The 60,948-nt window shown below is 40.9% G+C and overlaps 2 protein-coding genes across 6 annotated transcripts; both read left to right on the top strand.

Annotated features, from left to right (window-relative positions):
• Nucleotides 1-969: 969 nt before the first annotated feature.
• FAM221A (family with sequence similarity 221 member A) lies at nt 970-11,118 on the top strand. 2 transcript variants are annotated; one of them, XM_048511839.1, is made up of 7 exons: nt 970-1,226; nt 2,835-3,008; nt 4,081-4,271; nt 4,955-5,161; nt 7,725-7,838; nt 9,065-9,153; nt 10,927-11,118. In XM_048511839.1, the coding sequence occupies exons 1-7, from the start codon at nt 1,162-1,164 to the stop codon at nt 10,990-10,992; spliced, it is 906 nt and encodes a 301-aa protein (XP_048367796.1). In that variant the 5' UTR covers nt 970-1,161; the 3' UTR covers nt 10,993-11,118. The 2 variants fall into 2 exon arrangements, with proteins under 2 accessions (XP_048367796.1, XP_048367795.1); XM_048511838.1 differs by lacking the exon at nt 970-1,226 and adding an exon at nt 1,513-1,604.
• Nucleotides 11,119-14,404: 3,286 nt separating this feature from the next.
• Nucleotides 14,405-53,027, top strand: STK31 (serine/threonine kinase 31). Of its 4 annotated transcripts, none has more exons than XM_048511446.1 (24): nt 14,405-14,466; nt 19,821-19,859; nt 19,935-19,987; nt 20,229-20,327; nt 21,085-21,159; nt 21,930-22,088; nt 23,062-23,387; nt 24,544-24,697; nt 26,420-26,514; nt 27,987-28,146; nt 29,444-29,566; nt 33,030-33,209; nt 36,192-36,308; nt 38,640-38,759; nt 40,198-40,329; nt 41,042-41,143; nt 41,712-41,792; nt 44,340-44,465; nt 45,344-45,469; nt 45,811-45,897; nt 46,640-46,789; nt 48,526-48,651; nt 50,438-50,506; nt 51,711-53,027. In XM_048511446.1, exons 2-24 carry the CDS (start codon nt 19,832-19,834, stop codon nt 51,957-51,959), a joined length of 2,937 nt encoding a protein of 978 aa, XP_048367403.1. In that variant the 5' UTR covers nt 14,405-14,466; nt 19,821-19,831; the 3' UTR covers nt 51,960-53,027. The 4 variants fall into 4 exon arrangements, with proteins under 4 accessions (XP_048367403.1, XP_048367401.1, XP_048367404.1 ...); XM_048511444.1 differs by lacking the exon at nt 14,405-14,466 and adding an exon at nt 14,962-15,153; XM_048511445.1 differs by lacking the exon at nt 14,405-14,466 and adding an exon at nt 15,184-15,447.
• Nucleotides 53,028-60,948: the final 7,921 nt, after the last annotated feature.

Here is a 60,948-nt window from a genome sequence, read left to right as displayed (position 1 = left end):
ACACAAACAGCCATTTAAAATAATTACAGCTGCCTAGGGAGGTGGTGAGCTCCCCTTTCTGGCAGTCTTCAAACTACTGCTGGACAAACACTTGTCAGAGATACTGTAGGCTGATCATGCTTTGAGCATGTGGTTGGACTAGATGGCCTGTATGGCCCCTTCCACCCATATGATGTCTGCTGCATAGTTAGAACAGCACTGTGGCCTCTCCGCACATGCAGAATAATGAACTTTCAATCTACTTTCACAACTGTTTGCAAGTGGATTTTGCTATTCCGCACAGCTGCAAAGTGCATTGAAGGTGGATTGAAAGTATATTATTCTGCATGTGCAGAAGGGGCCATAGTACTGTTCTAACATCCCCCAACATCCATATTTCCCATTAATTTGTACGATAAGCGGCACGCAGACCAGACCATGCAACTGGCGGTGGCGACAATCCTAACAATCCACTTTCACAATTGTTTGCAAGTGGATTTTGCTATTCCGCACAGCTGCAAAATGTTTTGAAAGTATATTGTTCTGCATGTGTGAAAGGGGCCTTAGTCCTGCTTACGCTCTTATTTTCAAGTTAAAATAGCATCCCCAGGATTGTTTTAAGGGCAAGGGACTGTGATTTGCAGAAAAATTAATACCATGCATATGACCAACTTTGACCAAACTTGCTTCTGTTAGCGAAAGCAGGTTTTGTTGGATCCCTATAAACTCAGGACACTTTTAACAGTCCAGGACTTGGGGGGGGAGGAGGGGCTTCAGGGCTCTGAAGGAGGGCAAACTGTTTGATTTCCCCAGGTAAAGCCCTTTGAAATTTAAAAAGCATGGCGGGAAAAAATGCTATCTGGAGCTTTGAGCTCATCTTCCACCTTCAGGGAATGCTTAATGTTAGGCACGTTTGAAAATAGTCACATGTGGTTGTGCCCGAGACCTTGGGCACCTCCTTACTAACGCTAGCATTGAAAGGCGCGTTATAACCGCCTCCTCCTTCTCCCAGCAACGGCTGAGCCCCAACAGGCGGCCTCGCAACCTCCGTGCTCCTCCAGGCCGGGAAGGCGCGCGGTGGACGCCCGGCCTGCCCCTATCTCAGCTCGCTGAGACCCTGCTGGTTGTGATTCCCGCTTTTGCGAAAAGGCCATCGCTTTGCCAGGCTGGGAGCAGCCTATCATGGAGCGGCTGACATTACAGCCGGGAGCCGCCGCGGCCATAGACGAGTACTTAGAATACAGAAGGTGAGGCGAAAAAAACTCGCAGAGTTACGGGGCATGTAAATAGCCGGTTGTGGGAGGGAAATGGACGTGGAGGCTTGTCTGCGACTTCCTCATCAGGTGGAATCGCTCAGCTTTTTTCGATTCTAAAATCAGAACCCAGTCCTACATGCCTGAGACAATAATGGTACAAAACTGTTCCCCTCTCTTCTGTAGCTTGCCCCTAAACACTTTGGGATTGGAAAGAGGGCCTGAGAGTTAGGGCGCAGGAGGATTGCCCCCACCGCCAGTTGCGGTGTCTCCGTGCCATTTAACGTATACATTAATGGGAAATGTGGATGTTGGGGGTGGAGATACAGAGATACGGAAGGCTGAGTCTGTTTCTGTTCTCCAGGCGGACATGTGAGTTCTCTCCCTTTAGAACAACGGGACAAGAAAAAGTGAAAATCTCAGGGCGAGATACATCGGGGATGGTTGCCTTCCTGCAGGAAAGGCAAAGATCGTGTGGAAAGCTGCTATTGCACATACGGGAGCCCTGCTGGATCGGCCCTGTTCCCCAAAGCAGTCAGACAGATTGTCTGAAAGGCCACAAAGAGCAGCAAGGCCTAAATTTCCCTTTTTTGCTGCTACCCCCTCAACTTGAATTCAGAGATACACTACTTCTGAGAATGGAAATTCCATTTACTCACAGTGGATGACAGCTATTGATGGATTTGTCCAAACTCCTCTTAAAGTCAGGCACCTAGACATCTTTACAAATTGTGACCGGCCAAACAGGCAAAATGATGTCTTTTTTTTCTAGGACTAACTTCTGTTGGTGTGAACTAAACAGTATCTTCATGGACCAGAACAGAGATTAAGTCATAACTTTTGTGCAGAATTAAGTGGTTTACATATTTTAGTTATTGATTATAAAATATGCGATTATCAGTTCACTTTTAAACAGACTTAAATCCTTCTAAGTGTATTGAAATCAATTTAGAATGGCATAGCTTTATTTAGGATTGCGTTGTCAGTTTCATAATGAAAACCTGTGAGTCTTGAATGTATATATTTTTACAATGTAGATTTTAGAGTGGAGTTCTCAGGTACACCCTCAGAGTAAACTATTTTGGGAATATTGCATACAATTTATATTAATAATAATAATAATTACATTTATATGCTGTCCTTCCCATTACAGGCTTATAACTTCCCCTTATAACTTGAGATCATAGACCTACTACTCTGTTTCCCCGAATATAAGACATCCCCGGAAAATAAGACATAGTAGAGGTTTTGCTGAAGTGCGAAATATAAGGCATCCCCCAAAAGTAAGACGTAGCAAAGTTTTTGTTTGGAAGCATGCCTGACGAACAGAATACAGAAATATAAGACATCCCCTGAAAATAAGACATAGCGCATCTTTGGGAGCAAAAATTAATATAAGACACTGTCTTATATTCGGGGAAACACGGTATGACCAGTCTAAGAAGAATAAGAAGTCTCTATATTTTTCTGATTTTAAACATTGCTCATTTTTTTTCACTTTCTCAGCGAATTACAGCCTTATGTGTGTTTTATTCTGCATTATTAAAATGTCTTTGAGTTTATTAAAAACAAAGTATTGCTGGAATGAATGTTTGTTTACAGAATCGTAGGTGAAGATGATGGAGGGAAACTCTTCACCCCTGAAGAATATGAAGAATATAAGAATAAGGTGTTACCAATACGTTTGCAAAACAGATTATATGTGAGCTGGAGATCACCGACTGGGATGGACTGTAAACTTGTGGGCCCAGAAACTCCATGTTTTTGTACTCATAGGTGAGAATCTGAGTGTGTCTATTCTGTACACATGTCCCTTTTAAAAAAAAATGCTGAATGTCCATTCAAATCCTCTTTTCTGGAATAGTGCAGTGTTATATGTTTGAGTCTGAATGGAGAGTTGAGAGTACATAAAATGAAAGTTTTCAGTATGCTGAAGGTATCAGGCTAACATGCAGTTCTTATTAAATTTCTCAAGTAGACCCTTGCCATTATAATGGAGGCTTTAGGTTTGTGACTCTTTTTGTATTTTATATATTTGTTTATTGCAGGAATATAATATTGGAAACTATCTTAATAGGGCTCTGCTTTTGGATCAAGAGTGATCGGAGCTGACATTAAAATGTGCACTGCCGATTAATCTGCATGATAAAAAACCACTCCTCTCCCCCCAACTTCTCATATGTTGCATGGAAGAGGGAGGAGGAAGGAGTTGTGCTTCATGCTGAGCGCAGGAGACAAAATTAATATGTCTCTGAATTTTTAAAATATTATTTATTATAAACAAACTTAGTTCTGTGACAGTGCAATCGCAGGGTGGAGGTGCGAAAGGGCTGTGGAGGTGGCATGCCCCTGTGTCGGCTTAGATGCCACCTCATGCCGGTGTAAATTACATTTACACCAGTGCAGGGGCCTTTAGGCTAGCATTGGGGAGCTGTGTGGCCATGTGGTATTGCATTATTGCATCGCCACAAACCTCTTTGGAGGTGGCGTGGCTGTGCCAAGCCCGCCCATCACTCATCTATCTCCCCCGCTTGCTCATATGGATTGGGCTGTCAATTCTTGTGGGACTTGTAAGAACTTGTGTGAGGAACTGCACTGGGTTTTGGAGATATTTAGAAGCAGCAGGAACTCCTAGTATTATTGGAGCTCAATACTGAAGATCATTCCTTTCTCTACAATCCTCATGTATACAAGAAGGTTTCTGGGAGGAACAATCCCAAATAATAGCTGGATAATAAGGCTTCTTAGTAAAATATTGAACACCATTTCTTTGATTACATTATTTTCCAAAGGTGATAACTGAGTCATATATGTGTACTTTCCCCCCCTTTTTACAAACTTTCTCCAGGTATAAACAACATAAGACAGACTTTGAAGTGATTCCAAAAGAACGTCCTATTTATGTACCTTGTAGGGTGAGCCGATGCCCATGCAGATCTTATCACTTTGTGCCTCTTAATGGTACTCAACCCATTCGTTGTAGATGTAAACATTTTGCTGAACAACATAGTGCAGCCCCTGATTTTTCATGCAACTCATGTAAGTGAGATTGGATACATAAGCATGCATTGTATTAAGAATGTAGCAACCTTTTTTTTCAAAATTGTAATTTTTCATAATTGTAATTGTGTGAACTTATGTGGGTTTTATGATTTCTGATTAAAATATTTTGCAACTAGAAAACTCATGTTCAATTTTCAGCATATATTTTTAAAATGCAGTCTATTTGCAGAATTCTATATGTTCTGCACCCAAAAATTTGTTCTACACCCAAAAATTTGTTCTGCACCCAAAACTGAGAGTTTGAGTACTGGCTTTATGAAGTATGTCCAAAAGAGATAGTGACTGTTCTGGTTTCATGTCTGAACTGGAGTGGTCTTTTTGAAAGCATTCACACAGTGTCACTCCCTGATTGCCTGCTTTCTGTTTTCCCCCCTACTTTGCAATCTTTTTGGAAGGATTGCTGTCAGAGTATCTTTTATCACTATATGAGCAAGGTTGTGCACATTTTTGCAAATCCCATCCACATTGGTGCTATTTTCTTTGGCTCAGTTCTGCAGTTACCCCATTCCCCAAACTCCAATACTTTTGTTGCTGCAAATGCCTCTGCATTCACAGCAGTCATAGGAGGATTGCCACATCATGGAAGTGTTTCTCAGAAGGAAGGTAGTTGAAGATGTCAGTCCACTCGACTCCGTTAAATTTTTTTTTTCCCCAACTAGGTTCCAAATGTTCAGGTTTTCACAGTGGCTTTACTTGTGGATGTGGGCAGCCAGCATATACTCACGAAACAGTGGTGGAAACTAAAGAGGAGCGGTTAGCCCAAGGAAAACCTGTGGGGAAAGATGTCCCTTTTGCTGCAATGGGAGGACTAACTGGCTTTAGTTCGTTAGCAGAAGGCTACATGAGACTTGATGACAGTGGGATAGGTAAGAACAGAGGACCTGAGCTTTTTGTACTGCTGATGCATCCAAAGCATTTTGGAGAAATCTATCAGATTACTTCCACGTGATTTCAAAATATTAATATACTTTCAGAAATGTCACAGGGATAACCCAAAATGATTTTTGCATAATACAGAATTGTGGCATGTATTATCTATTTTTGTATGTATCATACTGCTGTAACTAATTTTCTACTTTTGTAATTCAATTTTATTTATTTATAAATATTTTTATCCATCTTCTACAGAGGTCTCTAGGTGGCTCATATCATGCCTAATACTTTTTTTGCATTGATTCAAAACTTTAGGCCTAGTCTTATTGCATTACTTATCAGATGTTTCATGCTGTTAGATTGGACTGATTTACACCATGTAATCCACCTTGAGTCTCAGTGAGAGAGAGGGGTGTAATTATTTTAATGTGTGTGTGTGACTTTAAACTGAGAGCTGAGTTGGAGAGAAAGGGGGTGAGAGGAGGATGAAAGAGTGATATGATTGATTGATTCTAGAGTGTGCATGTGGGATATTTTTAATCCATCTTCTACAGAGGTCTCTAGGTGGCTCATATCATGCCTAATACTTTTTTTGCATTGATTCAAAACTTTAGGCCTAGTCTTATTGCATTACTTATCAGATGTTTCATGCTGTTTCATGCAGGAGGATGAAAGAGTGATATGATTGATTGATTCTAGAGTGTGCATGTGGGAGGGCTGGGTTGGACTGGCAGAAGGTGTCAGAGAGAGAGCAGAAGGTGACAGGGTTTCAGAGTGAAAAGACTCAGGCCCCTTCCACACATGCAGAATAATGCACTTTCAATTCACTTTGCAGCTGGGTTGTACTGTGCGGAATAGCAAAATCCACTTGCAAACAATTGTGAAAGTGGAGTGAAAGTGCATTATTCTGCATATGCGGAAGGGGCCTTAGAGTGTCAAAGCTCTAGTCAGAGGGTCAAAGCTCTGTGAGAGAATTAGTTAGTGTGTCAGAGTGTATACAGAGAAAGTCAGAACCTCAACAAACTGTTAGATAAAATAAAGACAGAATGTCTGAGAGAACTATGGCCCCTTCTGCACATGCAGAATAATACACATTCAGTCCACTTTCACAACTGTTTGAAAGTGGATTTTGCTATTCCACACAGTAAAATCCAGCTTCAAAGTGCGTTGAAAGTGCATTATTCTGCATGTGCGGAAGGGGCCTATAAGAGAAAGCTGTCAGAAAGTGTCAGAGTGAAGTTATGTTGAGTGAAGTCCTCAAGGTATTTGTTGTCTCAGTTTGATTTTGTTTTATTTTATAAACATTTTTCTTGAAACCATGAAGATACCTATCAGTTACAAATCATAATGTTACTTTGAAGAAAAATTAGAATCCAGCCTGTTTTCCTTAGGGCCATGTAGGTCATCCAGTTTGCTTTATAAGCTCATACATACTACCAAGAGGAAATAAAGGTTGGGGTTTTTTTGAATTTATATTCCTGTTGGCATCTCCCATATGGGGAAAAATTAAGGGAATAAATACTAGATGGCACCTATTATATATTTATTTATAAAGGAAAAAAGTGGATATTGCATTTGGTGGCTGTGGGTGGGATGGTTATTGCAGTGAGTCATAAATGAACTAAATAAATGTTTCTGCTGATAGCACCAGATTGGGATTCTTCTTCAGCCCTAATGCCTCATTCTCAGTGTGATTTTTAAACATTGCATGAAGCTACGTAGGTGATATCATCCAAAGATTTGGAGTTGAATGTTGTTATATTAAAATTACATCTGTGGGGAAATCATCTTGCAAGCCCCATTTCTGCTCACATAGGCGCTAGGATGTTCTGTGGGCTTCATGATTCATTGCCTCGCTAGATTCCTCTTGTTCCAGTGTAATCACTTCTCTCTGGATAAACCTCTGTTGCCATCACCTAACCTTAAAGAGTAAGGTCCTGCTCAAGAGTTAGCACCCTTAGTTGTGTTGCCATTTAACAGCTCAGCCTTGGTTTTGAATCTCCTGCTTCACTTGTTGCCTTGTTCTGTTCTATATAAGAGTGCAATAAAATATAAAACTTAGAATAAATCTCCTTCAGCTTTCCTATATACAATTATATATATAAATCTAGTGTATAAACATATTTCAGTTAAATCACAAGGTTTTCTCATCTTGAGCTATTTCTTTGCTAACTTCACTTTAAAATAGAAAGACATATCTATCTGCTTATATTTTTGGCTATTTTTATTCTTCATCGGTATCCTTTATTTAAATTATTTATTTATTTATTAAATTTATTATACCGCCCACCCCCTAAGGGCTCTTTAATAGACCTATTTGTTTTTAATATAGGTGTAAACATTAGCAGTATCTGAAATCCCCATTTTGTAACTGATGTTCAAATCAGGCCATTAAGACTGTATAAAACTATTATATTTCTTCAGATTTCACTCTTGCTTAATAACCTTATTCAACAGCCAGTATTTAAATTTTTAGCCTTGCCTTTCTCCATTAACTATAACTTTTTTACAGTTGTGGTGACCTGCTTGTGCTTTTTTCTTATTTTTTCCTTTAAGGGTCACCTTCAGCTCAGTTGTTAGAATCTCCCGTTACCAACACAGACCACCCTTTTTTAAGAGCACTTCAAGGACCTTCTAGTTCCATGCAAACAAACTTCCAAATAACAGATGGTAATGAGATTACTGTGTTTATGTGTTTTAAGTAGTCATTGTATGACCTGACTGAATATACTATACTGCATTTCTAGGCTTTTTAAAAAGTTTGTTTTAGAAGAAATGGTGCCTTTCTGCTGAAGACAGATATGTGGCCAGATTTTAGCTCAACACATGTTTGAAGTGTGTTTATCTGTGAATCAATCTATGAAATGGCGGGGTGTGTGTGCAATCTTAAACAGAACTAATAAAAATACTACTCAGGTATATACTGTGGGCACTATAGGAGACTAGAATGCTCAGCTAAAGTGCCGTACTGAGCAGTAGCGTTTACATACACATTAAAAACGTAAAGTATTCAGGAATTAATGTGTAACAAATACAGGAATGTTTTGTCCACCTCACAGGGGAAGTGAGGCACATTTGCATGTGTCTTGGTAGAGTTCATAGCCCAGAAACCCCCAAACAGCCAGTTGATTCCAGCCATTGACAGCCTTCAACAATACATATCATGTAGTCCTTGATATTTTGAGATCTTTTGGAACTGATGAATCTCTTGCTGGGTTTACTACATAGCTGGCTCCTAATACATTAGTTGAGAAGGGGAGGATGTTTTGTGAGAAAATCTACTGTACTCCGTAGGGAACAAGGGGTGTATTTTTTTTCACTTGCAGTTTGTCTAGGTCTAGGACATGGCTTGTGAGTTGTGAGTTGAAAATTTGCTTGTAAGGTTTTTGGCCTGAAGGTTTTTTGCTTTGCTGTTAAATCACAACTGACACCACAAGGTTTTCAAGGAAAGAAACAGAGGTAGTTTGCCTGCCTCCGTATCATGACCCTGGTATCCCTTGAAGTTCTCCTATCCAAAAACTAGAGCGGAACAACCCTGCTTAGCTTCTCAGATCTGACGAGATCAGGCTAGTCTGGGGCTATTCAGGTCAGGGCTGAAATATTAGGAATGAACAATAATGGCAAATCAAGAGCTTTATTTAGAAGCATTCCCATTGGTGTCAAGCATCCAGTTTTAAGATTGCAACAATATTTTAATCTTACCCTACAAACATGCTGGCTATAGATACTATTGGAAGACTAGCTATCCTCACACTATTTATTTGCAAATTAGTCCCTTTGCTTTCAATCATATATTCTTCCAAAAAATTTGCTTAGTATTTAATTAAAATGAACCCCCCCACCTAATAAAATTAAAAATACCTTTAACAGCAACAGATTTTTTTTAAATTATTAAGGAGGTGCTAGTTCAGCAATGCAAGCTTCCAGTTTAAAGAGACCCGAAGAAGATGACATGGCTTATTTTGAAAGGCAATATCAGGAACGGGTATGTGATTTCATACATTATTTAAAACATAAGCAGTTGTTTACTATCTTCAGACATTTTTCTCCTCTTGATCACTTTGTCAAATGTACCCAGAAAAACTATGCTATACTCTTTCTCATGGAAAGGTGACAAGATTTGTGAATTAATCCACCATTTCCTGGACCTTCTTTGTTCTAGAATGCCCTGCTTGGGTGCTAGTGCCTTGAGGACCGAACTAGGTAAGCACTGAGACCCAAGCAGAGCATTCTAGAACAAAGAAGACCCAGGAAATGGTGGATTAATTCACAAATCTTCTGTCATCTTTTGGTGAGAAAGAATATAGCATATCAGAATGAAATATAGCAGTGGAAAGGAAGGGGTTGCAAGTTTGTCATGGTTTATCATAAAAGAAGTGGCTTTTGAATTCCAATTTAGATTGAAAAATCATGTCTTCTTATTGTTATTTTTTTCTTGAACATATTTGAAATGATTTGCTCCTTTAGATTATTTAATTCTGTGTTATGATACAGAAAGCAAAAACAATACAGTAAAAAGAAAACCAAAAAAAACCTTATACTGATAGGCTAGAATAAATAATTTGTTACCAGACAGAACAGTGAATGATGATAAAGAAAACGTGTTAGGAACCTTTCTTTAGAACTGCCTACCAACTAAATTTTACTTAATCAGTTGGACATTAATAAAACTGAAAAGCAAATGCTGCTGGCGGCTTTTGAAAGGTGGGTCTGTTGTTAATATTTTCATTCCTTGATATGAATACATGATAGGACAAAGGACTTCAGAATTAACCAGCACTGCCCTCAGTCTCAGCCCTACCTATCAAAATTTGCCTGGCTTTTTAATCAACAAATGTTTTAGTTGATTAAACTGTTCAGTGACTGAAAGGAGTAGAATCATGAATCCACTCATGTATTTGACAAGAAGACATAAAACGTTTAGAGCCATCTCATTTTTTCCTCTTGCTTGGAGAGTGGCTTGCAGAAAAAAAATTCTCTTGCCCCTACTGTCTCATTTGCACATCAGCCTCCTGATAACTTGTCGAAGTCCTTTTCCATGCTCTGTTCTTGTAGAACTTCCAGGAGGCATTGCACCCAGAAGCCTCATAGAAGCATTCTGTGCAATTCATTGCAGTGTTTGTGTAAGGCTGTAGCCCAGTCAGGCAAAGGAACAAAACTAGTGCCAGTGCCTCTGAATCATTTCTGCTCACTGCTATATATACAAATTGTTCTTTGCAAGGTTGCAATCCTGTATTCATTTTAAAGTGACCTTATTGATTGCCTAAATAAGTTCAAATAATGAGAAACACTGGAAAGGGTCTAATCACTATGTAGAGCTTTCCATTACGGAGTAGTGATCTCTGTTGCTGGTGGGGAGGTGTTTCCTCATATTACACTTTATACCTCTTCAGAATAGTGTTGATATTCGCTCATGCTTCGACTGCCAAATGGTCAATAGCAAGTAAGGAGGCAAGATGCTCAGAGTGGACCTCCAGTGGAGATTGACACTTGATTGAATGTTGAGAAAGAAGAAAACTGGCTTGAGTGCTGTGTCTGCTGCAGCGAGGGCCAAATAGAGTGAGATTTGGCAACAAAAAAGGTTTTATTAGGCCTTCTCTAGGACATTTTCATTTCAACTTCTGTCCAGGACAGCTTACATGGTTTCCCTTCCCCGTCTTCTTATCACAATCACTGTGTGAGGTAGACTAGGTGGAGTGCCCATTGTTGAAATGACATTTGATGTTGTAGTTCCTAAATTTTCCTCTTATTCTTACAGCTGAAAAAAGAGAAGGCTGCAAAGAGGGGGAAAAATGCAGTGCAATCAAAGAACCCATGGCAATAAGTACAACAAGGAATTCATCATGTTGTTTAATCAACATTTCATATGTTTGTCTTAATGGTTACAGTATGTTTGTATTTCTGTAATGATTCTGCTGAATTGAATGCAAATAAAATGAAATGCGTAGTATATGGAACTGTCTGTTCTCAGGAACGAATGTGAAATGTTAGTGAATTAATTTGGTATATTCTTTTAAGATTATCCTTTATGCATACAACTTTGTTCACACTCAGCCAAATACATCCAAAAACCAACTGCTAATTTCAATTACATTCATTTAACTAAAGTCATATTAGAAGTAGCAGTATAGGCCGTTTCTTACTGACCGGGAAGTATGCGCTGGCGGGAGTTCTGCTGGCGTGCTTGAGCGAACCTGCTCGCACGCAAAGCGTGCAAGCGAAGCGAAGGGGAGGCCGGCAGACGGCAGGCGGCTCCGCACGGAGCCGCCTCTGCGCCCTCCCCCGCCCCACTCACGGTGTCCTCCTCGTCGCCTGCGGGGCGTCGCAGCCCTGCCCACGCTGCCCTCCGACCCCTGGAGGTGGGAGGACGGTGAATGTGGAGTGGGGAGCTTCTGACGCCCGCAGCACGGCAACAATGAAGGCGGAGACGGGAACCAGCGTCTTCCAGCGGTTACGCGCACCCAGCGCCCGCAGGGAAGACACTCCCTCCCCAACAACAACCCTTTAAAGGGTTGTTGTTTAGGGCGGCTTGACGCCGCCCTGGGGGGAGGGAAGAAGAGTCAGGTCGCCGCGCCTGTGCGAACGGCGGCCTGGGGGCGCCTTTTTTGGCGCCCCCAGGCCGTCATAAATGGGCCGTGCAGAAACGGCCATAGTAACAATGTATTTTGTCATATTCAGCCAAACCAGAAGTTGAAGTGATAGATAGGAAGCTGGTTTCTGTGATCACTCTGTGTTTATTAAATACAGCAGGAGTCCTCAATCTTGTTAAGCGTATGGCATTTCTGGAACTTTGAGAACAAGAAGAGAGTGCAGTCACAAAATGGCTGACAAAAAGTACAGTGAGATTTACTTGGGAGTAGTTTTTTCAGTCACAAAAACATTTATGTGCACACAACGCCCATCTATCAATGCACTGTCTGGAGCATGGGTCTGCAACCTGCGGCTCTCCAGATGTTCATGGACTACAAATCCCATCATCCCCTCCCAGCATGGCCAATTAGCCATGCTGGCAGGGGCTGATGGGATTTGTAGTCTATGAACATCTGGAGAGCCGCAGGTTGCAGACCCCTGGTGGAGGAAGAAAGCAGCTGATGTGCATGCATATAGAGCTGCCAACAAGCCTGGAGAAAAATGTTCTGCCTCTTTAATAGCGGCTTAATGTGTGTAAATGGGCAGCTGAAATTTTTTTTGCCTTGGAAATCAATATCACCTGAGATATAAACTTGTATTAGAAAGACAGGATATTTCCCCCCAGGAAGTTGGCATCCCTAGGCCACAAACATGCTGTGTTGCTGAAAAAGTCCACAGAAACTACTCAGTCTTTATGTAAGTAAAACAATTAAAATTTTACAGTCTCACAAAAATATAATATTCTCATAACGCAAGTGCTCTTGGGGAAAATTGGCATCCCTAGGAATAATTGATTTATACCACAATAAAACATGTGACTGAAAGGAACCTAACTCTACAGTCTATATGCTAACAATATGCTGCCAACAGCTTTGTAAACACAGCTTTAAATCATCTGCTGTGGACACAGACATTTCAATAAATATTTGAACAATGTCAGCAATCTATAGTTCTGCAGAAAAGCACAACTTTGTAAGGCTGAAACCCTGTGAAAATTCATGCCATGGAAAACAAAATACATATGCATAATGTGTGGAAATGGGCAGCCAAAGCTTTTAATGACATAATTCAGCAAATCACATCTCATTAAACTATTAATGGGACAGATCTGTTTCTTCTGGTAATTAGTAACCTTAAGTGCACATAAATCTCACCTTGTAGAGCATTACTAGAATCTGTTTATTAACAAGTTGCTAAGAGAGAAGAAGGCAGCTTAAAAGCTTTTTAAAAGAAACTTCATGAAGCAATACTTGAGCAGTAGTTAGCGTTTTGCTTTGTGGAGGTATAAAAGGCTCAGTGAATTCATATAATCTGAGGCTCATTCCTCACATGCAGAATAATGTACTTTCAAACTGCTTTCAGTGCTCTTTGAAGCTGTGCGGAATGGCAAAATCCACTTGCAAACAGTTGTGAAAGTGGTTTGAAAACACATTATTTTGCGTGTGCGGAAGGGGCCATAGAGTTAAAAGAGATTGCAAGGGCCATCAAGTCCAATCCCCTGCCATGCAGGAAGATACAATCAAAGCACCCCTGACAAATCAAAGCACTCTGTTTAAAAATCTCAAAAGAAGGAGAGTATTCCACCCTCCAAGGCATTGTTTTTCACAGTTGAACAGCCCTTACTGTCAGGAAGTTCTTTGTAATGTTTAGGTGGAATCTTTTTTCCTGTACCTTAAATCCATTACTCCTTGTCCTAGTCCTTACATCCTTGTCCTAGTCTCTGGAGCAGCAAAAAACAACCTTGCTCACTCTTCAACATGACATCCCTTAAAATATTTAAACATACCTAGCTCCCTAAGCTGCTCCTCATAGGGTATGGAATCCAGACCTTTCAATTCAATGCAAGTGTATGCTTGACACACATTTGCTTGTGGATAAATCCCATTTAATCAAGTTAAAGTTCTGAGGAAACATAAATGGCAGCAGCAAAGGCACTTGCGGGGTAAAGATAAGAACCTGAAGGCCTATCTCCTCCCATATGAACCTACCCATCCACACTTGTCATCCCTGCAAGCTCAACTTTTAAGTTCTCCCACCATCAGACAGATTTACAACTTGAGGAAGGGCCTTCTTGGTTGCTGCACCAAAACGCTACAACTGCCCGGAAATTTATCATTTCCCTATACTTGTCATCCACCAGCAGGCAAAGACTTTTAAATCTTGTTTGGCATACCTTCATTAATTTTTATTAGTCCACCTCCCTGTTTGTGTGTTTCTTATGTTCACAAGTGTTATTGAATTGTTTTAAATATTGCACATATTTGTATTTTAAATGCTTTTTAGCGTTTGAAACGTTTGCTGCTTTGAGGACCTGGATCCTGAGATGGGTAGAAAAGTGCCACGGAAATAAAATAAAACAAACCTGTATTTATAGGAGTCCCTTCAGAATTCAGTGGAAAGTCCTCATAAATACACGCTCACAAAATGGGAGCTACAAATCTTAACAAACTCAGCAGGTGTCGAAAACCTTTGGGCAGCCTGCCTAAGTGTAGGCAACAAACTCTTTCCATTCCCCCTCTAGTCGGAGGAACATGCCGCGCGTCTTTCAGTCCTGTCTTCAGTCCCTCAACACCCATGCAGGACTTTGTTCCAGTCGGTCACTTCTGCTTTTGGCCCTCCTTCTTTCTTCGGTTTGTGATGCTCAGTTGGTGACAGAGAAAAAAGTTAGGTAAGGTAACCGTTTCAGTTGTCTCCTAATATGGTTTCAGTGGAGCTAGTTCTGTACTCATCCGGGTGTCTGGATTTAAAACAACAACGCGAGGGTTAAATAATAGATACCTAAAACGCCGACGGCCCGAGTGTCAAGGAACTATTAACTTAGACAGCCGCCCGATCTATTTAGCAGTTGAAAGATGCTGCACTTAATAGGGCCTGTTCCAGTACCCGGTATTGCAACCCCTTGAGCTCTTAAGTGGATTCCGCACAGCTGCAGTCGTTATAAATGAACTCGTTTTTCCCCAAAAGGGAACTATCCCCCTTACATAAACAACCACCACGGGTAGCAGTGAAGGGACTTCACGGGTGAAAGGGGGGACACGAACATTAGCACCCAAAGGTTTGCGAAAGGAGGCGGCAGAGAGTCTGCGCAAGAGGCGCCCGGCTCCTCCTTTCTCGTTCAGCCGCGCCAGGTCACGCGCGCTTTAAATAGAGGCGGAGTGGCACATGTTGGGTTTTCAGGAGGCCGCCTGTGGGGATTGGGGTGTTTAGCCAGTGGGGTGTGTGGCCATCTTCCCGATATTTGTGGGGAAAACCCCTGTTTTTCTTCGTTTAGGACAGGGGGGAGTTGGGAGTTCTTTTGTTGCTTCAGAGCATCCCGGTTATCAAAACTGGGGAGTAAAAGAAGAACGTGGGGAAGGTAAAGAAATACGCTCCCCCGTCCCCAGCCACTTTTTGCAGGGTGTGTGGCTTGAAACTGTTCAAACGGCTTTTGTCAGTTTGAATTTCGCGGACGAGTCCCATCCGCCTCCCCTTTTGTGTTTATTTCAATTTTCAGAGGTTGGAGGCGGCCGGGACTTTGCTAGCTTGTGGGCGAGGCAGTTGAGTCGCGTCGTTGTTCTGAGTGTTTCGCGTCTCAGCGAGTTTATATTTTAGGGAGAAGTGTTCAGGCCTAAGAGTGACTTCTATAAGGCTATCTAATATTTTAGTTGAGGTAAGCTTTGGATCAGGCGGCTAACCCTTTTGGCTACTGTGAAAACTGGGTTTGTTTTAACGTACTTTTTCTTACAGCAGTTCATCAGCACTTTTATTGCAAAGTGTTTTTACTAATTTAATAGCAGAAACAGCATTGTCTTCTGGGACATTTCGCCCCTCTCTAGATATAATGATTATCCAGTCATTTAATAAAATAAGCAGGGTAGGGGAACCTGCAAGGACTAGGGTGGGTTACCTCATTTTCCCCCTCAGCTGGAGAGGTGTAGTGGTTAAGAGCAGCGGACTCTAGTTTGGAAAACTGGCTTTGTTCCCCAATTCTCCCTTCTGTGTGACCTTGGGCTAGTCACAGTTCTCTTAGAACTTTATCAGCCTAACCTATCTCACGAGGGTCCCTTCCACACCTGCAGAATAATGTACATTCAACCCACTTCCACTATTGTTTGAAAGTGGGTTTTGCTAGTCTCCCTACTTTTGCTGACAAATAAAGACTGAAAGGCCAGCCAGATTGTTGTGAGGACGGCTGAGAGCATTTGTTTCTTAAAGATTCTGCTTCGGTTGATTTGGGTGTTTTATCTGCCTGCCTGCCTACCTACCTACCTTCTACCTTCCATCTATCTACCATCTTCTATCTATCATCTAATTTTAGATTTTTTTTGCAAACCTTGGTCTTTTTTAGGTTTGTAGAAAAATCCGTTTTTTCTCTCTACAGCCCCAGTCTCCAGATAAAGTATTCACACATTTGGCCCTGGTGGGAATTAAATATATTGATTGACAATAACTCTTTTAAAACTAAATGTACTGTGCGTGGTTTTAGGCACTTTTTCCCCTCACTGATATATAGATAGATCCTTGGGACTAAAAAATCCCAGCACTTCAGTTGCTGTGACTTTTAGGTGCTTGCCATTCTCAGTCATGAAACTATTAATACTGATATTCAAAAAGTTGTAAAACCTGTTTTATGCTGAGGGCACAGGATTAGTCTGTGTAACCCGGAACTGTCTGTTATGATGGGCATTCCCTCTCCAGGGCATTCCCAAGTCAGCCATGATAAACTTAAAAAAAATTTTTTTATTAAGTTTTCCAATCAGTCTACAGTCATCACAAACAAATGAAAACCAAACCTGAGAAAAAAAGAAATAAGAATAAAGAACCACCAATAAGAAAAAGAAACAAAGAAAACATTTCCTGCATACATTTCTTAAAATGAGATTGACTTCCTACTAGAGTTCTAATTTACTTAAATAATTATTATAGTTTGGTTACGTTTCATTACAGATCTTTTTAAAATTATTAATATTCAATAAGTTAATTAACTTGCTTGAGTATTAATATGCTTGTATCTTGCGACCATTTGATCATATTTTACTTAATTTGTTCTGTTTCTTTTTCTACTTGTAATAGCAACTTATTTTTAATTGAGAAGTTTTCCTCTTTACATAATACCTTTTATAATTCCATAAAGCAGCTTTGAACACTGTTTCCTCTTTTCTGTTCTCTCACAACCTTGCAAGTGAAGCTGGACTGAGAGTTTGTGGGTTATTCACTCTCAGCCTAACTTACTTTGCCAGAATTTCCTAGAGGATAAAACAGATGAAAGAAGGGTGAGGTTGTATATCTTTATGGGTCCCCATTTTGAAGAGCAGTGGAAAACATTTATTTTATTTCTTAAGTTTCTATACCGCCCCATCCCTGAAGGGCTCTGGTGTTTATTTGTGTGGTGTTTATTTGAAGTGGTGTTTATTTGTAGTGGTGTTTATTTAGTTAGATATTTAGTGTGGTGTTTATTTAGTTAGATACTTATATTCTGCCTTTTCACACTGTAGGGACCCAAAGTGGCTTGCAAATCTTCCTTTCTCTGGTTTAACCTCACAGCAACTTTCTGAGGTACATTTGAGAGAAAGAGTAGGAATTCTGAGAGAAAGCTCTTGGTTAAGGTTAAGGTTCCAAGACAAAGTAGGGATTAAAATTTGAGTCTGCAGTTTGTATCTGGTATTTGCTGATATAAGATGTGGTGGCAGCAGCTACTTGTTTAGATCATTTTAAAAGGGGATTACATTACTTTGTGGAGGGAAGGTCTATCAGTGGCCATGATGGTTAAATGAATCCATCTGATTAGCATACATTGAATACTAGATTTAGGACAATTGGGGAGTGCAGTTGCCTTGGTTCCAGCCTGGTAGGCTTCTTGGAAGCATTTGGCTGTTCTCTGTAGGCAAATAGGGTAATGGGATAGACTGTCTGATCCATCACAGCTGTTGTGCTAATTCTAATATAGTAGTTTTCTTTTGTGAAACAAACACCTTATGGAGGGAAAGTGCAAAATACAGGTGTATTTTTTCAGGAAGTGCATGTAAAGAATCATTGTGCAGTAACCTTGTCTCTTGCACAGAGATTTTTCTTGTATATTCCTATATAAATTTCACATTCTGATGTAATATGACTTTTTACTAATATAAAAAAATTGTGCTGATGTTGGCCCAAGTTATGTAATAAGTTTTACTAGGACCAGCCAAATGTCACAAAATAGATTGCAAGCTTCAAGTTTTGTAGAACACTTCCGCAGTCTATATATTTAGTACCCCCTGGAAAAGAGGATAAAGGGAGAGAAAAAAACAATTTGGGACAGGATGCGATAACTTCTACGTCCAAAGCCTAGACTCCAGAATGTGTTACAGTCTTGATTGGATTGCTTGGTTTTATATGTAAACAGATCTTGGTCACTATCAAGATTGCTGAGACAAAGAAGAGGAAAGAAAATGTTCTCATACCTTTTGGTTGAGCAATGAATCATACAATAAATGTAATTTCTTATTAGAAACTAGCGGGGCCCGGCCACACGTTGCTGTGACTTATTGTGGTGAAATGGGAAAGGAACAGTAGCAACAAATCAATTGCAGAGGCCAGCGGTATGTGCTCATGCAAACACGCAGCCTGATACTGTGCAATGTCATTGATGTGTGTGCCTGCATTCCTTGGGGGGGGGGAATGGAAAGGCACACCTCCCACACATCTAGGCTTGCTGGTCATGATCCTTTACCTGGGAGTAAGTTTGGTTGGTGGCAATGGGTGTCGCTTCTGAGGAAACCCTCTGAGGGGCGCAATGCAGCCATTCAAAGTATGTCACAGTTGCTGTACCGAGCTTACTCCTGAGTAATGTGTGCCTGGTTTTCTTAACTGTAACCACAATATTCTAGGGTGCCTGACCCCTCCCTCCCGTCCCTTGCATGTTGCCCCTCACTCTCTTCCCTCCCTCACTTCTCTTCCCTTGCATGCCACCCCTCCCCCTCCTTCCCTTCCCTTTTCCTCCGCTAGGGTGGGTGGGTTATATCAAGATGCTGGGGCCCCTGCCTCCCCTCCCTTGCATGCCACCCCTCACTGTCTCTCCTCTCTCACTTCTCTTCCCTTGCATTCCTCCACCTCCATCCCTTTCCTCTCCCTCCCTCTCTTCCCTTGCATGCCACCCCTCCCTCCCTCTCCCTCCCTTCCCTCTCCCTTGTGTGTATGTGTTTCACTTCCACTCAAGTTACTGCCTATGTACTGTTTTCACTGCTCATCTCTGGCCATCTGAGTGAACATTTTAAGCAGCATGAACATTCTAAGGGTGACAGTTACACACAGGCAGCTGCATGTCCTTCACCATAGAGCGCCCGGAAAAAGGCATTTTACCTGGGCCAGGTGTGAAATTTCAGGTATGTGAACATCTAAAAACACTCTCACCTGGCTGACTATAGTGGCTGGGAATTTTCAGAGGAATTGGCCCAGCAGTTACTGAGTTATACTATCATCAACAAAAACACTGTTAGCTTTTTATATATATAGATAGGGTAAAAGCTGTTGCTGTTTACAAGAAAATTGAAAATTAGTACCAGATGCCAGTATTTTTAGCAAACTTGTGAAAAAACTTTATACAGTTCTGATTTTGCTGCTAAATGCATCTTTTTCACCTAGATATACATGTTGCTAGCATCTATAGAAACCAGTCTGTCTCTGTTAACCATATGTAGCTTGACATTTGTTCACAAGCATATACCTTAACATCTTGTAATTTCTTTTCTGGATTGTGGAAGCTGATGTTACTGATTCCTTATTCATTGTCAGAGTTGGCAAATTTGCAAATAGGTCCTGGAGGTTGTTGGAGAATTAAAACTGATGTTTTTTTTAATCTCATCAGTATTCTATATGCAGACACTCAATTTTAAGAAGGTTAAATCATGCTGAAGTTTTATTATTGACAACAAAAGGTTATTGTTCTAACAGGTAATTATAATGCTTCTTTTCCCTTGGTCTACTCCAAAGAGAGTAGAAGAATATTACATCTTTTGTGTTTAGTCTGAGTGACTCATCTAACTGTGAATGGTTTCCATATTTCAGACTCTGTCAACATGGAGGAGGATTCACTATGTGATAAAGGTATACATATGATGATTACACCTGTTTTTCTCATTCCTGAAAGCTCAATTTGACGTGAATTCCTTTCCTCCACAGTTGAAAATGTAATTGGCTGCTTTGTGGAAGATGCAGTAACATTTTGGGCCCAGGTAAATTCAGGCTTGTGGGATGCAGGAGAGATATTTGATTGGGGGAGGATTCAAGGTCATTCTTGCCAAACAGATTGACTGTACTATCTCTAACAGGATTCTTAATTATTAGATGTGAGTTCAATGCTATATATAAATTAAATTTACAGAGCTTGATTTTTGGCAGTATTCTTTTTAAAGTAATAAATGTAGCTGCTTTTCATGTGAAAGATATGCCTTCATTTCAATTTATGCTATTCAGAACATGAATAGACATCGCGACATGTTGGACATCACCTGTGCTCTAACTGAAATTTGTCCTCAAGCCAACTCAGTTTTTGGTAATCCTGATCTTTCCAAGGTAGGTTCTTATGATTTCTTCATCTAACTAAATATAAAAAGGTCTGTAGACACTGTTTGAAACTCCACCCCTAAGCAGATGGGCAGCCCAATCCAGTTCTGTGTCCGAGTGTCTTAGAGGGCTGTGGCAACCACTTGTTGGCATATTTGCCCCTCTGCCAGGGTAAATGCCCCGGGAAGGACAAATCTGCTGGCACGGACTCAGGAGTCACTTCAGCCTCCCCCCCCCCCCCCACCAATCTGAATTGGGCTGTAAGGCTTTTTTAGTGTGCTTGAGTTACTCCTGATTTTCTGGAGAGTTAATCCACGTGCATTGGAATCAGTTTGGGCAGGGTTCTTCTACACTTCTACCCCCCTGTACATTTTTAGTGTTGTGGAGTCAGTTTATTTTCTTCTGTATGTGGGTTAAATAATGAGGATTTTCAAGGAAAGGTGGTGTCACAGTACCCCATTATTTTTTTTTTAAAGGTCCAATAACAGCAATATAACACTGATGTCACAGTGATAGTTTAAGCATATACTCTGAATTCCCAGCTTTTATTTTAAAAGTATGTCTGGAGCCATTTTCCTTTCAGGGATACAAGGAAAAAAGAAATAACTCTGAGAGGAAGGGGGATAGAGACTGTGACGGAGTGCAGTTACGTTAATTATGTGCAGTTATGCTGCACATAAGTGCAGTTACGCTAATGCCTGATTTTGGTTTGAACTGCAGGTTTATGTGCAGTTACGCTAATGCCTGATTTTGGTTTGAACTGCAGGTTTATGGTGGGTGCTTTTCTGAAGATAAATGCTGGTACAGATGTAAAGTGCTACAGGTTATCAATCATGAAAAGGTAAGGAAGAATTTCTGACTCGCCATTTTTTATGATGTTGATATGATACTACTTCATAAGTAGATTAAAGTACTGCTGAAAAGTTGTGGAGGTCTTGTATTCAAGCCCTAAATGATGTAATTCACACTAATGATCTTTGATTATGTCTTGCATTGGTTCTCCACTGATTAAAATGAACGTTGATTTCAAGTGATAGTTTTCAGACTGCTAAAATGAAAGGTTTTTTTCCTTTTATTTTTAATGGACTAATTTGAGCAGAGTTGCTTCCTCTTTAATGTGCAGTTTACTTAGAAATACATAACATCTTTGGTGGTGTTGGCCTCAGAATCAGATTCAGTTATCCATTTAGATCAGGGATCCACAGCCTTTCTGAGTCTATGGGCACCCTTGGAATTCTGACATAGCATGGTGGGCACAGCCAGAAAGGGCTGCCAGAAAATGGCTGCTGCAGTTACCTTTAGTTGCTCAGTGAAGATCATTGTATTGTGGTGGGAGCTGCTGCCAAAGCAAGGTTTAAAAGAAATCTCAGGCAATCAAATTGCCAGTGACAAATCAGAACCCTTGTTGAGCAAAATCCCCCCCAAAAGCCCACTTTCTAAAACCACTTGGCAAACACTAGGAAAGATTTCGGCAAATTCCATAGTTCCTAAGGCACCACACTGAGGGTCTCTGAATTGGATTATACCTGTGTGCAATTAATATTATACCTGTGTGCAATTAATAATATGTATCTTCCACAAGTAATAAACTTTTCTTTTTAATTGCTATAGTGTCAGGTATTATATATCGATTATGGGAACTACGAGACTCTTAACCGGTCACAAATAGTAGAAATACCTGCGAACTTGCAGTTTCCTAGTGTGGCCAAAAAATACAGATTGTGGGGATTACAGATTTCAGTTAATCAAGATTTGAATCAGTTTGACCAGGTGAGCTTGTCGTTTGTTTTCTATGTGCCTATAAACTATTTAGTGGTCAAGCCACTTTAAAAGCAGGGAGCAAAATAACTTAATTTCTTATGCTTTATAGTAGCGAAATATAGTGTGGAATTTTGGTGTCCTTTTAGAAATGTTATAACGCTGATATTTATTTTCACCCTACATTTTAGAAGTTATGTGTAAATCGTTCCTGTATCATTTTGATATGTCATTCAGCGGAGTGTTTGTATTGCCAACAAGGATGATGAATCAATACAAATGAAATGCCCAGAACCTGAACAGAGAGATCCAAGATGTGCTCTTTATCAGAATTCCATTAAATGACTTATTTTGCTTTTCATATAACTGGTTGTTGCTTCTGTTAACTACATATTAGGAACAAACAACCAAACTGGATGTGATGGTGTCCCTGGGGAAGCAACACCATTATGTAGCTGTGAGTTCCCATTAGGAAACTTTTTTTCAGCAATGCTGCACAGACCCAATTCTGGTGGGGATCAGCAAAACCACACAGGAGGAAGAGTGGAACTTCTCTGCAGAGGTCCTTCTCAAAATCAGGGGCATATGGTGCTGTGGAGAGGATTTCAGTGGGAATTCACTACTTTGAAATGACAGCAGAAACGACGGCATTCTTGGAGACACTGTCACATCTAATTTGGCCAAAAGTCATACAAATTGATGGAAGCCTCAATCTTGACCATTGTAAGCCTCTCTCAGCCTCAGCTCCGGGTTTGGAGACTTCATTGGGCATTACCTCAAACACTTGAAGCTTCTCAGAAGTGTTAAGATCTAAAGTTTGATTAAAAACAAACAAACCCTAAAATCAGGAGATCATCTGTTTGGCCTGATAGATGCACAGAAATGTTTGTCTTTATATACCATGATTGCAAACATGTTGTGTGTGAGAACCTGTGGCAGAGATCTACCGTGTAAGCTATGATGCTTTAAAAAACTTGTTTTTCAGGGGAAGAAGTTCCTGAATAGCTTGATTTTTGAAAAAGAAGTGAAAATAAGGTGGAAAGACGTATGTGATGATGGTACCGTTCTTGCCCTGGCAGAATATGGTGTACTAAATATTGGGGAAGAAATGGTTAAGAAAGGATTTGCTGAAAGATCCAGGTGTCCTATAAGCAGCAATACATCTCAGTTGAGGAATGCAAAAACAACACCTTCACTGAGGTCAAACAGAGCTACCCCTCCAGCAAGCAGTAGAGTTAAAGGGGGAACTGGTGATATGCCTCTGAACAGTTGCAATGAGAATAATACTGCAAATCATGTACCGTTTATCAAGTAAGCCATTCTGAGAAACTGAAAACATTTCCAGGCCATTTTATGTAATATATGCTTATGAAGGCATTTGGGGCTCAAGCCCTTTTTGATCACTAATGTCTGGGGACTGGTTGTAGCTGGCAAAGAAGAATGCCTTTTGTATATCCAGTGGGGCTTGATTAATGTTTTCATGGACACCCCTTAAACTGATTTAAAAGCAAAGCTTTTGGTGTTCCCAGGGTCAGAGAAAGTAATGTTGTTTAGTCCCTTCTAACAATAACTACTTCCTCCTTTTAAGGCTTAATCTACCTCATGTTGATGGCTTATCTCATCAAGTGTAGAGATAATGAATAGTGTATGTAGTTCCCCACAGATTTATGCTTTGTGCTTTACCTGTTTATGCCACAAAGGACAGTTGGAACTCAGTTTCAAAACCCACTCCCACCCCACCCCCCCGGTCCAGGCCATAGACTGAAGTGAAGGAAGTGGTAATACACTTATTCTCTATAGCCTTAGTCCAGTCAACTGCATGAATGCTTATACCTCTTGTATCTTAAAGGTTAGTGAAGTTGGTCTAGAGATGTCAGGCCGCTGCTTGACACCCTAGTGTTGATGCGGCAACCAGTGTTCTACAAACAAAATAGTATTGCAGTAGAGTTTCCAGCACGTTGGCTGATATTTCGTATGGATTTTTCGTATGGATATTTCGTATGGATTTCCACATCAGTGCATTGCATGGCACCATTTCACCCTGCCCCCCCCCCCCCATTTCTCCTACTGGCCTAATGCATGGGGAGGTGTGAGGGTTTGACTGCTGAGTGATCAGCAGGGCTTTTAAAAGTTTTAATGGCAAAGATCTATCACTGGAGCAAAGGACTACAATATATAAATCCAATTAAATATTGCTAGATGAACAAGGCACCAAAAAGGGGTTATGAGGAAACAAGGAAGTGGTAAGAGGGCAGAATGGTGGATCAGCTCAACTTGGCTTGGGACACTTTGCAGCAGGGTAATCTGGTGAGGACAGAAAATCATGGAGAAACCCCACTGTGTAGAAGAGAGCCAAGGGATAAGCATTGCATGCATAATAAGGCCATGGTTTGTTAGAGACCTTGGACAGGCAATTATAAAGCAGGCTTCTGAAATCCAATGATGACATTTGTCTGTTATTCAACAGGGAAAAAATGATGGCTTGTGATCTGAACAAAACATCGAACATTAGCCTGGCAAAAATCAAACAAGAGCAAAAGATTATAGAGGAGAATCTAAGGCTGAAAGAAGAGAATCAGAATCTTAAATCAACGGTTGATAAGCTGAACTGTGAACTGGAGGTATGGTGGAAAGGAGGATTTTGTATCTTATTGCTCCTTTTAAGCAAGAATGAGTGGGCTGGTTTCACTTGTTGCTGGTGTAATGATTAGTCTTTTGTTGAAGGCCTTTCCTGTGCTTAGTTAAAGGCATGTTACTTTGATAAATAGTCTAAATGATATCTCTGCTAGGATTATCATTATTGCTTACAAACGTTTAACAAGAGAATGCAGAGTTGGTCCAACCCAGTAGGCAGCATTGCTTCCATGTGGCAAAAGTGCAGGGGCTCCAGGCTATTTGGAAACCTCCTTAGGCAAGCTGAATCTCTATTCTAGACCTTTGGAAACAGAGTTACAGGAGGAATTGAGTTCTTTTTTCCTCTACCATTTTCCAGATTTCAAGCTATCTCCCATATGTGTGTGGTGTACCAGAGCACACCACAACTAAAACAAACATTTTTGCGTTGCAAAAAAATAGTACAATTAGTTTGACTTTTTGAAGGGGAAAATAGCCTTACAGCCATACCTCTCGATAGCTCTTCAGTGAGAAGTTGTTGTGCAACAGTCCTATATATATAATTTTAAGCCACTATGGTGAGTGATTAGACTGGCATGTGGGAAACCTAACCTGAAATCTCTGGATTTTGAAGATTGCTGAATAACTTTAGGCTCTCCTACACTCTATCTCACCAAATGAGAAAACCAAAATTGTATTGTCGAAGGCTTTCACGGCCGGAATCACTGGGGTGCTGTGTGGTTTCCGGGCTGTTTGGCCGTGTTCTAGCAGCATTCTCTCCTGACGTTTCACCTGCATCTGTGGCTGGCATCTTCAGAAGATGCCAGCCACAGATGCAGGTGAAACGTCAGGAGAGAATGTTTGAACACTGCCATACAGCCCGGAAACCACACAGCACCCCAAAACCAAAATCGTAACTTAATTTGCCACATGCTTCCTGTCTTTGTTTTAGAATACTCTGTTTAGATCCTAGTGCCTTCCTAACAGAACTAGGTAGGCACTATAACCCTAACGGAGCATTCTAAAACAAAGACAGTTACAATTTGGTTTTTTCTTTTGATGAGACAGTGATATACTTTGTAAGGTTGTTGACTTTCTGTTCCCCGTTTCTCTTTGAGAGCAGAGGAGGTTTTTGAGGTCATTGCACATTTCAGATTTGTGCTCAAGTCTGAAAGGAAAAGCAGTGTGTAAATACGTCAATAACTAAATAAGCTACCTTGAACTCCCTAGGTCAGGATACAACTTATACTAAGCAAATTCTGCTCATTGTGTATGAAGACAAGGTTGTGGGGGGCACTTACTGTAAAGATAGACAATTGGGGAATTCCTCCTGCATGTGTGACTGAATCTGTGGTTGAGGCTTTTTTGGGAATGGCCTGGGTATAAATGAAAGGACTGAGGAGAAGAACCACTAACTCAGTGTTACTGAAAGACAGGAGAAGCCTGTGTAGATCATACTGTGTTGAATCACCTCTTATGGATTCATCGAGGTCTGTCAGTAGGTGGTCTAATTTTGCTGTTTTTATGATTGGTATAAATTGCTCACTTAGCTATTAGATTTAGCATAGAGGCATCACACAGTTCTGTTTATAATAGCCTGAGTGTTGTTGTCTTCCTTTCTTGGTTTTATGCTAGTATGTGATTATTTGGACTTGATTTTTAGTTTTGCCTTTTCATACCTTAGAAATCTTATAGTGTTGGCTATAATTCTTTCATTTTTATCATTGCAGGCAAAGGAGAAAACTCATAAGGAAACATTGTCTACATATGTTGGAGCTATTATGAGAAATTTGGCTGTGAAGTTTGAGAAGCTCAAAGACATTAGGTACAGTCTACATTGGGGTCCCTAATCCTTTTAAGCCTGAGGACATGTTTTGAATTTGGAGGCAGTATGGCAAGTACCACTACAAAATGAGAGGAAGAGGAATATAAGCATTCACACACACAAGAAGTCCAATGGGTAATAACACATTCACAGAAGATTATGTTGAGTGTGGGAAGGGTGGATAAAATGCACACAGAGAAGACAACTAAGGGAGGGAAAGGGGTGCTGCATTGCTGAAATGTCACCTAAGTGTTCTCCCTGAAGGACATCTTTTCCCCCCATTTAATTCTAATTACTAAGGCTCATTCCGCACATGCAGAATAATGCACTTTCAAACTGCTTTCAGTGCTCTTTGAAGCTGTGCGGAATGGCAAAATCCACTTGCAAACAGTAGTGAAAGTGGTTTGAAAATGCATTATTTTGTGTGTGCGGAAGGGGCCTTAGATTCTCATCTTTTCTACTCATACTATATTATGTGACCTCACTCTCTCCTTTCCGATCCTTCTCCTTTGCTCCTTGTCTGCTGAGTCTGAAGAGGAGGAGATATCTCCAGCTCAAAGTGACTCTGCCCCCTTCGTATCTTGCAAGACGTTCCAAGTGGGCATCCAAGCTAATGTGCATGACCCAGAGCAAGATAGATCCTTCTTGGGGAAACCCCAGAGAGTCTGTTTACCGCAGAGTAGGCAATCAACCCAACGGGCATGTCCTCTCAGGTTGCCTCGGTTAAGGTCGAAAGAGCACTGCTGTAAAATCAACAGGAGAGAAAAAGCTCACCAAAAGTTCGTGCACTGGGAAAGTGACCGTTACCGATTGTTCCTGCCCTCTGAAGACCAGTGTGGGCTCCGGCAGTCTTCCAGGGGCAAAAGCTCTTCAGGGAGCTTCATAAGCTTCCTTGGATGCAAATACAAACATGGATCAGCAAGGGGGTAACATTACTGTGCCTGGGTTTTTCTCTCTCCCTCCTGAATTTTACACACTTGTAAGGGAGACCATGAGAAATGCGATGGTGAACCTTTTTCACCAGGAGGCCCCTGGAAAGGATTTGAGAGCTTTTAGCTGTCCCTCATCACCTTCATTTAATTTGCAGAAAAACTATGCATGTCTTCTGCCATATGGTAGATTTTTTCAAAAACAAAAAAACCCTGGTGATAGTATTCTGTGATGGGCAGCAGTGTATATAATATGGAAACCGCATGTTTCTTCTAGAGCTGGATACACAAGTGTATGTTTAGATTGTCAAGGATGATAACAGAATAGCCCAAGGATTACCATTTTTATTTGATAGTTTACCATGCTTATTACGAACATTTTTTCTTTGTGTTGTCTCATTCTGTGCTGATTCTATAAAATATAATGTATTGCATCATATGAAATGTAGAGCTATTGATATGGCAGTTTTAAGCCTTGGACAATCTTCTTACATGTGAAACATAGATTTTCCTTTAATTCGTTTAGTTCTCTTTTTCACCCAGGCATGCTGCTATGAGTGATTGCCTTGAAGAAGACCTTTCAGAAGCTGTAAAAGCAGTAACAGAAGAATGTCTCGCTGTTCCTCCCTCTTTGGAAAACTTGGAGAAGATTTGGGCAGAATATAACACTGCTCAGGAGGAAATACGCTCATGCAAATATAAGGTGTGTGATAGTTTGCCATTTTTTTCCAGCTAGTTGTAGCTTAGGATGGTCTGCTTTTTGCTTAGAGTTGGAAAAATCAATCTTGAATTTTTATTTTAAAAGTAATGTGTTATTGAATTATGCTGGATCTGTAACAATGAAAGGTACTATATTTGCTAAGTAGCAAAGAATCCATTATTGTGAGAAATTATTCTACCTTCTCAGCCTAGCTGAAGCGCCCAGAGAGGGTCCTGATTGTGGAACTGGGGAGAGATCTGCTTCTTGAAGCCAAGTAGAGGCTAAGGCTGTGGATTGTTCCCTTTCTTCCTTGGAGTGCCTGCCCTCTCTTTTTCTATGAGATCCCAAATTGAGGATCTGGATGAGCAAGTTGCAGAGATTTCTGTTTGTAAAAGAAGTTTGGAAAACAAGGGAGATGAGACTAAATGTAAAAAGTGTTTGAAATAAACTACACTTTAAAAAGAAGAAGTTAAATGTTACAAAGCTGGAGAAATGAATTCAACTTACTTTTGCAGCCTTTAAGAACTTGAAATAATGCAGTAAGATTCAAAAAGGATGCCTGAGCTTAGGGAGGGGTCCACATCCTTTTGAAGCTTGTGGGCACCTTAGGAATTATGCCATAGGAGACCACCAAGCCACAGAATGTCTCTTTTCAAAAAGTGCACCCCTTGGGGCACAAAGATGATGCATTCGGATGAACGTTTCAAAATTTGCCAGAAATTTGTGGCAAAAGCAAAGGCAGACAGGGCCTTTTGTTTGAAGATGGCCCTTTGGGAGAGGACCCTGGTGTCCACATCCCTCCATCCAGCCTCCCAAACTCCTTGTGTCACCTCTACAATGTCATCTCCAGCCGTAACAGCCACTGCGACATCTATATCTTGCTCAGTGCTGTGCTCGCCATGATTGGAAACTTTACCTATTCCAGCAAAGACAAACTCTTCCATTCTGCAGTCCTCCCATACTTCAAGGTTAGCTCTGGATCTGAGGTCAGCCCTGATCCAAGGGAGGTTTCCCTTCCAACGATGGCCCCCATCCCAACAATGGCCCCTGTTCCAGCAGTAGCTCCCTTTCCAAAGGATGGTTCCGAGCATCTCTTCTATTCCGAAAGCACCTAAAAGGAAAGGAGACAGCATAGAAGAGCCTCAGACCAAGAGACATCCCTCTAAAGGCAAACACAAGGAAGATAACCAATGGATCTATACATAAAGATTTTGGAGAGTTAGAAGTGTCATTGGATTCTTCTGTGTAGGCGTGAAAATTTTGATGGAACCTTCTCAAACTTGCTTTTCTTTTTGCACAGGATGAAGTACAAAACTTGATTCTTCAAAGAAATGAAATGCAGCAGAAGTTATACTGTGCAGTAAAAGAATTCATTGTGGAAGTAGACAAGTTGCCCATTTCTGAACGTCTAGAAACTTTACAGGTGAGGAATAGAAGCACACTCACCCGTTACTAAGTATATAATTTTGGTTGTATAAATTGTTCATATGTTAAAATACATAATCACAAAGGACATGCTTGTCATGTGTTGATCTGTCACTTCCTGCAGGCAGTACTGATGTCTCATTCTACCATATTGGGTGGGTGCATCTGGTGGTTCCCTGGAAATTGATAGGAGAATGTTGTACATTCTGGTACCCCTCCTTTTCCAATCAAGAAGATTACATAAATACATAGGATAACATCTCATGTATGTTAAAATGCTGTACTGCAGTGGTTCTCAACCTTCCTAATGCCGCAACCCTTTAGTACAGTTCCTCATGTTGTGGTGACCCCCCAACCCTAACATTTATCCAGTTTACAGATGGAGAACACTGATGCAGAGAGTCTTAGGCGACCCCCGTGAAAGGGTCGTTCGACCCCCAAAGGGGTCACGACCCACAGGTTGAGAACCGCTGCTGTACTGTGTTATAAGCCTCATAATCATTGTGAGCCCTCAGCATGGCAGGACATTTAAATAAATACTTATAATGTATGTAGACATTTCCACAGTGTGAGTCTATAGCAGGGGTAGGGAACCTGCGGCTCTCCAGATGTTCAGGAACTACAATTCCCATCAGCCACTGTCAGCATGGCCAATTGGTCATGCTGGTAGGGGCTGATGGGAATTGTAGTTCCTGAACATCTGGAGAGCCGCAGGTTCCCTACCCCTGGTCTATAGTATAAGAAAAATATTATATTTTTTACTGCAAAAACCGCCCTGCCTTAAACAAAAATTGCAGCAATCTGGCATAGGTATATAATTTTCATTATGGCTAGATCTGAGGATATTTAAATTCAGAAACTGGAGCTATGAACAGACAAGATGGCTCTTTCTACAAACCTGAAAAGGCTCTAGGTTTGTAGATACTGAAATCTAAATATTTGTTTTTTTGGGATTACCCCCTCTCCCAAATAATAGAGGCAGCATCTGAATCATTAGGATATAAATACCCACAGTGGCTGTTGTTGACAAACATACCAGTGTTGCCAGTCTTCAAGCCTTACTGATAGAAAGGATAGGGGATAGCCAGGAGAGGAGAAACAGGAAATAGTGTAAGAAATTGTATACAGGGAAAAAAGAAGTGCTCTCTGCACATTTTTGGGGAGTTCTTTAATATGCAACTGTGCCCAGTTTGCTAGCTGACACTGTATGATTGGGCCATAGTTTTCCTGGGTGCCGGGGGAAGGAAAGATGACGATGAGAAGGCACATAAAGGTAGGTTGGCTGGTGAGTGGGAAGGAGAAAAGGAAGCAGGAAAAGAGGAGAGGCTCTGGGGGACTTCCAAGGAAAGGGAAGGACAAAATAATGTGTGTGGGAGGGGGGGGGAAGGCCCCCTGCAGTTCCCCCACAGTTTTCCTAATCGCATATTATTCAAGTAGGATAGTTGCATTTGTCTATAGTGGCAAAAAAACAGAAGTCAAGTGGGGCCTTAAAGACTATTGTATCTGGAAAAGTGCATTTTGTCTCAAGAAATCTCATAATGCCATACTGATGGTGTTGTGTTGATTGGTGCCCACAAGATGGCAGCCTTGAAGCAGTTTGACTTACATTTTCTGTATCTTTCATGCAGTATGAGAAGGTCACTTTCTCCATGTGTAACGGAGCACTTCTTATCTGCAGTTCCTCATGCTGTTCGGTTGCCTGTGAGCTTCCTACATTTTTAGCAAAATCAAGCTGATGCTCATCATTAACTTTTGTCTGAATGTTTTTAACGCAGCAACTGCTGCTTTGAGGTACCTTTGTGTATTTTGTCTTCTATCGGTATAAGCTTGATTCCCCTCTGCCTTCACATGCTACATCCACATGTACCAGAAGGCATTGGCTCCTCACGTACTGGAACTGTGTATAGATCCTCCTGATAAGCATGGTCACCATACTTATGGAATCAAAACAACACATGTATTTCAAATGGATTTGGTACATGTTAACTGATGATTGGAATTTGAGGGGTTCTGTTTTGTGCACACTGAAGTTAAATGTGCATGCAAAATATGCATGTTGCTCCTGTTCGCATGATATGATGATCATGTGTTTTGGCAGCATTGTGGTTAGCATGTGCCCCCGTACTTCTATCTGATGAACTCCTGGCACAAGCAATCAATTTGGAAAAGGCTTTTATACAAGACTGGCAACACAGTTGCAGTTGTTAGTAGTAGCTGCCCAGTTGGCTGTTAGTTTTTAAACATACATTTAAAGTGTTAATTTTCCATGTTATTTTTCTTTAGCATAACCAATTTTAAAAAGGTTGTAAACAGTCATGGGAATAGGGATGAGTGGCTGGGTTTATTCTCCTGCCAGTCAATACTGCAGACATCCAGTGTTATTTGCAAATCAACAAAAGTGGTGGTTTTTTTCTCTTTCCCATCCGTGTTAACTGAGATCTGGCCAAAGGTATGGACCTGTGACAGGAAGCCCTTGAGTGGTGTCATTATCCTTAATCTGTAGGTCATGCAGCTAGGGGGATGGGAAGTGGCACACCTCCCTCAACTATTGCAAAAGTTTAGCAAAGAGGAGCCTGAGCCCTACATGTGTAATAAGGCTCAGAGCTGTGCGATTAAGAGGAGGCCCTGACTCTTCTGCATCCCATCAATCGCCCATACCCAAATGGAATGCAGGCATCACAGATCCCCTTTGATCAATGTAAATAAATAACTGAATAATTGGCTCATTTTATTTATCATGAGGTGTCTGCTCTCCTTACTATTCGTCTGTAAGCTACTATGACTTGACGGCCTTTCCCCTCCCGCCCAATCTTGCAGCTGTCTCTTCATAGAACTTCTTAGTAGATTTTTTATTTTTTTGCAAACTTGTGTTTTGACTTTGAGGGGAAGAAAAACTGCAGCTTTGACTCAAGTACCATTGGCCACTTGAGTTGGGGAAGTGAATGTTTTTATCCTCTTCTTCCAAAGAACTCATGGTGGCAACCATGGTTTTCCCTTTCCCCGTTTGATCCTGTCAGCAGCCCTGTGGGGTAGGTTGAGCGGAGATGACGTGATTGATGGAAGTTCACTCAGTATTGTAATTGGATTGGAATTGGCTCTTCAGTTCTCTCACCTAACATGTAACTTTTATGCTACACTGGCTCAATATGAATTGGTATCAGATGGAAGCAAGCATCAGTCTCAAGAGGAAGAAAACAGTGTTTATTTGTACCAAGAGTTTGCCTTAATGCATTCAGAACTTGTTTTTCACTCAGACTATAGACAGGTTTGAGGAGCTCCTGGATGTAATTGAAACCACTGTGTGATTTGCTCCTTGATCCTCAAGAAGAATTGGGGGTTCAGCTAAGAAAGTATTCACATTAAAGGGCTTCTATGAGCAGAAGTCTTTTGGTTCATTTAGTCGTGCCCTTCCTTGGTTCCATCACATTTTCCTCTTCTGGTGATACGTACTTTTTCTGCAGAGATCGCAAGAGTATTTGGAGGCTGTGTATGGAGAAGCTCATGAAGGAGAGAGTTCTGAGAGAGTGTTTGAGGAGTTCTTTGAATGGAAATGCATTAAGATGGAGGAATTAAACCGTGTCAGAAGTGCTTCAGATGCCTCTCTGCAAGATTTTGTAACTTGCTTCAACAGGATAATTACGGTAAGGGAAGTTTGATGTTGTCTAAATGAAAACAAAGTCACCATGTTGATTGGGAATAGGTTTTCTGGCTTGAATTAAGAATTGTTAGGCAACGATTATATTTTTCAGTCGTGATATATGTGGAAGTGTTCATCTTGGTGAATCAAAACACTGTTCTGTCGGATAAGTGGCTTATCAGCTTTTCTTGGTTTTGAGTAATTGCTAACAGAATTTTGTTTTAAATATATAAACCAAACCATCCTCATCCTTCAGCTAAACTCCACTTAACAATATGTGTGCAATATTATCTATATCTCTGAAAACCTGAGCATAATTCACTTCTGTCCTATTAGTTTGCAGGGCAAGATGCTTAGATGCAATATGTCCTCCTCCCCCCCACCCCCCCCCCCCCCAAAAAAAAACCCACCATCCAATTTCCAGAGCAATGACTGTGCAGAACACTTGGCTACTCCTGTTCCTTCCCTGGTCCAGTTGCACTGCAAGCAAAATACACTTCCTGGGCATCTTAGGTTCTTGTAACTATTGTGATTAGATCATGGCTGAACACAGTTGCAGCTTGGCAGTTCTGATTATTGTTTTGTGGTCCACTTTGGAAGACCTTGCTGATTAGTGACGAAAAGCAGTGTATAAGGTCTTAAAACATTTACTGGAAGCCTTGGGATGATGGTAAGAGGTGGACGGTGACATTGCGTAGGGGTAACTATGGGCAAACCTGCTTTCCATTGCTGGTGCTTCACAAGTGCTGGTAATTCTGACATCTCTTGGCCTTGATTGGCTATGAAAGCTGCTTTGTAATCTGTGTTCAGGCATGCCTGTTGATTCTGTGCATGCACATAGTATCATTGAAAACCATTTAAAGCTTTAAAAAGCGAACCTTCTTAGCACTGCCCCTGCCCACCTTGAGGCAAGAAGTGCCCCAGTGCATGCCTAGTTGGGCAGTTTGACTTATTTCCACTTGGTTCTTTTTCAACTGCTATGGCAGCATATTTATGAATGACTGTACACATGCTCTGGGTTTTGCCTGCAAAATACAGATGGTACTTGTGTCAAAAGATTTGTCTCAAGCAGCTTGGATTGGGCTTTTCAGGCTGCCTTCCAGCCCTTCTAAATGTGGATCATATTTGAGAAGCTTTCTAGGAACTGACAAGATGTGAGAACATACTATTCTTGTAATATAGCTAATGCATGGAGACAGCTGATCAGAACACTCTTTCATCACCCTGAACTTGATGATGATTGGGGAAGTTCACATTACAGTATTTGCTCTGTAGTTATAACTGGCAGAGCATCTCAGTTGTCCATGTGCTTTCTCTTGTACTTGAGAAGCAAATCATCATCAAGTATGTATTCCTGTGCAGTTGGAAGATGCATTATGTTTGAAGTAAGAGGCAAATAAAAGTGTCATCCTTTAGGGTCTTAAATAACTATTGTTTTTGAAGGAGTTTTCATAGAATAACTTGGGCCAATGAGTACTATGGCTGGTTTGTATGTACACAATCAAAATAGTAACATCTTCAACATACGTTTGCAACTAGGCATGTTTGCACTTAGGGTTGCCAGAACTCTGACTAGCGCAGTATCACCCAGAATGTAGGAGCAAGGAAATAAATCCAGTTCACCAGATAATAGTCCACTTCTTATGTGGAGGAGTGGAGATTCACATCCAGTTCTCCAGATCCACTACACTACCCTGGGCAGGCGGAAGGGCTGTGGAACGAAGTTACAGCATTGTAGAAGAAATTTTTGTGCTAGAGCTTTTTTCAGTGACAAAGGGTAGCTCTAGGAATTGCTGGAAACTGTATGATAAACCATAATTTTGCATACCCCTCTGGCATGTACCTCTGGGGATACGCATTCCCCAGGCTGAGAATTACTGCTCTAGATTGATTGTACGTTGAGTATGAGATTGGACTAGATGACCTGTGTGGCCTCCTTCCAACTCTTATTCTTTGATTCTGTGGTCTCTAGAACCCTGTAATTTTAAAAATATTTTTCATGTTGTTAATCCTGATGGACATTCATATGATGGGAAACAGGGATTCTGTGGGATGGTTAAAACAGAGAAACTTAAGCTCATCATTACTTTGTGCATGCTTCTTCCAGTCCAGCTCACTTCTGGTGTTGGACCTGGGCTGGGAGGAAGATACTTGAAATGATGGATGCTATGTGAGGCTAAAGTGGGTGGGTAAAGGGCAGGGTTTATTAGACTTACCGGGCATATCCTCTGTTTTTACTTTAATACATAATGATCATTCTACCTCCCTCCATTTTAAATGTGAGAGGCTGGACACATGTATAACATAAGCTGCTTTTGCTAACGGAGTTGAGGAGAAGCTATTTCAGATTTCAGGAAACTGAGCTCACCTGGTTCTCCAGTTTTTAAGAAGAAAGATGAAAACTAGAATTCAGTTTTAGTTCATTCTCATGGGTAAGAGTGCAATGAACAGTGGGCTAGCATTGCTGGTTGGGCATTTAGCAGGCCCATATTCTTACACCACACAGCTTTAGAGATGATTCCCATGTTATGGAGCATACACATTGGGGTTTGGGGTTCCTGTTTCGTGTACTAATAGTTAGATGTGAGTGGTGGGTTCTCTTCAGTTGCCATGAGTGTTGTTTTTAGTTCAGATCAGGACTGTCAAAGTCGCTTTCTGCTGGGCTGTTTTCCCTGACCTGAAAACAGCTTAATAAGGAAACTTTTGCGGGTGAAATAGCACCTCTGGACTGTTTCAGTAAAGGAAAACACGACAATCCCAAACTGAATTGGGCACCACACAAATTAGAACTGAAGAAAACCCACAACTTGTGCTTGACAGTCACACACTCTGGGGACCCTGACCCAACTTGTGTATTCTGTAATGTGTGAATTGACTGGGGTTGTTTTGATGCTCAGTATTAAGAGTCTTAAGCAGCCCTCTCAGTAGAAATCTTCTAGTTTGCTAATTGGTGTATATAATTGTTCTTTTCTCTTTGCCTTTAAAGTTCTTTGACATAACATCAGAAACACTTTTGAAATCTGAAGATTCCATTTTCAACATGGATGATGTTCTCAAGAGGGTTGACTTGGGTATTTCTCAAGAACTGGATGCTTCCTTGGTAGTAAGTGTTTCTTGTTTTTTAGGTGTGGGAAGTGGTGGTAGTATCTTCAGTATCTGTTTCCAGAAGTTTCACTTTCTTTCACAGTAGAAAAAGAAGAGTAGGTTTTTATACCCCATTTTTCTCCCCTGTAAGGAGTTTAGAGCGACTTACAGTTGTCTTCCCTTCCTGTCTCCCCCAGTAGGCAGGCACCTTGTGAGATAGGTGGGGCTGAAATAGTTCAAACAACTGTGACTAGCCCAAGGTCACTGAATGTGCTTCTTGTGAAAGAGCAAGAACAACAAACCCAGTTTGCCAGATAAGAATCTGCTGTTCCTGTGGAGGAGTGGGGAATGAATCCCAGATTGGAATTTCCAGCTCTTAACCTCTACATGCTGGCTTATGCTTGCTGAAAGTTTCATCGGAGTACAAGGAGACTTAGAGTCCATGGTTTACTGCAACTGCCAGTCTTGCCATTCATGATCAAGGCTGTGGTTTACACTGGTCTTAAAAACCTGGATTCGGTCCATCAGTGGCTAATCTCTACAAGTGGGCTGAATCCAGGTTCTGAAAAAGGCCTCAAACTTAAATAGAAAGTCCTGCTGCTTTATTGTGGCCCAGAGAACTCACGCTGATATGATGCACACTCTCCCTATATAGTTTGATTTCATCTTTGGGATTTTATTCCACAATGGTTATTGTCCTATATTTCTTTGATATTGCTTTGAGTTGCCTGATGTTGTTAAGAATTGGTTACTGTTGTTGGGTTTTTTAAAGTGATGTTATTCCTGTGTATATGTATCTTTTCTCTTTTGCAGTATTTGTATTAGTAAACATGGTATGTTATGGATGTGCAAAATTCCAGAGTGGGTGCAGGGAAAGGTTTGGATCGCCTTCCTTGCACTCTAATCTGGAGAACCGGGTTTGATTCCCTGCTCTGCCACTTGTGCTGTGAAGGCTTTTCTGGGAAATTAGCTTAGCCTGTGCACTGCAGCACATGCCAGCTGGGTGACCTTGGGCTGGTCACAGCTCTATGGAGCTTTCTTAGCCCCACCCACCTCACAGGGTGTTTTGGGGGAGGGGGAAGGAAAGGAGATTGTAAACCCCTTTGAGTCTCCTACAGGAGAGAAAGGCGGGTATAAATCCAAACTCTTCTTCTTCTTCCTGCATAAGGTGGAGCGGCGGTGGGGGAGATTCCTATGCTGGAAAGCCTTAAAATTGTTAAACACTTCTATACTCTTTCTCACCAAAAGATAGGAGATTTCCACTTGCATCCTAGTGCCCATCAACCCTCTCAAGCCCCTTCCAACCCCACTGTCCCGTGAAACCATTGGAGTGATTCATTCATTGAACTCGCAGACTTCCCCTTCCCAAATAAAATAAGCTGCACTTTACCTTACATCAACAAAAGAGTTGGACGTGTAGAATGGTGAACCCCAGTTAAGGAGAAAGGAGCAAGCAGGGAATTGGGGGGAGGTGGGGAGCCTCAGATGTGGAGGAAAGGCGAGCAGGTGGCAGAAGCCGCAGACAAGGAGAAAAACTGGCAGGTGAGTGAGAGGGGAGGTGGGCGGGCAGCAGAAGTTGTGTGGGTGAAGATATAGTGGCTGATAAATGAGGGGGGAGGTGGGCAGGTGGCAGAAGCTGCAGGCATGGAGGAAAAGCAGCAGGCAATGGTGCCTGGATCAAATGACCTCCCTGCTAGCCCTAGATATGCCAGTGGAGGGCTGGTGCCGATCCCTGCAGAGTAGCGGGCACTTTGCCACCGCTGCCCCACTTGGAATATTTTTCCAACAAAAAGTCTTAAGTGCTGTCTTGAATATTTTCTATTCTCCATCTAACAACTACCTCCTAACAACTACCGACCACTCTTGGATTTTTTGGTGAGACCAGGTATAGTTCCGCTTCACTGGGAGGGGTAAGAGCTTAAGATGTATTTTACTTTCTTTCTCTGCCCAGATGTTGGCAGTAAAAAGTAGCAAGTAGAAGTCAGCTGGAAGTTAACTGAAGGGAGTTAAGTAGCTTCATTTCCACCTGGGACTTGAAGCCTAGGAATAGCTATTGCTTTCAGTAAAAACTAGAACCCCAAACCCAATTTATCCCCCCAAGTGTCTTTTAAAATGTGAGGGAGATTGTCCTTTTGCAATACAAAAGGTTGTTGTGTGAATGTGAAGAGCTGAAGTCTGAGACAGCTGCCCCTATGGGCAGGTGTTTTTTAGTCTAATTAATCACAGGACCTTGGCATAGACTTGAGGGATGAACATACCTTATGAAAACTTCTTATCTCGGGGTTAACATGAATAATCCCTATCCAGCTGTAGATATGTTACCTGTTTCTCTGTGTGAAATTCCATTTAGGAGCAAGATGAAGCTGATAAACAAATAATCTTGACTGTGTACAATGCAGTAATACAGAGGATCCACCAAGAGCAACATCTCCTGAATACAGTGTATCACAGATATCGGGACAGTGTTGAGGTTAGTTTGTTATGTACTCAGAAGTAAAGCAATCTTTGACTCCCATAGTAAGCTTCAATCTTTTTAATATTTGTGTTTAATTTCTGTTTATTGTACTTTCTGCTGTTTATTGTAACAGCACACATTCTGGAAAAAGAGGGTTCTAATTTTTAGCAATATAGTTTGCAAACAGAACCCTTTAAACTAGGTGTTGTGTTAACATTGTGCAGTTTGTCTCTATATGACTGATAATTGGTCCCCAAATAAAGGCTCAGTGAGACACTGGGAAAGCCATGAGCGGATCTTTTCAATGTATGTTAAAGATACACATACGGTGGTGGTGGGTTAATTTGTATTGGGGCTATGGTGGAAAATGGGTGGCCTGGTTGATTTTCTCTCTCTGCGGGACTCATATCTGAAGGGCCTGGGCAGTTGCAATGTATCTTTTCTAATCTGACCTTGTAAAAGCACTTTGCATACAATATGGAGATGACACATTATATCACATTTCCAACAGATTTCAGGGAGACTGTGGAAACTGAAGAAAGGCCTTGAGGATGGAGGAGGGCTAATAAACTTAAAATTAATCTGATAAAATGGAGGTGCTACTGGTGGGGTAGGGACTGGTCCAGGAAATGCTCTGTTCTGTTCACCTGTTCTGGATGAGGTTACATTCCTCCTCAAGGTGAAGGTTTATAGTTTGGGTGTGCTGCTGGAGCCTCTTGTTGGATAAACAGGTGGCAGCAGTGGCCAGGAGTATCTTTCACTAGCTTTGACTGGTGACCCAGATGCAGCCCTTTCGGGACAGAAAAGATCTTACTTGGTAACAACTATATTTAAATACTGCAGTGAGCTCTGTGTAGAATGCTCTTGAAGGTTGATCAGAAGTTACAGTCCGAAGCTACAGTTGGTACAGAATACTGCTGCCAGGGTGTTTACTGGAGTTGGTCATGTCACTCCAGTCTTATTCCATCTACGCTGTCTTCCGGTTTTCTTCTGGGCTTAGTTCAAGATCTGGTATTGATATTTAAAGCCCTATATAGGTTGAGGCCAGGATACATTAATAATCTTCTCTCTTATGAACTTACTCATCAGAGACTAGACAGGTGACAGTCTGAGAAAGGCCATTTTTGGTCATGGTGCCAAAACTTTGGAACTCCCTTCCCAGAGAGTTTTGTCTGTCTCCCTCTGTCATTGTCTTCTGCCAGCATGTGAAGACTTCCTTTTTCCATTTGACATACCCCTAGTAATGGCTGTTGGCCCTCTTCCCTGGCTTGTGCTTTTACATTTATGTTTCAATTGAATCATTTTAAATGCTATTACAATGTCCAGACATTTTAATGTTTGTCACCTTGTGAACCTATGTGGGTGCAAAGATGGCATATCAACATTTTCATTTCAATTTATTCTCAAGTATAAATGTACCTCCTTTTTTTAAAGTAATTATCTATTACTTCAGTTCAAAGCACAGATTGTGGCGTGGCTGGATCAAAGTCCCAACATTGATGATTTGTTACTGGTTAAGAAGAGATTGAAAAACAAAAAGGCCCAGCTAAGGTGGAAGCTGGTTGAGAAGAGCAACTTGGAAGAAGTATGGAAATTGTCCCTTTTTGCGTGTTAAGGCTTTGCTCCTTATAAGCTTCATCTCTGTTAGCCCTGCATGATTTTTCTATACTTGAAAAGCTTTTCAATGGGACAGGCGGACAACAGGAGCTGCCATGCACCCATTCCAGATCAGTGCTTCGTGGCAAATTTTAAAGAACCATAGATGCTTTTAAAATGGTGATTGCAGCCAGCCAGCCATCACTTGTAATTTGGCCCTTTGTATTAACTGTATCTGCAGAGAAGTGGAAAAATGTTCTGGAGTACTATACTGAGTTGCTCCAGACTTGGTTGGATGGGCGCAATTTGGCATCGGTTGGCACTGCAAATAGATCCAACCCAGAGAGTGCTTTACTTCAGGACGTTTTCTGTGGTGATACCTCACATCACTAGTGAAGCTCATGTGATAACCTACTTTATGTTCTTTTAGGCACCAGGCTAAAACAGATCTTTGATTCAAGACTAATTACAGAGTTTATTTACCAGCTTTTTCCAACTGTCTCCTTCTATTTTATGGATAATTTTTGTGCTTTCTATCTTCAGTGGCTTCTTTTTATTGGCTTGTTTTTATATAAAGAAGTGACACATAAATATTGTAAATAAGAAGGTGGCATTTTCAGTTTATAGTAGGACTATGTTGCTGCCTATTACAATGCAGCAATATACGCTGCTGAAGTGGTAATCTTATACTTTGATTGCAGTCTGAGGATTACAGTGAGTCTGAAATGGCGAAAATAAAAGACGAAATTGCTGGACTACGTAATAATATCTTTCAGGATATATACCAAGAACAAGAAGAATATGTAAGTATTCAGTTATGTGAACACCTTTTTAATTGAAACTGTTATGCTGATTGAATTTTTACATTGTGTAATGTGCTGCATGCATAATTCTGAGTAAACTCAAAAGGATAAAATATATGAAGAGTTAGTCTTCTCAACTTGTAGTTTGCAGACCTCTCTGGAGTACAGAGAAATGGGTTATACATTCTATTAGATATTGAGTTCCTTTGAAAACGAATTGGTTATGTCTAAAGCTGAAGTGGAAAATAATTCTTTATCACACCTCAGCTCTTGAATGCATTGGCTTGAAAGAAACTCTGTTTTTCATGCAAAGTCTGAGTTAGGATAAAACAGTCTTGCTAACAATATAGAGTGGGAATATAAGAACAAATGAAACCTCCGGTCAGTGGAGAAGACATGGGTCCCTTATTTAGCAGGGTATTTTGCAGTGGTGAATGGGATAGATGGAGTTGTCCAGGGTGATTGAGAGACTACACTTTTATTGATTGATGCTATGTCACTTTGCCACATGTGATTATAAAGAGCAAACATAATACTGTTAATACTGTAGAGTTTGTCTCTGATTTAGGAGAAGCTTAATCACCTGGTGCACAGATGGTTCCCTGAGCTGCCACTCCTTCATCCAGAAGCAGGAATTCTGAAGTATATGGTAAGTTACTTTTGTTCCTAGTGAGAAAGGATCAAGGCAACTGCTGTTTCAGGTTATTTTGGGAGTTTAAAATAAAGTTGGAGCATCATACTGTAATCCTGCCATGGCCAGTGTTTTGGGCAGGAAGGGAGTAGTTGCTGTGATTTTTCTCTTTGCTCTGCTGTTCCATCCTGGCCAGATTGCCAGGTGCCAAACTTGCTTGCTATTGCATCTCAAATATGTGCTCTTGTGTCATCAACCTCCTTCTTTTCTACTGCTCTTTTTCCCAAACTGTCTTGTGTGATAACTTTGGTCATTCCTAAAACTTGAGCAGTAGTTCTGTTGCTGGTCATCTGTTTCACTCTTGGTTTTGCTGTAAAAGGAGAGCATAAAGAAATAAATATGGTTGCTGTACATAACAATTTTGGCATTAAATTTAATGTATTTATTTTATGTGTTTTATGTATTTATTTATTTCCCTCAGATAATTATACAATGTCTACAGTATATTCAATTGCTACATAAATATAGATTATATCATTAAAACTTTAAAGCAATAGATTAACAATTCCTCAGGTGGCAATATTGATTCCCTCTGGGGATGTTAATTCCTCCACTGATGGGAAATAAGAGGAAGGAGGCCAAAGTACCGTGTTCCCCGAAAATAAGGCAGTGTCTTATATTAATTTTTGCTCCCAAAGATGTGCTATGTCTTATTTTCAGGGGATGTCTTATTTTTCTGTGTTCTGTTCGTTAGGCATGCTTCCAAACAAAAACTTTGCTACATCTTACTTTCGGGGGATGCCTTATATTTCGCACTTCAGCAAAACCTCTACTACGTCTTATTTTCCGGGGATGTCTTATATTCAAAGAAACAGGGTATATGAGAGGTTCTTACAGTTCTTAAAACTGCCTCAACTGTAGGCCTGGTGGAACACTGTATTTTGCAGACTCTGCGGAATTTCATCCAATCTCGCAGGGTCCTATTCTCCGGCAGAGCTTTCCGTTCGGTTGAGCTAATTGGACCTCTTTCAGGCCAGGGATTGCAGCAAATCACTGTTTGCTGATCAAAGTGCTCTTCAGGGTACATAACAGGGAGAAAAGCCTTCAGGTAGAGATAGAAAAAGTGCAGAGAAGGTCAATGAGGATGATTGAAGGATTGGAGCACCTTCCTTATGAGGAGATGCTGCAGCGTTTGGGACTCTTTAGTTTGGAGAGGAGACGTCTGAGGGGGGATATGATTGAAGTCTATAACATTATGCATGGGGTAGAAAATGTTGACATAGAGAAACGTTTCTCTCTTTCTCACAATACTAGAACCAGGGGGCATTCATTGAAAATGCTGTGGGGAAGAATTAGGACTAATAAAAGGACACACTTCTTCACGCAACGTGTGATTGGTGTTTGGAATATGCTGCCACAGGAGGTGGTGATGGCCACTAACCTGGATAGCTTTAAAAAGGGCTTGGACAGATTTACGGAGGAGAAGTCGATCTATGGCTACCAATCTTGATCCTCCTTGATCTCTGATTGCAAATGCCTTAGCAGACCAGGTGCTTGGGAGCAGCAGCAGCGGAAGGCCATTGCTTTCACATCCTGCATGTGAGCTCCCAATGGCACCTGGTGGGCCACTGCGAGTAGCAGAATGCTGGACTAGATGGACTCTGGTCTGATCCAGCAGGCTAGTTCTTATGTTCTTATGTTCTTAGGTACAATGGCCCCAGATTGTTTAGGGCTTTAAAGATAAGCATCTTGAACCTAATTTGCTACTCCACCCAGAGCCAATACAGCTGGCAGAGCACTGATTGGTTATGTGCTCTTCATGGGATCCCAGTCAGGACTTGTGCTTCTGCATTTTGCACCAGGTGGAGTTTCTGCCGTAGATGCAGGGCAAGCCCTGTGTAGAGTGATTTAGAGTAATCCAATCTAGAAGTGTACTGTTGAATGGATCACTGTGGCCAGGTCAGTTTGGGACAGTTAGAGCACCAATAATCTCACCTGGCGGAGATGGTAAAAGGTCAGCAAGCCACCTGTGTGACTTGTGCCTCCAACATCAAGGAGGCATCAAGACTCTTGACAGAAGTTGCCGCTGACAGTTGCATTCCATCAGGAGTTGGTAGTTGCCCACCCCCAGCCATCTGCTCCTCACCTCCCCAGCCACAAAACCTCTGTATTTGTGTGATTTAACTTCTCTTTTTGCCATCCCACCAGGTCAAGTTGTTGTTTAGCCAGTAAAAAGCTTTTAGGGTTGGGATGCAGGATTTTCTGGAAGACGAGTGCCAGTATGAATCGTAGAAGTCCTTATCATACTAAGAGTTTCATGTTTTGCTCATTCTTTGGCATGCTGTCACTTTAGCTAACAAAATATTGGTAGAACAGTAACCTTTAAAGTTAGATGGCAGAGACTGACAAAGGGGAAATGTTCTATCTTAAAACAGTCATAATTCTTTTTGGCATAAAAGGTGAGTAATTTAAGAATGATGCAGTTACATTCTGTGGCACCACATTGGCATGTGTGCAGTGTCAGCATTTATGTAATAACAGCTATGTATAATCTGTGTTCTCTAGAACTCAAAAGGCCTTCTCACAGTCAGTTTGGAGCGTGATCTTTTAGATGCTGAACCAATGAAGGAACTAAGCACAAAACACTCTCTAGTTTGCTCTGAGTTTCAAGGGCAGAAAGTCCTCCTAAAGGTACAGTTCCTAATTTTTTCAAACAGTTGTTAAAAGCAAGCCACTCATTGAATTCATTTATTTATTTAAAATGTTTCTATTTCACTTTGCCACAGTTCTTACAAAATGTAAACACACACAACTATAAACACTATTCCACACAGGAATTGAAATCCATCACACTGAGACTGCTGCATTGTCACTATGTTACATAGGTGTGTTAAAATTTTTTAACTTGTACCTTTTACAGAAGGAGGAGGGTGTAGGAGTTCTCCATACCATATGTGTTAGGCTGTTCCAAAGTGTTGGTGCAGTGGCTGAAAAGAAGCGGCCAACGACTGTAGCTGAACAGACCTTCCGAATGGAGGGGACATCATAAGTGAGCCAGCATGGTGTAGTGGTTAAGAGCAGGTGGATTCTAATCTGGAGAACTAGGTTTGATTCCCCACTCCTCCACCTGAGTGGCGGAGGCTTATCTGGTGGACCAGATGTGTTTCTGCACTCCTGCATTCCTGCTGGATGACCTGGGGCTAGTCACAGTTCTTTAGAACTCTTTCAGCCCCACCAACTCACAAGTTGTCTGTTGTGGGGAGAGGAAGGGAAAGGATTGTGTATGCCACCTTGAGTCTCCTTACAGGAGAGGAGGGTGGGATATAAATTTTAATGGTGACAATAAGTCACAAAAAATCCCAAAAGGCAACGTAATACTTTTGCTTCCAGACTGCTCTCTGACAGCGGAGCATCTGGGACCTGAATATGGACGCAAGTCTAAGAACATGGTAGCAAGTTATTTCATACAATGTTCCCAAGACCTGTGTTTTTGATATTTGTGTGTGGAGGTGAGAGTGGGGCATAATTTAGTATTCTAATTCATGCCCAAAATTATGTCTTTTTTTCAGGGTTATGTTGTAGATATTAATACAGAAACAGGAGTGATTAAAAGAGCAGCGGAGTATCACAAAGCCTGGAGAGAATTAAAGGAGGAATCTGGTTTAATGCATCTCATGTTCCTGTTCTTAGGCAGGGCAAGTTGTGAACTTATTGCACATATTTTGTTGTTGTTGTTGTTGCATTTACAATATATTACTGTCTGTATATGTATTACATTGGTTATAGGCACTGTTAAAGGCAAATATATGTATTGTGGCATAAACGTTCATGGTCTGGGCACCATCCAATGGCATAGGCTCCAGTCTGAAATTTTGTCATGTATGCCAGTGACAAAAGCAAATACTGTTTAAGGTACAACAAGACATCTGTAATCTCTCCAACTGACTACTGTGGTTAGTCGTCTAAACTGTTTGTAGAAACTCTGCAGTATTTTAACCTCTGTTCAATTTTTCCCCTTCCATGTTTCATTGTGAAGTATGAGCCATTGGCATATATAATGGTCCCATATTATGCTGGAGCAAGTCTGGGTGCATTGCAGAGAAGCATTCCTTTAACTCCAGACGTAAGTAATATATAATAGTATTACTTGAAATAGCAGCTGTATGTTTGCCCCCATCCCACCCAATCAGTGGCCATGTGCTGTTTCCTTAGTTGAGGTAAGCAGGGAGTCCAGGAGTTGTTCAAAATCAGGAGTGTTTTTATGAACTTTCTGTGGGTGCTTACACAGTGTGTAACAGACTTCCCTCTGTGATACACCTCTGAAGATGCCAGCCACAGATGCAGGTGAAACGTTAGGAACAAGATCTACCAGACCAAGGCCACACAGCCCGGAAAACCCACAACAACCAGTTGAATCTGGCCATGAAAGCCTTTGACATGCATCTTGGGCTGTTTTCAAGCACTCTTCCACCTTCCGATGATACTGGTGAGAGTATGAGTTTTCTTGTAACTGGCAACTCAACAGGATTGAGTTGTTCCTCCTTTGCTGCTGTTATTTCTTGGAGACTAAGCTTCTCATATGCTTCAGAATGTTTAGGGCCTGCTGTTGCTGAAAACTTCAATTGTCTTGATCTGAAGATTGATCTAAATTGCAAAATATAAAAAGCCATTTGGTTAATGTGATGTTGGTAACTCCAAATAGTAAGGAGGTGTAATGGATCGATTTATCTCTTAATTTTTAATGAACTGTTTAAGTCTTCCTATAGACCTGTTTACGAATGTTGCCCTAAAGATTAGGGTAATATTCTGGAATCTCTAGAAGATCATGTTAATCTCTCTGCTTTTTTGTCCATCGTTGTAATTAGGAGATCTTGAAAGTAATGAAAGGAGTAGCCAGAGGTCTGCATACGTTACATTCAGCAAATGTGGTACATGGCTCGCTGCATGAAAGCAATGTGTTTGCTGTAAACCGGGAGCAAGGAATTGTTGGAGACTTCGATTTCAGCAAAACAGTGGTAAAGAAACCAAGTGTTGAATATAACTAAGCAGTGTAGTACTTCCATTTGGAGGAGGAACCATGGCTCTATGGTAAAACATCTACTCTAAATGCAAGAAGTCACAAATCCATTTTTAGTTAAGGGAAATCAGGTAGTAGGTCCTGGAAAAGAATTTTTCTCAGCCTGAGATCCTTGAAAGCCACTGTACAACATAATTTGAAATACTGAGCTAGCTGGTCCAGTGGTCTGATGGCATATTGCTACTCCATAAGCTCATGACCATAATTTCTTAAATTGTTTTATTTTATTTTTCTACAGTATCTGGATTTCATTTTTCTGCCTTTACAAGGGCTTCCAAGGCTGCTAACTATTTAAAACACACACAATAAAATACTTTAAAATCATTTAAATGACGACCCCCCCCTTTCAAAACATGCATCATTAAAACAAGCAGTTAAAATACATTCAAAACATAAAAATATCAGTTACCGTGTTGGTTAGGAATGGGGGGAAGGTCCAGATAGATAACATGATCACTGGTATTAAAAACCTCTGACAGGTGAAGGAGACACAACAGAGTCGCCTTCCCTCTGTCCATCTTCTGCTGTAGGTCATCCACAGTCATATAACCAGGCCTGAAAACAGATTGCAAGAGCTGAAAACCAGAGATCCCCAACCTTTTTGAGCTTGTGGGCACAAATGGAATTCCAACATGGCTCATTGGGGACAGCAACAAAATGGCTGCTGCAGAAGGCGGACCCAACCACAAAAGGATTGTCACAGCAACTTCAGTAGTATTGTATAAGATCCTTGTGATGTGGTGGCAGCTGCTGCAAAGGCAACATTTTTTTGAAAAATCTGCTCAGTCAGTCAGAAACTTTGCTTGGAAAAAGCTGTACCTGGGCCCATTTGCTTCCTAAAAACACTTGGCAGGTGCCAAAAAAAAGACAAATAGGACCCCTGACCTAAACAGTTTGCCTCATGCAAGAAAGCTTGGGGTTGTCCTGCCACCACCTGTTCAATCACCTTGCTCAGAAGTGGAGCATACCAGAGAGCATACCATTGCACTTGGACTGTGTTCTTTCAGAAAATCAAACTTGAGAGGAGGGAGTGCACAGAGGCAAGGAAAACTTGGAAGCATGGATAGTTAGAGGATAACATTGTATGGAGGCTTCCCAAAACATTGCAATGGCTTGAAATAGAACAAAGAAAAAACATCCATATAGAAGGGACCAGTGTATTCTGTTCAAAATACAGAGTATCTAAAGAGGTTGTATAAGCTGGCTGTTTGGGGTTTTCCTGGCTGTATGGCCATGGTTTGGTAGTTTTTGCGTTTATAGCTAGCATCATCAGAGGCATGTCACAGTGAAATCTGTTTCTCTCTAGCTGTGACATACTTCTGAAGATGCCAGCCATAGATGCAAGCAAAACATTAGGAACAAAAACTACCAGACCATAACCACAAAGCCTGGAAAATGCACAACAGCCAGTTGATTCTGACCATGAAAGCCTTTGCCAGTTGTGTAAGTTTCATATGTGTTCATGTTGTTCTTCTGGAATGAAAGTGTTACCAGGCTGGTAACAGAGAGAAAGGCGAGTGTTTTTCCCCCATAGTAAACACAGGCTGCATCTGTGCCTTGATGAGGTAGCTTGACTTTCTGATGTCTGGTCTGGGCTAGTAAAAGTCATAGAGATCAGGAGAGGTTCCAGAACATTCTAATTGTTGTATTCTAATATGTAGCATTTTATTTTAGGATCAGCGTGTTTCAGTGAATTATGTGCTAACAAATGGTTTGAGTTTAACTTCTCCTGAAATAAAAAGTGGAAAGCCACCATCTCCAGCTTCAGATATGTATGCTTATGGCTGTTTACTTTACTGGGTATGTAATTTTCCTTTATTATAAATGCATTTCTGTTACCTACAAATTACTTAAATGAACAGTAACTTGATTCACTCAAGAAGATAAAATGAGACAGTATTCAACATTGCCTAAACTGCTCTCTTGTTGTCTTATCGCATATTGTTCAAAATGCCAGCTTGAAATCTGTTCAGGTGTCAGGAGAATAAACTGGAACAATAATTGGATTTCATGCAAGTACAATATTTAGTTGGCTGTTAATACAACAAAGAGTTCATTGTGAACAACAAAATTTACCTAGAAACATCCACCAGACATTTTCATGGTGCCTACCTTGCTGTTCTTCTTATCCAGATTTTGATTGAAGGGGTTCCATCTTTGCCGCCTGAGCAGGGGAGACAGAGTTTGAGGGCCCCCAAGAAAATGCCAGACAATTGTTTAGTGGAATGGGAACTGGCCATGACTTTTAAATTGATTTATTGGCAGAAGAAGCAGAGGCACAGCATAGGGGATAGATCTGGTTACTGTGCAGCATCCTTGCTCCCCACCCCCCGCCCCAGTGACAACCTTCTCCCAGGCCCAAGTGCTGGGGGGAACCAGGGGCAGCAAGACCATGGGAGTCATTTGGGTGCTGGCCTCTGAATGAATCTCCTCTTTCTGCTTGGGTGTGCGAACCCACTAGCAGCTCCCTTCTGGGCATGCAGCATCAAGGCTCGCCACACTCCCAAGGCCTCTTATGGGGGCACCCAATAATGGGGAGGATCGGGAGGCAGGCTCCTCGTCCCTGAAATGGAAGATGGAGACTTGAGAGGCCTCATAGGCCTATAGGCTTAATAGCAGTCTCCCATCACCACCTTTTGAAACCTCTAGGTAGGGTTGGAAGTAAGATAGAATAGTGCCTCCTAATCCCAATTTTGATAGGCAGCCCAGACAGACATGAAGCTTGGTGATATCAAAAGCTGTTTCATCAGCCACGCTCTATATCTCCTGAACATTTGAAACTGCAATGACAGCTCTCTTTGTCCTGCAGCAACACGTTGAACTCTGCCCTTGTCATTGTTGAATTGCATCTTGTTAACATCTGTCCAATTTCCAGTGTGTTCAGATCTCATTGAATTGCATCATAGTCTTCCAGGTGCTCTCTACTCCCAGTTTGGCATCATCTGCATATTTAATGTCTAGTCCTTCAGTTCCCTCATCCAGGTCATTTATAAAAATAATGAAAAGTACTGGGCCCAGAACTGAGCCCCGTGACACCCTTGTGGACACCTCTTTCCAGTCAGTTGAAATGCTATTGACAACTACTCTTTGGATGCTGTTCTCCAACCAGTTCCCAAACCACCTAGCTACCTTAAGCTTCTAGTCTGTAGTGCTTCAACTGACCTGTCAGAATAGTTTCATGACACTCTAGGTAGGATTGGGTTATTAGTGGAGGACTTTATTGTCTCCCTACTCTATTTTTTCTTTTTTCTTTTTTTCAAATCCCAGAACTGATGGTTGGGCCATTGAGAGAGACTTACAAGATGCTTACAAGATGCACTCAGCCACCTTTTGAAGTTGAAAACGTTATTTACATAAATAGGAATGTCCGAGTGAATGAATATTTCACAACTCTTCTGTAAATTGTATCTCACAAACAAATGTTGACTTGTATAGAATTGATGCTACTAATTTGGTATGATAACAGCTAGCACAAATCAACATGGAATAATTACATTTAATGAATTTTAGCTGTTTTTAAACTGAGCCTATAGACCAGACTTGCATGTTGTATGAACTAACTCTTATCCATTTTTTAAAATTGCAGTTGTTTGTTGGGAACCTGGAGTTAAAAAGAAACAGTGATGGAACTCCCCAGATGGATGAGAATAATCTGGTAAGTGAATTCTGTTAGCAAAATGAAGGTTTTTTTGGGATACATGTAGAAATTGGCTCAAGGTTTTCATAAATCTATGGGTGGGAGAAGGCAGGTGCAGCTACTATTGGCACACAACAGAAGAGTCCAACTTTTTTGCTACTGTAGCATTAAAAATGAAAATCTATATTTTAATTTTTCCAGCTTAAAATTTATTTAAATCACTGTGAGGAGGACAATGTAATGCAAAAATAAGACTGGGTTGGGGTGTTGTGTGGTTTCCGGGCTGTATGACTGTGTTCTAGTAGCATTTTCTCCTGACGTTTTGCCTGCATCTGGGTTATTTGGTTCCCTGGTTGAAAGAAGATGAAATTTAACTGAATTTTTTTTTGTCAGGGCTCTCATCATATTGCATATTTAAATAGCAAAATATTCTGTCTCAGTTCAAAGTTTTTGGGACAGATTCAGCAACTGCCAAGCTTGTAATGATATTCATCTGAAATAGTCTATTGGGCCCCTAGATTATTCAGCATTTTTTACTTTGGAATTCTTCACCTGTGCAAAATGATGCTGCAGTATTGCCTTGTGGGAGCACTCCTGTTTGATGCCTGTTCTTCAAATAGCCACTCATATTGAAAGGTGATGAGGGTCAGCCTCTGCCCTCTGGAAGCTGTTAGTTGGGGGAGGATTAATACAAGGGTGGTGGGTTTAATACAATTAAGGTTGCCCTGTATGTTTTGTAGATATCCAGAAAGATAACTGCTAAATTGTAGTATGTTTCAGTGTATTTGGAGTTGTAAGTAATCTTCTGATTGTGAAAATGGCAGTTTAGGAAAGAAAAACATACTTGCAAATGGTTTCATGTCAGTTCAAAGTCTGAGGAGCGCTCCCCCCACCCCACCAAACTAGACCTGATGGTGTCCTTGTAGGTGCCATGAGGATTCTCCAGCCGTTTTAAACTGATTTCAAAATGCTACAAGGTCCCAATCCTGAGTGGGCCCACCATGTGGCACTCTGGGTTCCTCCCTGTTTCTTTTCCAGTGCTTGGGGGAGGGGAATTCAGCACTTGACATGGTGAGGGGGATGAACTTTTTTAATATCAATGCCTTCATCAGTAGTATGTACTAGAGTAACTTTAGGATCCACATGGTTAAATGCAGTATGTGGGCTTACTTGATTTCATAATGTACTGTGTTACCTATTGGATTTCCCCTCTTCTTTTAAGGACGATAAGATTAGATCTCTGCTTTTGGCTCTCCTCTGCTGTGACAATCGAATGACCTCCGAGCAGGTCCTGCAGGATGACTGTTTCCTGCTGCCTTCCTCAAGCCCAGTTCCACCAGATGAACCAGAAGTTGAACCAGCTGAATGTGGAAGTGGAGGAGAGAGTGCAGATACTGGAATAGGATCTGGTGACTTGCTGGGTAGTGAGCCAGAACCTTCTTCAGAGACTGCAGCGCTAGATATTGACTAGTGTTAGGATACTAAGTCAAATGTGGCCAGCTTAACCAGATTTTTGGAGAGAAATTATTCTCTATTTTGGAACACTGAAACAAAAAGTACAACCACCTCTGTCTTATTGACAGAATGTACTTGAACTGCAGTTGTCTTAAGAGTTGTATATATACATTTGTTTCCTACTTTGGACTTGGCACTTACATTTTAAAACAGATTTAGAATGTTCTTGTTTAGGTTATGTCCAAGCTGGAGTTATGGCTCCAATTCCGGTTTTGCTGCTGTCAACTATTTCTTTCACTTGTTTCCCACATTATATTCTTGTTTTTACAGCAAGCAATTTCTCCAAATTCTTTGAAAGTTCCATTAGAGTTAGTTTGCTCAGGAAGAAGCTACAGCTCAGCTTATGCCACTCTGGTTGATAAATCCTTCTAAAAGACTTCCTCACGTTGTGTTTTTTCAGGGTTGCCAGTGTGTTACCTGATTAGCCAAATCTGAAATACTGTTCTGAAATATAAACCCTGAGAATACTGGCAAAAGAAAACATCAAAATCCAGAAGAGTGCTTTGTGGCAAGTTGGGCTTACATTTTGACCTTTGTGACTGAAATGCTGAATAAATTTTTTGCCCAAAAACCACAGGCAAAATGTTCAATCTTTTATCAGCCTGAGGGGTGTTCACACTCATTAGGCAGTGGTTTGAATGAAACCTTGAAGCAAGTCTATGTGATTACACCATTTAGCCATTAGGTGGTGCACTTGACTTAAAACTCATGAGTATAACTGCTAGCAGCAACCTTATGGTCAGGATTGTGTGCTGCAGCTTGTAACACTGATTCAAGTACGTCATTGCCATGAAAAAAATGTATGATGTGTGACTTTTATATTGGGAAGGGACTATTTCTAAGTTGATAAAACAGATTATGTTGTTCCAGGTGCAAACTATAGAACTCTGCCATATTTCATGGATAAATGTTTACTTTTCTCTAACTGTTCTTGGTTGTCTGTTCCCTTTTCTTTTCTGTAAGAAGACTACAGAATTTTATTTTAGATGTTTATATGTCTAATAAATAATAGCAGTGCAAAACATGTTCAGAAGTTTTGTAATTGTATTGTCGAAGGCTTCCACGGCCGGAATCACTGGGGTGCTGTGTGGTTTCCGGGCTGTATGGCCGTGTTGTAGCAGCATTCTCTCCTGACGTTTCGCCTGGATCTGTGGCTGGCATCTTCAGATCCTCTGAAGATGCCAGCCACAGATGCAGGCGATAACGTCAGGAGAGAATGCTGCTACAACACGGCCATACAGCCCGGAAACCACACAGCACCCCAGTTTTGTAATTGTTTTGATCAGCATTCTAATTAGTAATCAGGTTATTAAAAATACAAATCACATAACAGTTCTAAAAATATGTTCTTACCAGACGATTACTAACCCATTCACAAATATTGAAGAATTTAATTTTAGATTTGTAGTTCAGAAAAATCTCTGACAAATTGTGATAAACTAAGCAAAATAGCCTTAGCCTTAGCTATTCTGTATGCCCCAGACATTAGTTGTTAGCCTTCAAAGAGGGTATCTCCTTGCTTTGCTTAACAAAAGCAGAATCCTCATTTCCTGCTTGTACCAGCAAAGGACGACTATTATCTCCGTATGAATCTATTTTATTTTGTCTCATCTCTGCACCCTTCATCTGTTCTGGTGAGGTAACAAATATCCCCATCTTTAAGGAAAACTGTCAGAGCACTATATAAGGAATGAAATGCACATACTGTCAGTGATGCCGTCTCTTCCTGTAGGCACAATGAGAGATCATTGGGTGGTGGAAAACTGAGAGATGAGCACAGCATCCTTTCTTTTAAATTTTGCAGGACTTTTTATGCCATCACCTGATTAGCCAAATGTTGGGATAGTTGTACCTTGCAATGGGATATATGGTTTCTAACTGATTGGCTTTGGACTTCTGCTGTGCAAAGCTACTGTTAGTTATTCTACCTAAGAGCCAATTCAGTTTTGTGAACCTGAGGTCATACCTTTATGTCCAAGTATTTGTTGTCGAAAGCTTCAAGTGGAGGAGACATGGGAAAAGCAGAATTCATATCTTGTTTAAGGAAGTATAACTTATGATGATGCAGGTGAATATAACTTGGTGGTTGACCAGTGCAGTCCTAATCAGAGTTCCATCCTTGCATATCCATTGAAGTTAGGCTTACAAGGGTATCTCTCCTTAAGAAGTGTCCCAATTATACCTTTGCACCATTCAAAGCTGAACTGGTAAACAAATGAACAATAGTTTGATTCATGCAAGAAGATAAAATGAGACAAGAGTTTGATAGGGACACTGGTGAACTCCTTATCTTCACTGATACTGAAAACGGGAGAAAGACAGGCTTTTCTGGATTTCAGGTTTCTTAACAGATTAATGAGGTATGGAATTTTAAAAATGGAAACCTTGAGAACAGTATTGGATCCTGCCTGTATCTTTGCTTGTAATTTATGGAAGCAAAGGAGTGCTTAATAAGTGTTGGGGTGCTGTCTCAGGGCAAAAGTGGCACTCACTAACAGCCCTTGTAAAACAGTGTACAAGAATTCTCTGCAAGAAACAAGTTTATGGCAGGAGTGATTGCTGCGGGAAGTATTCCTTGGAAGTAGAATGCACGAAAGCTGCTGGTTCAAGTAAATAAAATAGAGTTCTGTTTCAAGGATACTTGCAAGATTTTCAGAAATTTTAGCTTTTTAAAAAAAACGATGAAAACAGATGGCTGGAATATTTTAATAGTAAATTATATAGCCATATGCTTACTGCATGTTTGTAGAATTGATCAATTTTCAATATGATATGTAGATGGGTCAGCAATATTTTGCACTGAGTAAAATTATCTTGGCTAACTTAATTTGACATGCTTTGTGGTGGGAGAAGGCTTTTTGAAAAACAAGCCAGATTCTTAGTGACCCTCTCTGCATTTGCCTCGAGACTCCAGTTTTTACATGAAATTGGGATCCAGTTTCTACAAGGGAATCAGTGAAGCAACCAACTTAAATAGGTATATGATCTACCTATGGAATATCTCCAGAGTGTTTCTGGTGAATGTATGAGGTTAGTACAGTTCCCTTTCAGTTAAGCTTCTAAGCATATGCTAATACAAATCTGTTACATAAACTTAATTCCCTGGAGGATTAGCAGTAGACACATGCAAAAATACCTTGATAACCAACAGTAGCAAGGCATTCACAGAATGCCAGGAGAAATATAGTACTTTTTCTATCACCAGAACTTTCCTGGTTACTTGGCAGCTTGTTACTTCCACTCTAGTTATGCAGCATATTACATGTATATAACCTCTGCAGATTTCAGCATGTGCTAAATTCCATCCAGCAAACCGTAAATCTAGTGTTATAAAACTGCTGTGAGTAAATGTTGGGGAATTGAAAACACTAGAATTTTGAGGGACCTCTGCATGTTGAGTCCCAAGTGCTACATGCAAAAGGTTAGATCCTGCGCATCTGCTTCACCCAGTAGAGCATCTTTTATGTAGTGGAAGGATCCTTTCTCTGACACAAGAACAGGGAAAGGCTCTTTCCATTGGTGGAAAACACTCCACTACTGGAACTGATCAAAAGGATTCAACTCGGCACCTACATCTCACAAATATTTGAATGCTTTCTTGTTTTTGTTTTGTCAATTTTCCTTTCACTAATGCCCCATAAAAATATTTTGTACATCATGCTTATTACACCAGATTTGATCAAGGGATACACATTTTTATAAGTAGGAGGGAAAAGTGGGACTATCTAATATCCTGCTACCTACCTGTAAGCTTTACCAGTGAAAAGATGAGCCGGGGAATGGAGAAACTTGGCTTCTCTGAGTCATGATGACAGCTATAATTATTGGAAGGCAAACAAGAACCTTAAAAGCAGATGCTGCAGCGTGTCCAAAAACATTCTGTTTAGGGGCTGAAAAATGCTTAAAGTTCCTAAGATTTATTATCTCCTCCAAGAAATCCAGATAATTGTCTCTCAGGACTATTCCTCTCCCCACCCTCACCCCCTTCCAAGCCCATTCTGACAGGCCTGGATCTTTATTCTCACTGTCTCTAATAGTTTTCTCACTTAAGTAAAATGCAAATTTGCTAGGACACTAATGTAATTGTAACTTTTGTTTACTGTTGGCCTTAGAGCCACACAAACCCAGAGGAACAGAGTTTTCTGGGGAGATCATCTGGCAATGAAGCTAAGCAAAAGAACATAAGCCTGCTGGAATATACTAACTAGTCCCTCCAGTTTAATAAACTGCTTCAATCAAAGGCTAACAAACATGGTGCACTTCTCCGATTTCTCCTCTCAGCACTGGTATCCAGAGATTTACAGACTATGAATGTAGATGTTCCCTCTACTCTCTATGACTGGTAGCCATTGATGAATTCATGAATTTGCCCAAACCCCTTTTAAAGCTATCTATACTTGTAGCCATCACTGCCTCCTTTCACAGTGACTCCCATAGTTTAATTACGTATCAAGTAAAGCAGAATTTGCTTTTGACTGCCCTGAATCTACTTTTTCAACCATTTCATTGGGTGCCTGGATCCCTCTAAAGATCCCTCTATCTACTTTTTCCATCCCATGCATAATTTTATAAAATTATCATGTCTCCCCTTAAACGGTCTTTTCAAGACTGGAAAGACTGACTGATCAGATTTAACCCCATAATCAACTGGAATGTTCCCCTCCCAAGAGTCTGGGTAGTTATTCAAACAAAGAGGTAAGCAAGTGAAGGAAACCTGAATTTGATGAGCAAGTTCGGTTCACAGTCAAAATACAAGCTGAAAAGGAGTTGGAATGATGACAGTGGCTCTTGATTATATAGCGACCAGCAAAAGACTGTTCAAATGAGAATGAATAAAGTTGTCTAATTTGGGCTCATTTGACTATATTTCATACAGACCCTCAAATTTGCCTCTGGAGTTAATACAATGAGTACCAAATGATTTTTATGATGATCAGGACTTAACATTATGTCTTGAGGCATTCTTACTCTCTCCTGCCTTTTTTGTCTAGGAAAATGTTGGAAAACATGAAAGCTTGCACATTATGTGTCATTGTTTGGTCCTAATAAAAATGATTGTTGGGAGCGCAACATTTAAAAAAAAGCAAAGGTTTTGTTTGTTGTGTTACAAGAGAAACAGAGAAAGAACAGGTGAAATTAGAAGCAAGCCACTTGATTGGTACAAAATGAGCACCATGAGGAGGAGATGAGACCAGAAGGGACTTTATGGCAAGAAGGAAGCTAGAAGATACAGTCTAAGATCACCAGAATTTTGCAGGCAACGCAATAGCATTGTGCTTGTGTGGACCATGACTAGCTCTAAACATGTAGAATAGTTGCAGAGTTGTGTCATGCGTGATTGGGCCTTTTCATTCATCTCTGTTTCACCTTATCTACACTTGAGTATAGTAATGGTGGTTCCTACATAACTAAAATTCACTCATGTAAAGTGGATTGTTCCTGCATATTTTTCTGTGTTACCTATTTTGTCTTGCAAGTACTCTCCAGACCAACTCCCAGACCAGGGCTGCTCAAAACTTTCTGAACTTGACAGACCAGGTGAACTGTCAAGTCATAAGAGACTAATGCCAACAAAATGGAGGCTGAAGGTTTTTTCCCCTATCAAGTGTTACTCTACTGTAGTTGAATGTAACTGTGGACCAGTGCATCTTACTACTATTCTTTATCATGTTTAGTAACTGCTTTTGAATGGAGTTTGGTTAATGTTGGCTTCAGGTAGAGAATGAACAGCAGGAACTTGGCTTCAAGGAAAGCATAAGCAACGGGCGGGGGAGGGGGTGGGGGGGCGGAAGATGAGATTGAATTTCTGAGAAATATACTTTGTCTCTCTTTGGGAGTTTGATGCAAACAAAAATTGAAAGATGAAAAATCTGCTATCAGGGAAAAGCAGACCTGCTTCCAAGTGGATTCCCTAAAAATGGGTCATGTGCATGCTCTCAAGGTATAGATTGGTAAAGCTGCTGACACTTTTAATCTTGTAAGCATTTCCCACTTCTGTTAAGGGTTTTTTATTTTAGTGTCCTTTGAGAGGAAATGTACAATTCCCGAATGCATATACACTTTAGACAAGTATCAGAATTTATGCTAATACACTTCACATTAACACAAGCTTATTTTAGGCCTCTTCTGCACATATGCACTTTCAATCCACTTTCAGTGTACTTTGCAGCTGTGTATAATAGCTATATCCACTTGAAAACAATAGCGAAAGTGGATTGAAAGTGCATTATTCTGCATGTGCGGAAGGTGCCTTATAGGGATGTTATAAGAATGCAATTTTGATAATCAAACTAAGGGGATATCACTCTACCCCACTCAGTTCACCCTATACACATGGCTGCCATTTTGTGTAAACAAGGCAATATGCATATTTTTCCTCCTTCGGTATGTTAAAACCTCAAAATCTGGGTATCCAATCTGTAGTACTGATACTGTGAAATATGTATGTTCCCCTATTCGCACAAAATTGCAGCTAGCTCAGTCTTCCTTAATGCACAGTTGGAGTGCTAAAACTGTAGTGGCTAAACCTATGTATTTATTTAGAATATTCATATGCCAATTTTCTCCTGGAAAAAAGGACTCAATGTGGCTGAAAAATGTAAAGCCACAATGTTAAAACAGTATAATAGTTCAAAGTCCAAATGCATCATATCACTATTATTACAAAACTCCAACTGCTATGCAATCACAATTCAAATACATACTTTAAATAAATACATAGCAGCTCAAAAGCTTGTTTCATCCATTACAATTGATCTTGTGGGCAAAATACTGTATCAACAATCTGCCAGGCAAGGTAGTGATAACTTCTCTTTTCTCAGTCCCAAGTAGCAAGCCTTTATATCATGGGGAACAGAGCTCTGCAGGTAGAGTTAGGAGCTGGTGATTTGTGGACAAGGTGTTAAGTGTTTTAGTTGACAATGAACTTATTAATAGATCAGGTGTATACATTACCTATTGCACCATGCTGTATTGGATTTTTTGTCAAATTTGGTCTGAAAAGTCATAAGTTATTATCTTATTCCCATATTAGATGTTCGTCCTTGACTTCTGGTACTTTGTGCACTTATTGGTCCTTCCCAATACCCTTCTGAGTTTAGAATTAGCTTGTCAGTTGCCCCTGAAGGCCATATTTGGAAGAAAGACTTCAAACGCTACCCTACATATAGAGTTTCTTCTTGGCCCAAGCCATCATCTTATCATATACCATAAAGACAAGCTGGAGCAGGTGCTATTGACTTGATTTTTAGTAAACCAGTGTGTAGACTTGGTCTTCAGTCGGGCACTGATTCTGTGTGTGTACTCATGTAAAGATAAGCATAAAATGCTCTATTATACACTGAATAATATAGGTACAAATAAATACTGGCATATAAAATATCAGTATGACAAAAAGTAGGATTGTCTGGCAGCAGGACCCATTCTGGGCTTGCAGGCATTATTCATGTCATACATGCCATACAGCTGCATCAGCCCAGTAAGGACACAGCCAAAACAGGCAAGATGGGAGGGAGCAACCCAGGCGGCAGCAGCACCTGAGAAGGCACCATGGCACTTCCTGGTTGGGTGGAGGGAAGATGCCAGGTCTGGAAGGGGTTGGAAGGGAGGGTCTGTATTAGGCCATGGAAGATGGAGTATTGCTGTCTGGGCAGTGTGGAAGAGGCAACCCTCATTCCCTCTCCAACTTGTTACTTTGCAGGTCCTCCATTCATTGTAAGGAAGGTCACAATGGGACAAGGGAAGTGTGGTCTCAATTAAAACCTGGAACTTCATACTAAAATGGTTGATGTCAAGTTGGTTTTCCTTGTTGCTTGATATAACAGTGTTCATCCTAGCAGTGTTCACAGGTCATGACTCAGTTTCTCCTTCAGAATGTGCAGCATCTTAGTTTGCTTCTCCTTTGGTGTCATTCCATTTTCCATCACTTTCCCATCAAGACGTGGCCACATTCAAAGAACTCAAGTTCATGCTTTACTGGTATTCACCAAGGCTGTGTGTGTTCCCTCTGCCAGGTTTCAAGCACATAGATGATTCTAGATTTTGAAGATTGTCTCAAGGTTGTTCCTGGACTTTTTAGTCAGCCCCTGAGTTGCTCTGACTCATACTCCACAGCCCCTTTCTATGCATAGAGATGAGAGCTTTTGTTTCCTTTATCCTACTAATTCTACATCAGGGTATGCTGTCTGAGGACATTTTGTTCTTCTCTGACTGAAGCGCAATGCTAGCATTTCCCTGCAGCTAGCAACGTGACCACTGTACCTTATTGTGCAATGAATCACTATATAGTGAGCTATGACGAAAGCTTAAAATTGACCAGGAAGGAAGAACACAACATTTCAGTTTGTTTAGAAAAACCATCAAAAATGTATATTACAACAAAGGCCCAGCTTGATCATAGTCCTGCTGTGAAGCGGGTTTAGGGACTTGGAATGCAGGATAATGAAGCAGAGGTAAGACAACAAAGAGTAGGAATGGGATCTGGGCTAGAAGTTGATCTCTCCTTCAAAAAAACCCCCTTCTATGATGTATTAATTGGTCTGATCACAGGAGGTTGTGTGGGAGATGTCTTGCTACTCCTTTTTCCAAATCTCTTCCTGGCTCTCTCCTTGCTGATTTAATGCTGCTGAGCAGTGTTCTTTTGGTCCTGACCTGGCCTCTCCTCCTTCCTCCTTCCTCCTATCTCCCTCTTCGGTCTTTGTGTTTCCTCAGTCTCCAACTCTGCTTCTTCCAGCATTTCAAATGTCAGTCTTTCCTTGCCTTGGAAAGGTATACTTGCTGTACTTTAGTTCCTTTTCTGGATCAGGGATGGTGGGAAAGCCGTTCTCACTACAGGAAATAGACGGAGCTAGTGGAAGGAGCAAACAGCTCCCCTCAAAAGCCATTTCTGCTGGCAAAAATGGTATGGGAGGGAAGCATGAATCCTCTCCCAGTGTTTGGAGCCATGT

This window comes from Sphaerodactylus townsendi, linkage group LG11 (genome assembly GCF_021028975.2).
Source record: "Sphaerodactylus townsendi isolate TG3544 linkage group LG11, MPM_Stown_v2.3, whole genome shotgun sequence".
NCBI lineage: Eukaryota > Metazoa > Chordata > Lepidosauria > Squamata > Sphaerodactylidae > Sphaerodactylus > Sphaerodactylus townsendi.
This window is presented reverse-complemented; position numbering and strand designations above follow the sequence as displayed.

Excerpts from the sequence above, each read along its gene's own strand:
- FAM221A (XM_048511838.1), top strand. The coding sequence starts at position 1,528 with ATGGGAAATGTGGATGTTGGGGGTGGAGATACAGAGATACGGAAGGCT. Across the intron at positions 3,009-4,080 it reads CCATGTTTTTGTACTCATAG|GTATAAACAACATAAGACAG; the intron begins GTGAGAATCTGA and ends AACTTTCTCCAG. Across the intron at positions 7,839-9,064 it reads AAACTTCCAAATAACAGATG|GAGGTGCTAGTTCAGCAATG; the intron begins GTAATGAGATTA and ends TAAATTATTAAG.
- STK31 (XM_048511446.1), top strand. The coding sequence starts at position 19,832 with ATGGAGGAGGATTCACTATGTGATAAAG. Across the intron at positions 24,698-26,419 it reads AGCTGAACTGTGAACTGGAG|GCAAAGGAGAAAACTCATAA; the intron begins GTATGGTGGAAA and ends TTATCATTGCAG. Across the intron at positions 41,793-44,339 it reads CAGGAATTCTGAAGTATATG|AACTCAAAAGGCCTTCTCAC; the intron begins GTAAGTTACTTT and ends TGTGTTCTCTAG.